The following is a 72,089-nucleotide window of genomic DNA, read 5'->3' on the forward strand; positions in this document are numbered from 1 at the left end:
TTATTTACCAATGACTCCAGTGTTTTCGCCAGACAGGACAGTCAGTGAATGGAAGAGTCACTCAAAGTTGCCTGCAGGTCACACATTGGTGACTCATCAACCATTTGGTTGCAATTCTGATGTCTCAATGTATTCAGCTGGAGACTGTTGACGTGTGGTGTATAGCCTATGTGTGTATTTCATAGCCACCTATTCACTTCGTGTCATGGTGGCATTACAATCGGAAATTGTTGCACACAATACCGATGTCTTTGTCTCTCCATTAAAGGCCTTAATTGGATGCGGTGTACACCACTGCACAAAGAATAGTAGCCTAACCTTGCCATTTCTCCCTGCTGCTCTCTGTCTATCTCTCCTAACACACGCACACATGCACACCACAGACACACAAAAAGACAGGGGTATCCATATCCCGCACCCCAAAACAAAAACAGATTGTTGTGCAATCACTTGAAGCTGCTATTACATAACCCAGGGTAAATTCCGTGACAGGGTGTACTAAAATCCAGATTGCAAAATGGAGGTATAAAGCCAGACGGAACATTCCAGAAAGGCATCGTTACTTTATAGCAGTGATTCTCAAACTTTTTAATTTCAAAGACCCTCATAACACAGAGAATGTACAGTTGGAACCGGGTTCATTTGGTTCCATCTGTACACTGGAGTTACAGAGCTGTATGTGGGTCCATTTGGCACCACCTCAAAGAACCGCTGAGGGTCCCTGGACCCCACTTTGAGAACCACTGCTTTCTAAGCATGATGTATCCCAGATATCTGTTCACTGTTGGATCAATGCACTGTATCACTGTTTATAGCTGTTGTCAGTTCCCGAATAGCCTCTGAGTTCCCGACTATGAAGACTTGGGATGGCCACCACAGATCACAAGGGACACGTGAGGTCTTGTCTGTTAGATTAGCTGTAGTAGATGTTAGAGAAGCACTTATTAGTTTACATCCAATGAAGGATATTCTCATGTACAGCAAGTAACGTTTTTTCAGATGACAGTTCTGAGTGAGATGTTTGATATACATGTCATGCCTGGCTAGTACATCCATGACCCTTGTTCACAATTTAAGATCTCTCTCCTCCAACATGGGATGATCGATGGGAGCACTTGGAAACATGTTTGGCAAACTGTTAAGTGTGAGAGTGAGAGTAGTTGCGAGGCTGTCTCTTTAAATAGGAGATGAATGGAGTCACTATGAGTCACATAATTATAGAGGCAGTTCATTCTAGAATAGAGTTATTTTTTCCTGCATATGTCCTGGATTATGCTTCTTTATTCCCATCTTTGGTGCACTTGGAAGAATGAAGGTTCTTGAAAGTTGCAATTCTCTTCTCCAAGAATTGATTATAAAATACTACTGTTGGTTAATAAAGCATATGGTTTAGGGACAAAATCTATTTCTGATCTTGTGATATCGTCATGAACCATCAACCTCTCAGGTTGTCTCAAGTCTGCTTTGTTTGTTTTATTGCAACTCTCTTGATGCCGTTTTATACTTGTGTACAATGTTTTATGTAAAGCACATTGAATTGCATTGTTGTTTAAATGTGCTATTATACAAATATATATGGCATTAATGACTCGAACCTAAAGGCAGTAACCACAAACAGGAATAGATAACTCCAACACCCAAAACCAAACACAGGAGACAAAAAGGATATTTAACGAATACTTTACTGTTCAGTTCAGTTCAGTTCAGTTCAGTTTATTTTCGGAATAAACTGAAAAGACCTAACGGTACAGAACATAGAACACAGTCAGACAAAGTTCACAAAGTTCACACACTACAATCAACACTGACTAGTCACTAGACTAACAATACAAGAACACTGAACTCTTAACTATAGAACTATAGAGCCAACTCTGATAAACAAAAATAAAATAAAACAAAAATATCTCTGGAGCTCGTAGACCAACTGGCACAGCTAGGCCTCACAGGCGAGTCTACTTTTTAGGGCAATCACGGCAAGGCACTGGGGGAGTGGGGAGAGTGGCAGAGGGGAATCTAGGCAAAACTGGAGAGGAACAAACTGAAGGGGGGAGGAGGCTGTGAGTGTGACCGTGACAACTTGCCTTGTCTTCTCAATTGTGATTTCCATTGGAGAGACATGACTTTTAATCAGAGGTTTACCGGTTTGCCTGCTGGCGAAGTGTCTGTGAGCAAGACACCCCTAACTGTTCCATTTATACAGTGACACTTTCAACCTAGTGTCAATATTTTGGGCATGTTCATTATAGGCAAAATATTTAAAACATTTTAGAGACTTAAAAAATATATAAAACAAAAATAGCAAATTGCAAGCTTACATTGTGTGGCATGTGAGCTTATAGACTGGTTTATAAGTTATAGATAATTTTACAAACAATTATATTGATTGGTTATGCTTTTATTTTTTATTTATTTACTTACTGCATGCAGAAAGAGGCCTGATATACAGCAAATTACTCTATTTGCCCATAGAGAATATGTGAACTTAAGGGCTGATGATTTTGGGGGGAAGGGAAACAGCTGTTTCTGTTAGTCTCGCATCATCGCTGAATCAAACGTCTGTAAGATTTTGCTATAATCAACGTTAAAAGCTTTTCTATTGTATCTCTATTGTTATTGTATTGTATATATTTGTATTTGTATGTTATCACCACAACCAAAACAATATTTCCGGGTACAACGGTGTTACGGTGCAGTATCTTTCATTTCTTGCGCAAGCAGAGAGCGCAAGTACTAGTTTCGCCCAGGATGATAGTCGATGCGTATGCACCGTCGCAGCAAATGATGAGTATGCACCGTCCCAGCAAATGATGTGGCAGTGGTGCCAGATTACTTACAGTATACATAGGAGCATTACCTTTAATCCTCCCGACACTAAAACATATCGTCATTACGTCACCATCGAAAACCAATTACACTCTGACATTGGGTCCTTTAATCCACATCTTTATTATGTCATCATTGAGAGCTAGTTATACCAGTTATACCCTGACGTCATATGCTGGGACGGTGCATACGCATCAAAATATGCTGGGACGGTGCATACGCATCAAAAGTGGCGCAAAGTAACCACATACCGCTAATCAACTTACAAATTACATATACACAGAGGCATTTAGTATTAATATCACTATAGTCCAACATTAAGTAAATTTAAAGCAATTGACAATTTAAAATAAATAATTAAATAATTACACTGTATACGTGATAACATATTTTATTTCAGGTAGGTAGCAAATAGCTAAACCTAATAATTCAACATTCCTTCACAGAGAAGCTGAGATTTGACAGTTGTAGCGGTCGACAGTACTTGCGCGCTCTGCTTGCGCACTATAGTGTGCAACAAGCAAGTAGGCACTCGACAGAGTGCAGTTCTAGTTAACCTTATTTCTGGAAGAAACAGGACAGTTAGAAATATATGTTCTAAATAGGGATGCACCGATGCATCAGCTTATAACGGTATCAGCAAATAACCGATGGCAGTAGCCAATAATCTGTTGTTGATAAGCTTACAATTTCTGCTGGCTAGGGGTTTGTGTGTTGGTTAACTGCAATCTACCAAGCAGTAGATTCTGAACAGTAATTTCTTATAATGAAGATTTATTAGTTTCCCTGCAAAAAAGAGGGAAATAAAAACACCAAAATTAAATCAACTAATATCGGACAGTCTGTATCAGTATCGGCTAATGGTCAACAAACTAAACCTAGCTTGACATGGCTTTATGCAGTACTCCATGTAATTAATAAAGACACAAATGTATAGGGTTTAACTGGTTAACTCTGAGCTCTCATATTTGACCCAATGGACCCATCAGTTTGGGTACATTTTAACACACTCAGAATTTTATTAATTTATTAATTTTATTTATTGTGTAGATCAGGGGTTTTCAACAGGTGGTCCGTGGACCACTCGTGGTCCATGAAGGTATTGCAGGTGGGCCCTGACTATGCATTAGTAATGTAGGAAAGTGAAGATTATTATAATTAATATTATTATCACTGAACAAATGACCTACGATGACATGTCAATGTAGGTCAATGAATTCCACAGAAAAGGGAGTTAGAATCTCAAGAAAATTAAATGTGCCCATATAATCGCTGTGTGCACATTCAGAGATACAAATCAGTATATCAGTTAGTTTAATGAAAGGAATAAGGGTAACCATGGGAATAGATGAGGTTCCAACCTTTTTTAATAAAATCAAGCCCTTGACAGTCATTATTTAATTTCAAGCTTTTTCTTCCACACCATGCCGGTTAATTCAAATATTTTCTTACATTTGATGGACTTATGAAATATTATTTAAACATATTTCAATACATTTAAGCATTTAAAATGGTCCCATGGGCCACGTGCAGGCATAATTACTGTATGCCATGAACTAGGGATGTGCCGATGAGACATCTTGGCCGATATCGATATCCGATATAATTTATTGCTGCCGATAACCAATATTACCGATACCGATATGATCTCATTCTGTATTGAAAAATTATAATATGGAATATGGAAGACAGATGACATACCTTCAGAACATATATGGACGGCCCAAATAATGTCACTATTACCACTGGATAGACTTAAATATGAAACACAAAATAAGGCAGATGTTTTCGTGGACTATATCGAAGAGAGCAGTTGATTCTGTGTAGGCCGGAACCCACCTTCACTTGCACACATGCATTTCACAACCCTGTACCACATGGAAAAAAGTATTATTATTATTTTTCTTTTCTCCTTTGTTTTCATCGTTGTTTTTATATACATTGTTGTTAGTATTTTATATGTACATTGTAATGTATGTAAGTCTGTTGTGTTGATCCTTGTGTCTATGTAAAAAACAAAAGAGAAAACCCTCAAAATAAATGATGATAAAAAATAAAAAATAAATTATAATAATTTTGTCCATTCTGAAAAATACATGTAACAGGGTATCTGCACTGCAGGCTTAGGCAAGTCAGATTTAACTTAAATACCTTTTATATTTAATATTATATTTAATATTGTGAGCTTGTACATCTGCTTGTACATCAGTTTTGGCCCTCGTTGCCACCGAAGCCCATTATAAATAAAATAAAGAATTTGTAATTCTATTGTGCATGTAATGCGCATATCATCACCTGAACACCAGATTAGAGGAATTTTCAAAATCTGGATGAAGTAAAAAAAAAAAAAAAAGAAAGAAAGAATATAATATATTAAAAGAAAAGGCTTCATCAGGCGCCAGTGGCAACGAGGGCGTCACGGGAAAGTCGTCCAAGTGCGTCATGTGGCATTGAAGGAGTTTTTAAAGACAGACCGATTAATCAGACCGATTAATTAATCGGTCTGATTGATTAATCGAACCGATGCTGATTAATCTAAAAACAACTACCGATGTGTTTGCCGATTAATCTCCCATCACTACCATGAACCACTAGTAGTCCATGGACCATTTGTTGAGAAACGATGGGATAGACATGGGATGCATAGCAAATTACCAAGTGTTACCAACAGTGGTCCCCAAGTTGATTATTATAGTCAGGCTGGTGGTCCCTGGTTCACAATCAGTTGAAAACCCCTGAGCTCACATACAGGGTCCACTGTGTTCATGTCTCCTCATGTGAGGTGCACGGCTTCCTGTTTGGACAGTTGGAGCTCTTGAGGAACTGGCTCCACAGCTGTGTCATCCTTCACTTTCCTTCCATTCGCCAAAACAAGCCTCCATGAGTAAACAGACAGATGTGATGTAGGAAGAACAACAACTCATTTTCAGCAGTTGTTCAACAGACAGATGTGATAATATTAATAATTAATAATACATTTTATTTATAACGCACTTTACATTTGAAACAAATCTCAAAGTGCTACAAAGAAATAAGAAAAATAAGAATAAAAACAATTGAAGCATTCGGTGATCACCTAAACATGTGATGTAGGAAGATCAACTCCTTTTCAGCAGTTCTCGTGTCATTCGTTCTACACTGCATATTAACATAATCCACAAGGCTGATTTATTCAATTCAATTCAATTTAATTAATGTGTCAAATCACAAGAAGTTGTCTCAAGACACTACATGTAAAGCAGAGACCCGACAGAGATCCCACCCTGAACAAGCAATTTTGCGACAATGCATCAAGCTGAAGCTAATCACTATTTTTTATCATTATTATCAATAATTATTCATATTAACGAATCTTTCAAATGATCTTCTGAACATCAAACATTATTGAGCATTAGAAGGATGGATAATGGTTTTGTTTGTTGGCACTCTATGTATGCATGTTTAGTCTTGTCTGCTGTTGCATTATTGTAAATTCCTATATTATCTGCTAAATTGGATCATTCGATCTGGAGTGTGTGACAGACACATTGAATTTATACTATTGCAGTTAGGTTTTGGAATAGTGCTGGATTGGAATTATGGGAGGTCTGAATATTGAGAGGTCGGAATAATGACATGGCACCTGTACCGATCTACAAGCTCTCAATGTATTGTGATGCGCCACAGAGAGACACCAAATTTCTCTTTTGTGCCTGAATCTGAAAAGGTTTGGTAACCCCTGATATTGTACGTCTCCACTGGACTTAACATTAATTTAGTTGAAGTGCAAGGTGTTGCCTGAACCCAAGTGCAAGAAGAAGGCTGCAAGCTGTATTGTATTTATGTGGATGTTTATTGACCGATTACAAGGAAGTAGAATAACAAACATTAAAGCCAACAGTTCTTCTAAACTTGCCTTGAAAACTGCATGGCCTCCTTACAAACCACAGGGAAAACAACCACAACCAAACTAAAGAGACTATGGCTGAACTTAAGAATACTGACAGCTGACAGTATCTGACAGCTTGAGTAAACTAAGATGACTGAATGATAACTCAAAGACTTTGACTGGCGTGAACCCTTGGCAAGTGCAACATAAACAGAAAGGATTGGCCAATATGGAAGCACTGTGAGTGCCTTTGAAAACTCCTGGGCGGCTGCCAGCCGGGCCCCATGGTATCAGAAAGTCGGACTGCACCTTGTCATGAAGAAAAGAGACTTTCTCCCATTGACTCCAGCCGCAGTTGTGTGTAACTGTAATGTCATGTAAAAACAATTCCAGCTGACCAGCAGTAGGCTACCTCTGAGAACACCTTCGTGGGCAATCCTGGCAAATCGGGTTAATGCAAAATTGCCTTTTCATGCCTTGTGATGGACAATAAATCTGCTTTGCACACCAACTGTCTGTGCTGAGAGTTTGGTGTCCTATCGGGTCCAAAGATATGCACCCAGATAAGAGAACATGCTCCAGGTCCAGGTAAACAAGGAACCCTTGTATACAGCATTCACACAGGACATTCCATTGACCCCACTGGCGCCCCACCAAGATGTATGGCTTTCGACAGAGGCTCATGCAGCCACATTTTAAAAGTTGTCCAGATGGTTTTGATTGTCTTGGTCCAAGGCCTTTTTACTGTGAGATCCTGTTGAACCTTGTGTATTCACAAGGCAGATCACGTTGTTATGGTAAACGTTAGATGTTAGTTCTGAAACATTGTCCACAAAAGGTGGAGGTAATACGTCAGTCCTCAATGGGGCGACATAGAGCTAATCAGAGCATTTCTATGACCACAGTAGTAAACAAACCATTTCAAGCCATTTCATTTGTTGCATTTTAAATTGTATTCCTGTCAGAATGAAGACGTGATTACTCCTAAATATGAAATACATACAACCATGTTCAGCTATGAGCTTTGTCAAAATGGTCAGCTAGGTTGTTTTGAGCAGAAGTGAACCCAATCATTCTCATTCACACTGTTTCTCACACTGTTGCGGCTCAAATGAGATGCAAATGCGTGTGCATTCGCATCTCATTTGAGAATAAGCGGTTGAAACAAGGCATAACAAAGTACACCGGCAAATTAACGTGGCTTTTAGTCTTGTTCATCAATAGACACCCTAACCTGACACTACCGCACGTGGAAGTCATGCGTGAGTCTTAACCGGCACGTATGTCGGACTATTGGTATCATGGTATGTCGGACTAACTTATGCCCCCTAATGTCAAGTGGGCTTAGAAATTCAAATGCCAGTATGATTTGCTGGATTGCAGGAAAGGAAGTTATAGCTCTATGATCCGATAAGTGCGTCATAGAGTTAACTCTAACTGCTAACCAGTAACCACTTAGCTCCAAGTGGTTAGCAGAAATTCCAGACTTACCAACAATTTTCCCCACCATTTGAGTGTCTGTGTAGCTCTGGTCCATAGCCTAATGCACTTTACTACCGTTGCATTTATTAGGCTATGGGACTGTTCTCTTTCCTGGCTCGCATGAAACGCAGACCAGCCTCTCCTCTGTAGCTTAAGTATTAAGAACGCTTTACCTATACTCACCAATACAAAGGCGGCTTGTGTAATTAGAAAGCCTACTTTCCTTAGTGGATGCCAGAGCCATAGAGTAAGACAGAGTTACGCAAACTTTACGTTCACTTCATGGGGCCAGTCCAATGGTGGCTCTTCTACATAGACTTATATTGGTTTTTCCCTATTTGAAGGCTTCAAATAGGGACAACCGGAAGTTTTCGGAATGCATTGGAGTCTATGGGCTTGCGCGAGTACACAGTTTTCTGCCCCCTCAATATCGCAACTATTCTATTAGATGGCTCTGGTGCCCTCTGAGACCCCCACCACACGAATAAATGTACTTTTTGGCAGAAATGGATTTTTTTTCCCACAGATTAAAAAGAAAATACTTTTAGTTACTCCACTGCGCCCTCTACCGATATTGCCAAGAGAAAACCCTCATAGGGAAGATTTTTCCTCCGGTGAAAACAAATCCATTTCTGGCCAAAAAGTACATTTTATACGTGTGGTGGGGGTCTCAGAGTGGGGTTGTCTGTCGAATATGGCATCAGGGTTAGTCCACTAAGGAAAGTAGGCCTTCTAATTACACAAGCCGCCTTTGTATTGGTGAGTACTGTATAGGTAAACGTTCTTAATATTTTCTTTACAGAGGAGAGGTTGGTCTGCGTTTCATGCGAGTCAGAAAAGAGAACAGTCCCATAGCCTATAAATCCAACGCCAGTAAAGTGCATTAAGCTATGGACCAGAGATAGTGTCTGTGATAACCTTGTATGTGCTGGAGGGATCACAAGAGAAAGAAAACACATGCAGAGACCTGAAGAGTGCATGGTGCATTGTGGTAACATGCACTGACTAGCCCCAGCGTATCTTAATTGGTGATGAAACGCAGAGCAGCCCTTTATACTTTGCGGAATGACAGTGCCATGCACTGAAGATAGCCGATCTACAAGCTCACAACGCGTCACATCGCGAGCACTGAGGTCTCTTATACAGATTTATATATAAAAAATATATCCAAAAACATAATTATTTCTTTGCCTGGCACATTTATGTTTTGTGAGCACTAGGACGTTCACCATAATGCTTAGGATTTTAAAGTGATTCAACTGTTAAATCATAAATCCCTCTGAATTCCCTGTCATAAAAGTGCATAACATGTGTAATTTAAATTTAACAGACAGAATGAACAGTGAGCATTTTTCATAGGTGGTTAAAATCCAGGAAAGTAAACAAGTAACAAACAATTAGCATATGTATGTTCTTTTAACTGGCAAACCTTTTTCAAAATAATATAATCGCTTTTCCGATAAGTCTGCATTTTTGTCATTCTGGGTAAGTGACTAAGTGTATCTGCAAAATGGCTAACTTATAATTGTAATATCATACAGTGCCATATGTCATTGTTTTTCCGACAACCCATTATTCCAACTGGCCCCATTACTAAACCTATCCCTAACCCTAAACCCTAACCACACGCGGAAGCTATTTAGTTTAGTCTGAGGATGTTGGAATTACGGGCATACAGTCCCCATATCATACACATCTTATTGTCTCCACCAGGCCGAAGGCATGGGGAGAGAGTATGTTTTGCACTCCGTCCGTCCGTCCGTGTGTGTGTGTGTGTGTGTGTGTGTGTCCGTGAGCAGCTAATCTCGGCCACCGTTAACCCGGTCGATGCCAAATTTTGCACACACACTCCCTGGATGCCAACGATGAACCTCTGCCCCAAACTTTCCAGAACGGCCTGTTATAGCGCCACCAGGAGGCCGCTTTGTGCAAAACAAGTTTTTGCACAGTACACCTACAGATTTTGTCCAAACATCACGCAAATTGGTACACAGTCTCTCTAGAGCCATTCAACGAAACCGGTCTTTCAGATTTCTCAGACTCCATCCTGATTTACTTTTGTTGCCCTTTTATCCAACCACCAGATGAAGGCAAGCTGCAATGTCCTACATTCCTATCCTGGTGGAGACCTGTGCCCAGAAGGGCACTTTTTCTAGTCTTCAAATGTGACCTGCCTCAAATACCTCAAAATACCATGGACATGTTGTTCATCTCTAACCTTTCAGCTGTAGGCCTATAAATAAACGAGACAGAAAATCACATTCATCCTGTACTTCCGTAATTGGGGCAAGTCTAGACCTAGTTGAGATGGATCTGATGGAATGTGCTGTGGTCTGCGTCTGCAGGCATGGTGATAGCAGCAGCCAAATACCAAGGTCTGTTTTCTGCAGGTTGATTGTTGTCGATAGGCTTAACTGATAGTTTGGTTAATTTTAACTGTTTTGGTCAACTCCAGTGTCCAGACATGTTTGTGACGTTGTTTTTGTTTTGTCTATAAATTGGCAGACTTCACACTCAGGCAAGCCTTTTGTTTAACCCAGTATAAAAACTTTTGTTCAGTCTAATAGGCTTCAAAAGACGGAATTTCCGTCCTGGGCGGGAGGCATACTATCATCCGACAGAGCATTGCTGCGCTGCGGGTCGGGTGGGAGAGGGTTGCGGTTAGGTTTAGGTGTCTGCCCCGAGGGAGGTTAGGGTGAGGGAGGAGGTAGGTTGTCGTTCGGACCAATGCTCCGTCGGATGAAAGTACTGCACTCGTCCTGGGCGAGGGCAGTATAGGCTAAACGAAACCCGTCTTTTTCATCAGTGATAGTTTATACACATTCCACAATTAAATCTTTAAAACGTGGTGGCTGGTGGCAATTATGCTTTTGAAGCAGCTGGAGCAGCCAACATTGACATATTCTCGTTGTCCAGTGACATTGATCTTATGTTGAGACAGAAGGTCTTGCCCCAGCCAATCAGCATACATAGCACTGTCCATCTGTTACTGTGCAGTTTCTGTTGTCAGGGCATAAAACTTTACTATGAGTTGAGTCTAAAAGAGCAGAGTCAGACAGACCTGCGTTTTAGAAGTATTCGCCTGTCAACCTTAGAAAATAGGCTGAAAACAAGGTCAGACATGCCATAAATAAATTATCTATAAACATCTCACATTCCTGCCCAAACTCAAAGTCATGCTCTTCTAGTTTGGCATGGAACTCGATATAAGAATACCTTTTTAGTATAAGTAATAAGATATTTGTATGGTTTCATTACAAAACTAATGTCGACTGAAAATATGTAAAATTCATTATGGAAAGTTATCATGTTATTGACAAAAGACCAATTGCTTCAAAAAGTTTTTGTATTTTTTTCCAGTTTTTCATGTGTTAAAGAGGGGACAGTACTTCATTAGACCCCCTTCTATGGTTATGTGCAATGATGTCTTCCCTTTGTATCGCCACGTGTTTCTTTCTGGAGGCTGAAACCTTGACAGGCAAACGTTCCAATGAGAAAAACAGTGATATGGTGACATCACAATATCATCCCCTCCCCCTTTATCAAAAAACAACAGCTGTGGGTGCGGCTTCAGTTCAGGTGGATCACCACCCGCCAGGCAAACCAGGCATACTTAATGAACTGTGGGCGTGTCCACATAAAAATGACATTTTAACAAATACTGTACACTTTGTTGACAAAATTCTTCATCCTCATATAATAATAATACCTGATTATCATGTTTTAGGGTGGCAAAAAAATCACGGCACTCTTTAAACTAGAGGTTTTGGAAGCTGCCTTCTTCAGTTCAGCACTGTAAAATACGAACAGATGACTTGACAGTGAAGGCAATTGACTCACACAGTCTCATAGTCACCCCAGTCTCATTAAACATACACCTGTGCCTTCTTATGCTTAATGTATTGACACATTTGACCAATTTGAATCCATGACGCTATACAATACCACTGGATGCTTTGATGAAAATAGTCGATCTACTAGCTCACAACATGCCACAACGTGAAGAATTGTGAGCTTGTAGATTTGTCTGGAATGATCGCCCAGAATATTACATCAAATATTTTTCTTTTTTTGTTGTTGTTGTTGTTGTTAATTCTAATAACCTTGTTCAAAACCAACAACCCAGTCTTGTGTAGTCAGTAGAGAAGTACAGGGAGGTATGATGACTTGATAACATATAATCATGACTTTGAGTCTTATCTGGTTTCATTCATTCCATGTTAGCCGTGGCTTCAAATCAGCACATGCAGATCCCTACTGTATGCTCAAACACCACACTATAACCCACCGCATCCTCCAGCAGATGGAAACAATGTTCCCGTATACAGATGCTGTGGTTTGGATGGGTCATCTTACCAGATATACAAGAAAATGGGAGTCATACTGTTTAGTCATAGGCCAGGCAGCTAGTGGTCACACTGCCACGCTGGTGCAAATTCATCAAAGTAAATGTATGGCTAATTTTGCGACCCTCAAATCAACTTTCACCTGAACTGTAATTTTATGGTGTACCAAGAAGCTTCTGGAGGCCACAAACCTCTCGTTTGATGGGGTGGAGGGGTTGTGTTTTAGTGACATCACTGTTTAGACACGAGAGAGCTGATCCAGATGGAGTAACTCTACACACACGTGTCGCACACACAACACACACACGCACACACACAGGTGCTCGCTCACACACACACACACACACACACACACACACACACACACACACACACACACACACACACACACACACACACACACACACACACACACACACACACACAGTCACATACTTCCCTTAACTACACTTACAGTGTTTTGAAACTAAATACTTCTTTGCCAAGCCCTCAATTACTACATGGACTTGTCTAAATATCAGGGTGAAAGGTCAGCGCATGCACTTTCACTGTTGAGCCCAGTCACTGCATCGTTATATTGACACCGGGTCATTGGTTTGACTTTGAGGAAAGAGCGACAGATCTGTTGTTTACCCTATAGGCCTACTAGAGTTAACACAGCTGAGATCTCGGCCAGCAGGTTGACCTTGTCATAGGCTCTCGGCCCTGAAGTCATAGATGCTCGCGTATACCACTACAAGGCTGTTGATTCAGTCCGTGGCACTGAGTGCATTCATTATGCAAGTTTGTTCTGTTGATAGCTGGCATGTTTTAGCCATGCGGAGACCTTCTGTGACTTTGATTTCCTTATATCAAATCGCTAAGAGTACAGGAGGGTGTATTTCACATGTTGACCGTGATCATAATATATATTTCCTACTTTCAGCGCCAACTATTGTGCAAGCCTTGCCCTTGAGAAAAGCCCAGAATCGCAAACCAGCCTGTGGCGCTCCACAGTAGGCTATAGGCATACTGTACCTGTGCCCTGGACAAACTCAAACAATGTCCACACTGGTGTTGTTTATAAAAATGTCCAATCAGCTTTTTCCAATACAGGCTTTTCACTCTGGCTCAGGCTGAATGATAACCTATCTCTTAAATTTCACTGTACATGGTCACAAATCAGCCTTTCCTCTGCCCCCTTTCTTGGGGAGTGGCGAGTATTTCATTTTTCCCATCATCCCACAGAGCAGTACTTGCTGAATCAATGGTGATCCACGCACTTTTAGTCCGTCCATAATTCGTCACTACCCAACCTCAGTCAACATGGCTGCCAAGTCTGTGACGCATTTATGGCTCTGCTGGGCACAGTCATGCTGACATCATCGGAGCAGTGTGTTAATGACAAAAAGATGGAGGAGTCTGCTAAACTGTGAAGTAAAGGCATTTATGCTCACATTCAAGGCAATTACTTGACCAGAATTACTTCTTACAGTGAGTGCAACAAGCCAATGTCTTAGCCGCCCAAATTAACCTTTCTGGAGAGAACATTCCACAGAAATGGCAGATCTACAAGCTCACAATGTGTTGCAAGTTAACACATAGAGAACTCTATAAGATAGGCTAGGGCTGAGGCACTGAGCCCCACTAGCCAGCCACCATGAACCATTACTTTATGTATTTCTTAATATAGTAACAAACACATTTATTTACAGTAGCTCACCAAGTTTACAGTAGCATTGTAAGTACATTTACAATTATATAATTTTGCTTTTAATTTGGGGTGCCCTGATTTACAATTTCAATTCAACATGTTGTCTGTATATCTCCTATTGTGAATTTACTTAATTTAAATATTTTTTTCCTGTTATCTTCAGCAGTCCAGCATAATGTCATTCATGTTGTAGTGTTAACTTATTCCCCCTGTTGGGAAACCCAGCTGGGCTTGACTTTAAACATTGACTTGCATACTAGGGAAACCCAGCTGGGCATGACTTTAAACATTGACTTGCATACTAGCAAAGGAATTTCTAAATTGTTAATCTATTTTGACATCATCCTAATATAAATGCACAACGTCTCTGTGTGTCCGTACGTGTGTGCGTATGTATGTAAACCACATAACTCAAGAACCGTTTGCCCCACCGACTTAAAATTTGACACCACCACAGGGAGTGCAGTGCCCGGTGTCTGTCGGATCGCCGGTTGTCCAGAACCAGCACAAAAGCCTCTGCTCAGGCTCTGGACAGGGCTCAACCTGATCACCCCTAGATCATACAGTATATGGAGCTGGCCTGTTCTGACATTTGTTGAAAAATCTTGAAAGTTTTTTTAATCATTTAGATTTTCTTCTTTCTTCTCTTCTGGGGGGTTCCTTCCCTGGTTGGCACTAAACAGTTTGAGATCTACTGATATCGAAGGCATTTGTAGAATCAGCCTAGGAGGTCTTAATGGGTACTCACTCTATTGTTTATCCTTGCAATGCTTGCAGATGGATTGTGTTGTTTCCATTGAACATGTTTTGAGATGATTTAACATGATATTTGTGTAACCAAAATTTGTCAGATTAGATGACATTGTTTTTGTAATCCACCGGATTATGTTGTCAAAAATTGTCATGTAATTTCAGTAACTGAAATGAGTAATTTAAACCACAGTAATGGAGAAGGAAAGAGTTTGAAACCTCGATTCCAGATGCAAGCAGCTGTTACTTTGAACTACACATGGACAGTGTGAAGAGATATAGCATACACATGGTCAGGCAAATTGCAGAACAGAACATGTACTCCCACTTTGGTGTCACGGGAATTAAATGGTTCACTGGAACCATATCTTTTAGTTGTTTATGTCAGTGATATGAGCTAGAAACTGCTTTCAGGGAATAACAGAATGAGAAGGTGAATACTTCAAGTTTAGAGTAATTAAAAGGTGAATAGGCCTATTTTGTTGTTAATTTATAACATTGACTGCCAGAAAGTTGTCCAACTTCCGCAATAACATTTCTTCAATTTATTCAACCTGATATTTAATTATTTGCTTACTATAAATTGATTTAAGAGAGTCTGCTAAATGCCTAAATTGTAAATGTTGAACATTCTGTTCTTCCACGTCTTGACAATTCCTTATATAGCTTACTTAACTTAACTTAAATCATGTACTAATTGAGTTTAATGTAGATTATCATCTTCTCAAACTTTTGTCTAAGTTTAAAGGGGGATGGAAGTGCTATGTCATATGACGTTTCCACCATGAACAAGAGGTGTGTAAGCACTGGGGGCAGGGGGCAGCAGGCACCAAGCATCCTTAATAACCACAGGTTTCCTGTGCCTTGAAGTGTCCTCTTTCTTTTTCTTTGTACACAGCTCTGCGTTTGCTATGTGCACATATTTGCTTTTGCACTCTGAAGAATTAAATCTGTTGCCCTTTACTCAGTATGTACAGTAGATAACTTTGAAGGTGTCAATGTAGTACTGTACCAAAGTCACGAAGGAAAACAAATTCCTGTACTTTTAGTGTTCTTCACATTAAATTGTTCTTCTTCTTTAGATCTTATAATAATCATAATAATAATAATAATTATAATAATAATAAAACGCACCCATGTGCGTGCGTGCGCGCACACACACACACACACACACACACACACACACACACACACACACACACACACACACACACACACACACACACAATGTATATAGCACAACATTGTTCTACACAAAGTTGCTTTACATAATAAAAGCAAGGTTATTAGGGGGGAAATACTTAAGAGGTTACAAACTATTTTTATTAGGTAGGGAATGTGTAAAGAGCTGAAACGTCAGTGAAGATTCTTCAGAGTATAATGCTGCAAACGGAGACAAATGGGAAAAAAAGTGATCTATTCATTAAAAAGTCACAAAGCCAAAAGTGGCTTAATTACTTTAGATGCAAATAGATCCCAACAAAAACAAATCAATTCCTTTAATGCATATTGAAGAACAGAGCTCATTGATCATATCTTAACAAAGTCAATCAATGTATCAATATTATGTTTATCTAGCTGGCATGTAAATAAACAACTTGAATAAAAGTTGATAAAGAACTTAATTAATCACCTAAAAACACTCCATTAAATTCCTATCAATGAACGTATCCTCCCAACCCCCATGTGTCTGTCAGACACACAGAAACTGTTGTTGAGGAGGGAAACCTGTATGTATGTGATAATTACCATTGCTACGCACTCAACCCCCGATACCCTCACCCCCACCATCTGTTCCAGGGGTAAGGCTGTCTGTTGCCATGGTTACTCTGTGCCCCTCCTCCCTAAAAGCACTGGGGGTTCTTTTGTGTGTCCCACGTGCAGTGTTTGAAACTGTAACCCGAACCATACCACCAAAGGCTGACTGGTGTTTTATTCCCTGGGGGGGGGGGTATGACACAAGGACCTGGACTTGGTTGCCCAATAGCATCTAGACGCGATATAAAGCGCTCCCTACCAGGCGGCCACAATGCTATTCAAGGATGATTGCAAAATGAGATTGCCCTGTATACCCAATTGTGCATCAACAGCACAAAGGCGCATGTGCACAAACCCCACTACTGAGAATCGGTCCCCCTCCCCCATGCTAAATAAGGTGACCTAGCAAATTAAGCCTCCCCACCCCCCTTTAAGCCCGGTCTACCCAGTCAGAGCAGGGGTACTGTTGGCGGGAAGGAAAGTGGCGCATTTGTTAAGCTGCATTTTAGCTTGTCAGCTGTTGTAGCAAGAGGGAAGCCGTTAACATAAGTAAACTATAATACGGAGTCCAGGAAGGAAAGGGGAAAATATGGTGCATGACAGGAGGTGCAAGATTTTGAATGTCATTAGCCTGTATTACAAAAAAAAAACGTTGTTGAAGGAACTTTATCATTATCATTGTCATTATTATTACCCTTATTATTATACCCAGGGTAGGTGTTCGGAGATCTGAGTTCTCTTTTTCAGCAACACCCTGCTTCGCACAAACTAAAACCTGGTAGCTGCCCAGTGCAACCTCGTAGCAGCTCCACTGAGCAGTTGGGGGTTCAATGCCTTGCTCAAGGGCACTACAGCGGTCTTGAATATCTAGTGACAGTTCTCACAGACATAACAAACATTTGGTCTGATGTCTGATGTGCAGAATACCGGCATTTGAGAAAGCAAGCAAACTATGAGTCTGCTTCAGATCCACTAATGAACTCACACAGATCTGGAAACATATGGGCTTTATAGACAAATCCACGGAGGATTCCCTGACAGCCCTGGGCACAGCCATAACTGAGGTGTACCATTAAGCGCAGCTTTACACCTCAGCCTTGATTAGCTACACCTGGCATTGCTTCATGGATTCGTCTATAGGGCCATGTGTTTTTCTTTATTTTACTAAGATGATAGCACGGCTTGCAGGGTGCGGCAAGTCCTTATAGTCAGATTCCTTCATATCTATCAGAATTGGACATTTAAGTGATTCTGAACTCTGCCATGAACTCTGAGGCACTGTTCATGATACACTACGAAAAAATACACAGATGGAAAACATTAGCTTTGCTGGCAGCAAACTCAACTTTCCCGTAGTACTGTGAATGAAAACGGAACAGGGTGGGCTAAATTTACTGCTGAACTTAATTACTCTGAAATGTCCTCGGGTGTGATTGCCAAAAAGTTTACAGGTGCAACTAATATTTGCTACCTGACATAATGAAAGTAGGGGTGCACGGTTATGAAATTATGACAGATATCCGATCTCTGATTGTTTGCAGATTCATATCTGCCGATACCGATTCTGACCAATTCTGATATTGTACAGAGGACCACAATGGAAACAAGCCTATAGGCCCTAGGGGCTTAATTGGCCCAAAGCCCGTTCTATCTATCAATAAATATATTCTATTTCCAAGTGTCATCAATATCAGAGAAAATAATCTAGATTATTTTTAGACCGATCCGATACTGATATGGTATTATTTTTGGCCGATTCTGATACTCTGCCGATTATATCATGCATCTTAAACTAAATGAAAGACCCATTTTTCACCCCTGTGTCAATCATCTAATGTGATCCTGGGCTCTACACACCCTCCACCAACCTAGTCCCCATATATGGTTGACAAGGGGAGAGCAACGGACTTGAACTCATGCTTCCTTCATGCCTGAGTGTCCAAGTTGCTCCTTTACACCTGACAGGGGGGAGTTTCCCTGGTTGGACGTAGCGCGTGGAAGGAACACGTTATTCCAACCAGTTCCTTTTCCCCTCCATCAGGTGCCCCGGCTGGCAGTTTAGTGACCAGGATTATTGCATGTTTTTTGTGAGGGTACCTAGTACCTACCCTAGGGGACACGGGGAGAACATGCAAACTCCACACAGAAAGGCCCTTTCGCCAACCCCGCCTTCGGGTATGGGCACTGATGACACGGAGGAGGAAACACGCCGCCAGCACCCACAGCGTCCCGAGCGGGAATCTAACCCAGGACCTTCTAGCTGTGAGGCGACAGCACTACCAACTGTGCCACCGTGACCCTAAAAAGACATTCTAAGAGAATTTCATGAGTTGCATTCATCTGGATTTATCATGTCCACAGTTAGTTCTGATGAACTATAAAACGATTAAATCTTGAGAATATAAAGAGAACATAAGGAGTGGAGTGATATTCTGGCTGTTTATAGAAGAACAATTGACAACCAATTTGCAAGACAGATTACACCCTGGCCAACTGCTTTGAATTGACTAGTAATTTTTCGAAAGTAATTTTGGTCTGCTGCCAGGTGAAGGTGAACCGTGTACAAAATGCCATCCAATATAATTATTGTAGGCCCTGCACATACCCCGGTGTGTTGGCAAGGAGACTACCCCAGGATAGATTGTAACCAGCAAGAATACGTGCCAAGCATCCACTTTCCTAATTTGTAATGCAAGAGCTAAATATGAGCTCGGTGGGCCACATGAATGTGCAGTGTTAATTCTTTGTTCTGTTATCATACATGTGCAGAGATTGTAGTCTAGATTTGTCTGGCCACCATTGCTCCTTTTATTCATAACATTCTTATTCATTACAAAACTTCCACAAAGAAAAAAGCCATGACCAAAGCTGCCTGAAGAGGAAATGAGATGTTTCTCCTTGCACAAGCATTCAGGAACAAACCAGTTGTAGGATAACTCTCTTTGTGTGACAGTTGGACAAACATCACGAGGGGATGATTCACTGTGGGTCAGGTTCTATGCCACATTATACAGGCAACTCCTGAGCAAAGCCCTTTCACCTTATTGAAAACAAAAGAAAAAATTAAACATGTATGGTATTTATAGAAGTTTAATTAAATGTTTTATATTAGGAGCAAATAAATGAGGTGCATAAGCATTATCAACTTCCTTAGACCAAAAATTATGAACAATATCAGTAGTAATAGATCCAAATTTCATAACAGGCTTATGGTTCATTGTGACTTAGCAGTCCTCAAATCAACTTATAAATATACTTTTTCGAAGGAATTATTCTGTCCGTACAATTGACCTCTTGTTTTTTATTATCGATTATAACTTTCTTATAGTTTTTTTATATTAAAAACTGGTTTGGATTGGATTTGTTGTATCTCTGGAATCTACCAGCTTGGCAGTCAGAATCCTCAGCCACCAGGGAAAGATGTAACAAATGTGAGCGAGAAGTCATTGATTGATTGATTGATTGATTGAAGCATTTCTTAACAGTTTTGGAGAATTACAGTACATTTCAAGCACAACTCAATACAAGACTGTTAACTGTGGACGACACCATAAAGCATTTCACTTGTTTACAATAGGGTCCACCATGTTCAATTCATCATAACATTTAGGGCTGTATTTTGCGTGTCTTAAGTACCAGGTCTTATTCCCTAACTTGAGTAAACTAAAGACCTGGAGGCGTGATCAATGCCATTTGGCTATTCTGAGTGGCCAAAGAGCATTGATCACGCCTCCAGGTCTTTAGTTTACTCAAGTTAGGGAATAAGACCAGGTACTTAAGACACGCAAAATACAGCCCCTCGACAGGTACATGGGTATCTTGGTGGTGTATGGAATCTTGTGGACCAGACCCATTGCAAGATGCTGTAATCTGTCGTCAACCCTAAACCATTCCAGCCTGTCAAAGTGGGCAGGGGTGAGGTGGGTTCGGGGAGTGAGGAGTTAATATTTGATCCAAATTGAATGTATTCAGTTTTTCCCAGGTGTAAAGATAGTTTGTTATCAGCGAACCAGGTGCAGATTCTACCGAATTCAGAGCTAAGGGCCTTTTCAACCTGCAGTTTGTTTCTGTCTGAGACCAGCAGTGCTGAGTCATCTGCGAACAGGAACAAGTTGCAGTCACAAGCTGATGTCATGTTGTTTATATACAGGAACAGTAAGGGCCCTAGTATGCTTCCTTGTGGAACACCACAGCTCACTGGGAGGGGGACAGTGTTCTGTTCACCTCCACCATCTGTTCTCTCCCCTCCAGGTAGGATTGCATCCAGCTCACTGATGTGCTATCAAAACCAATTGCATTTAGCTTGTTAACCAGTATGGAATGGTTCACAGTATCAAAACCCTTTTGGAGGTCCAGCATGACCATGCCGCAGTATTTGCCAGCATCCACCTCGTGTTTGATGTGGTTGCTCAAATAGAGGAGGCATGTGTCAGTGGAGTGGGATGTTCTGAAGCAAGATTGGAATTCATACATCGCTCACATTAGCCCCATAATCCATATGGAACCTCTCCCTCCCTCCGCTATGTAGCTCCAAGGGAGAGGTTCCATATGGGGCTCACATGGTCATTTTTGGCACGGTTCTATTCTCTTTCATGTGAGGAATTTCAGGTCAACAGAGATATCATAAGTTGAGATCATGCAGAATTGACTGAGGCCTAACAGACGTATTTTGAAGTTCAGAACCTCCAGATCTAGTCTGTCTCTGCAGAGAACGTTTGGAGTGTGCTGTTAGCCTGTGGTTAACCAGGGCATCCCATATTAAACCATGAATGAAAGCACACTTGTGGCTCACAATGGAGGTTCCCTCATCTCCAAGAAGAGGGGGAAGGGCATCACATTCCTCCACTGATCTCCTGTTTACAACCAATATTAAACAATTAGTGCAGCTTGTATAGGCTATCAGAAACCTTGGCTAGATAATCAAAGAGGACGAAGCTAAATGTGGTCATCTAACCCTAAGCCATTTCACAAGCCATGTGTTAAATTGTGAGATTTGCTTGCTAGCATTTCAGTGTAGGGTAAAGATAAGAGATATAGACAACATTCATATAATTAAATTACTCATATTGTATACAGTATACAATGACATAATGTACACATACAGTAAATACACACTGCCACCAACCAACAAACTGCACAAATTGTTACGACAAATTATGTAAAAGTGCAAAGTTAGGTCTACTGAAATTCCAACTGTGTGAGAGAAATATCCCGGTGTCAATGCTACGGCTCACATTTACACACTAATAGGTCCAATTTAGCATCTCCACAGAAAGCTGAGTTCAGACTATTAAGCATGATTAATTCTGGGAAGTGTGCCAATTAATTCATGACCCTACTGGTGGGCCTTTGCTTCTTTAAGAAAGGACATGAATCACAGAGCAAACTTCCCAATGACCCATGCAAGTGCACATGTCCTCTGGAGCGTGGCCTGGAAATGTAGTGTGCCCTGCTCGACTGCTGTAATGATAGGCCTACATTGAAAACAATGGATAAGCCATGGAGGACTCAGGACTGGGGAAAAGCACATAAAAAAACCTGCACACCGATGGATGCCAAGGAAAGTGTAGAAGGAGGAAGGGTCTCAAATAGCAACAACTTCCGAATGTCCGCCAGGACAGGAAGCAGGCGCCCACGGTGGCACTTATCAATGAAGGGTGTGTTGTTTCACACACTACAAAGACAAAGCACTAAAGCAGTGACAGAGGTGCTGCTGAACAGTTTAGAGAGTAGAGACAGAAAGCATCCTGATTTGTTGAAAGGGAGGGTAACTTAAGCAGGGTAAAGGACAACATTCCATATAGCCTACCTGGTTTATATAAAAATGAGTATAGTTTGTTGTCCCACACTATTTTTAAGCTGTGGTGTACAAAGTACAAATAGTAATAAATTCCACTACAAGTGGAAGTTGCTCAGTCAAGTTTTTACTTTAGGTAAGGTAAGGTACGGTAATTTTATTTATAAAGCGCCTTTCAAAACAATCGTTACAAGGTGCTGTACAAAGTAAAATAATAAAAATAAAACAAGAAAAACACAGTCAACAGCAAAACAGCAATAACAATAAGAAACAAGCAACAGAAAACAATACATGAAAATATATGCAGGCAGAACAAGACTCAATAGAGATACTTGCTATATTAGACCAAAATATTGACGATATAGGTGTGTTTTTAGCAGCTTTTTAAAAGTGTCGACTGACTCTGCTTTTTTTTAAGTTAAGAGGTAACTCGTTCCAGAGTGTATAGGTGCTATAGCCGAGAAGGCTCGATCACCTTTTGTTCTCATCTTGGTAGCAGGAATGATAAGAAGGCCTTTATCAGAAGATCTAAGTTGTCTTACTTACTTTAAAAACGGCTATTGAAAATTTTTTCAATGCTCTTTTTAATATATATTAGGCTACTGTAGGCTATGCATAAAGACCCTCATAACTCTCTGAAACCACATGGTCCTAATGAATTCAGCCAGTGACCTGCTTGTTTTACAACAAAGCCTATAGAAATTTTAAATGCCTATAAACTTTAGCATACAGTATAATCAATAGACAAAAGGTGTGTGTGTGACTGTGTGTGTGTGTGTGTGTGTGTGTGTGTGTGTGTGTGTGTGTGTGTGTGTGTGTGTGCGTGTGCGTGTGTGTGTTCTTGATTAGCCTAAACACTATCCAATCAGGCGAGAGTGGAAGGAAGTGATTAATAAATAGATACATGTATAATTGTATCTATTCTAAACCATAATACCGCCTTTAATCCATTGTTTATATTACTCAAGTTAAACATCCAATTTCAAATGTCTATTAAGTGTTTTACTAAAGCAACTTAATTTATTACATATCCCCTTAACGCCTCGGCTTCAGACAGTGACTTGCTATAAGCAATTTCAGCATTTGCAAAGTAAGGGTAAAATGATAGAAAAGGAACAGAAAGAGGCATGCAAAGGAGGACTGCACGAGGAAAGAGGAATGTTGAAGTTGCTCCGCGGATTGGATCGGGGGTGGGGTGCCCGCTCGAAACGGGGAGGAGAAAAGGGGGGTGGGTTTGGGAAGGAAGAGTCTTCTTTGTCCTCACCCCCGCATTCACACACACAACCCCGACTTGGAGCAGACGAGAGGAGCCTCTCGTAAAAACTGGATGGCTTGACGAAGAGTGGAGTGTTATTTATTTATTTTTGTTTTCAATGCGAGGAGTGAAGCAAACGAAAACTGTATTAAGACATTAAGGGGGACTTTTTGGAGCAGACAGGAACTACAAATTCCTCTTGAAGGTAATAAGACCAGCTCACAAACAAAGCCTAGTCAGCCAGCAGCATCACACACAGGACCGCATTAACTTAACGGGACATCTGCTTGCGAAACAGACAGCGGTAGCTCCGTTTCTAACTTCCATCTGTGTGATCCAGGGTACAATTCAGAGCCACACACAGTTTGACGTAGCGGTGCCGAGTCCGACGTGGTGGTTGTTGTGTCGAGCCGAAACGCTGGTTTAAATGCTAACTTCGGTGCAAGGCGCGCCGCGGAACCACTATGCATGTGTGTCTGTCCGCGCGTGGTTCAACCAACGATGGCTTATTAAAACAATCATTAGGCCACTTAGATCTTAGAACTTAGATTCATTGATGCGTATTACATATCATTTCTAAACGTCCACTATTCCATGGTATAGAGTATTGTAGATATGTCACCCCATGGCAATGGAGGAGAGACTTAACGCATGCTTGGGGGTTTATCTTTTTCCCCGGGGGAAATTTGACCCAAAGTCTGTTATAAACTTAATATCACGGTGAGTCTTCGAGTCGATACACTGCTAATTTTGAACTGCTTGTTGGTACATTGCGCACACTTAAACAGTTCTTCTGGGCGCATCAGGGTTGTTGTGTTCAGCATGTGGATAGCGCTTTATGGCCAATTAAGCGGAACGGCTGATTTGATTTATTGATGGCGCTTTTCCATCGCATGGTACCGACTCTGGGGGACTCTCCTCAGCCCTTTTATTTGGGTTTCCTTCGGGCAAAAGTATAGTCATACCTGGTAGTATACCTAGTTACCCCCCCCCCCCCCATTATGAGTTGATTATTGGGATGCTTTTGCCCTAGAAACCAGGTTTGTTTTTCTTCTAGTCTACCTTGCAGTCTTAAGCCCATTTTCTTTGTCCACACTCTTTTAAACCGTTTATATCTTAAATGATAATGGAACGTCTGTTTGAGTAGGCCTATTTTCCCCCTTTTTCTTTTACATAACTACATGGCAGAGGAATGTAGAAAGTGTTGCATAAATCGCTCCCAAGTAGAATGATATTGAGGCCTCCCTGATGGCCTAGGATGGAGCAGACGAGCAGTGGTGGTAGACTAACTAGTCTCCCAGATGTGAGGGCCACAAAGCTCCTCTGTTCTGGGGTGTGAGTGTGACTGGCTGCCAGACTTTTCCAAGTTCAGCTTTACTTATTTCTGGGACGTGGGGTTCAGGGTTGTATTTGAAGTGCCTCTGATAAAAGAGAGGCCAAAGCCCATTGAAGATAGGACATCAAAACACTCAAAGCAAACTAGTCATATCAGTTTCTTTGTATGTTTAGGTCTCATTCCAAATTACTGTTTTGTTTTTCTACGCCTATTAATTTTTAAAGAGAACTACGTAAATACAAATTTTACACAATTGTACACACACACACACACACACAAAGTGATAAGAAGCTTGTCTGTGGACTACTTTTATCATGGCACATTGGTGTTAGCCTATCAATGGGTCTTTGCTTGGGGCAATGCCTGACCGCTAGGCTGCATTAATGTCTGAGGGGGCTGTTGGATTATTATTCCTCCCCCACACTTCCTCCACTTCCTGCAGCTGAAAGGAGAGTGATATTTATTTAACGGTACATTTGAGGCATTTGACCCATTTTAAGATTTACTGGGCATTCTGTCAACCATGGTTTTGGCAAAATGTGTAGCATGGTGTAGTACTGTGACTGATTTAATAATTGGTGAACATGCAGCCAGATGTGTGCAACTCACAGGTAGCCTACCCTTTGGCCCCTTTTCCACCTAAATAACGTTGGTTCTAGAACTGGTTCCATTCTAGGTTCTTGGAACTGTGGCGCTTTCGCAGAACCGGTGGCCATTTTTTGGTTCCAGTAACGAACCAACTTTTATAGGGTTGTGAACCAATTCATTTTCAGTGGAAACACTCTGAACTGGTTTCGATATTGGGCTGGAAAAAATAAACAAACTGGTTCAACCTCGGTGGGGCCTTTTGGCGGAAGAACTGAAGCAGATATCTTATCCTAAAACCTCTGAGAACTGTTGCTGCTGGCTTTAAGGTGTTGAGCAGCGAAGCAGCATCACTACAAAGGCACAAGGCAGAAAGCTTCTTTAATTTTTTTGTCCTACAAAATTGACACGCAGGTGGTTCCCGTGTCAGCTTGCCAGATAACATCAAATCACAATCATTGTCTGTTGTTTAGGAGGGAACGTGAATGCAGGCCAGTATAACAGTGGGGTTCAGGGACCCTAAGGAGTCTTTGAGGGGAGGGATCCAGGGTGTCCCCACAGCTAACTGATTGATAGGTAAATGCCAGCTAAATGGACCATTACATGGCTGTAACTTGAGTTGTAATGGACCTCCTGCCTTTGGTTAACACTTATTTTTACAGTGTAATTGGGGTTGTCCCATAGATTAAATTATTTTATTATTGAAATGAGGGGCATATAAAACCGGGGGTCCTTGAAATTCAAATGGCTGAAAACCACTGCAGTATACTATTCCTTACATACTGTCACAGAATATTTAACAGAATCCTGTGTAAACTGCAGATGGCCTTGAGGACAATATATTGTATAGGCCTAGGTTAAATATTTATTGCTTACATTCAGAGTTTTGTTTTGTACTTTGTTTCACTATGATGATGGTGTTGTTGGCATGAAGTCTAACCGGTGGCCATTCAGACTTAAAATCAATAAGCCATTATACAAATCTGAGAGTAGCCACTTAAGAAAGTGATATTTCTCTGCAAGTCTGCCCTAATAAGCAAGCCATTCAGGCACTTAGTGCCTAGAACTTAATTGCTGCAGTACTATGGTTGAAGGGCTTTTCATTGTAACATTTTACTTAAGGACATGTAAAGTGGTGTAATGGTTACACATAATTTACATTAATCAGATTCACAGATGTCGTCAGTGCATTAGTTCAATATATCCCTTTACCTTACTAGACCTGTTAAATAAGGAAGGGACGGTGCACTGCTCTCACCTTTTCCATTACGGTTTTGAACTTGTCTTTAGTTAATTATTCTCTTGTGAGTTTCCATCATGTTGTGTTATTGAGAATGTGGGCTTAGTTCTGACTGTGGAAACCACCTTTTTCTTCCTTCGCTTGAAATGTGAAATCACTGGCATCTTGATTGTTTTCTTATCTTAGACTTCCAATGCGAAAGTTCTTTGCTATACACAGAAAAGTCCCCCCAAGTGGCTAATGTACATTGATGTCGTTGGTAACAATAATTTGTGTTTGTTTTCTATGTGTGGACAAAGTGAGGGCTATGAACAGCAATCTAAAAAACATTTTCTAGCCCAAGTTACAAGCCACCAATTGTTGCTTTATTACTGTAGGGCTGCAACTATTATTCTATCCAGTTTGATCAATCAAATTACTGAGAAGCATTTTTTTCTAAATTATTTTTTATATATCAACACATCGAGGTGTATCATTTTGAATTGCTTTTTTGCCACCTACAATGCCTGTAAAACCTTCCCATTTGTCAAATCCATACACCCTATGACTTGACAATGACTAATTTTATTGCACATCACTTGTGTATTATGTGGTTAACCACAACCAAACTAGAATCCTTACTTCGTAGGTCTGGACAAAAACAGAACATTGAATTAGATAACTAATTTGGAACATTGATTTAGAGAATGTTCAGAAAAAGTGTATGGAAAAAGTCGTCTTGACTATGCCATTCAGCACAGCTGTCATTCAGCACATTGGGTGATTTGTCTGGGTATTTAATGGCTAGGATTTGTGTGTTCTGGTTAGCAATATTCTTATCCCCCGATTTTGCAACCCATTTTTTACACTGACCTCATGCTTCCTTCTATGCATGAGGAGTCCAAGCTGCTTCTTTTCACCTGACGGGGGAGTTTCCCCGGCCGGACATAGTGCGTGGTAGGAACACGTTATTCCAACCAGTTCCTTTCCCCTCCATTAGTTAGTTTAGAGACCAGGATTACTGCATGTTTTTTGTGAGGGTACCTACCTACCCTGGGGGACATGGAGAGAACATGCAAACTCCACACAGAAAGGCCCTTTCGCCAACCCCACCTAGGGTATGGGCACTGATGATGCAGAGGAGAGAACAACAAGCGTCCCCAGCGGGGAATCTAACCCAGGACCTTCTGGTTTGCAATATTAGTAGGCTACTTCTTGCAAATCTTTGCATGGTTCTAGAGGACATTCCCTGATAATTTACAAGTTAGACTCTAGGCGGTAAAATATTTTCTTGGAGGGATAAGCCAAAAACCTCTGGTCATGCTTTTGTGAGAACACGCCATGATTTTACAGCTGTTCGATGACATTCCTCACGTGGTTGTATGCTCTAGCTTTGGCAGCTATTCAAATTCCGCCAGTGGTCCTTCGACTCCCCCCCCCCCCCCCCCCCCCCCCCCATGCCACCTAGCTATCCAATATAGCAGATGTTAAACAGCTGTAGAGAATCCTATGTAGGACCATGTCGCCACCATGTGGATATAATTAGCAATTACAATGAAATTCCATTCCACTAACAATTTTTAAATCAAAGTGGACTTGCATCATGTTCCACTGATTGATATTTTGTTCCTGGTCTTAGAATAGATTTTTTTATTGAATTCTGTGTTTACTAATCTATTTTTTGTTTTGTCAAAGCACCTTTTGGGGTATTCTTTATCCTTTATTGACAGTGATAGTGGATGTATTTTTAGGTATTCTGGTTTGAATTCACATAACTAATCAACTATGCATCTTTACAATACCTTTTGTTACATCTCTGCAGAAAATATTGTTTTCATCAATAATATGACATCTTGGTCATGTGAAAATAAAATATAACCTTTGCACATTTTCTGGAGCTGCAGCTGGCAGAATTCCTTTTATTTATTTTTGTATGTTCATTCCTGCTACACCGACAAGGTTGGATATGTATAACAACTTTTTTAATTATCTTAAAGGTATTATGACATGATTTATAACATAATTTTAACAACATTAAAAGTCTTGGCCATGGTCCTTCAAACGTGTCTAAAAAGTTTGAACACTCAACTCCACTCCAGTATTTCTTGACACGAGTTTTTGTGCATGTGTGAAGTTCATCCTGAGAAGCCATGGAAAAACACATTATTTTAGCCTGTAGATGTCGGTAATTCCCCCTTTCCTGTCAACCCAAGATGCGCTTCTTTGACAACGTGGTAGGAACGTCGTCAAAAATAAAAGAGTCATCTAGGCCAGTTGGTATCCAGTGTAAGTTGGTATCCACAGCCAACAACAGAGCAGATTGATTTTTCTCTAGAAGACATTATTAGTAAGTATTACAAAGAAACAAAGTCGCGGTTGACAATGAGGAAGCGGAGAAGAGAGGGTAGGCACTAGGCAGGGAGCAGAGTGGAGGGGGCGGAGGTTTAGCCGGGATCTACGTATATCCCTGCCGTCCAACCAGATGAGACATTTTTGCATAATTATTCACAAGAGTCCAGACAGCAGAGAATACACTGAATGTTCAAACTTCGTTTTTTTTTTGTGAAATTGATGTCAAGAAAAGCCAAAAAAGCCAAAAAATCTACAAAAATGTGTTTTAAATGTCACAATCCCTTTAACCACAATGTGCAGCCTTATCCTGACTGCTTATCACAACTTCTTTTTCTCCAAGCAGATCTGAGAGGTCTCGCCCTGTCAACCCACAGCCACAATGAGTTGGAGCTTCTTGACACGCCTGCTGGACGAGATTTCCAACCACTCTACCTTTGTGGGCAAAGTCTGGCTCACTCTCCTCATCGTCTTCCGCATCGTGCTGACCGCTGTCGGCGGAGAATCCATCTACTACGATGAACAGAGTAAATTTGTCTGCAATACGAACCAGCCCGGTTGTGAGAACGTCTGCTATGATGCCTTTGCCCCCCTCTCGCACATCCGCTTCTGGGTGTTCCAGGTGATCATGATAACCACGCCCACCATCATGTACCTGGGCTTCGCCATGCACAGGATTGCGCGCATGGACGACGACGAGTACCGACCACGCAAGCGGATGCCCATGGTGAGCCGTGGCACTAACCGTGACTACGAGGAGGCGGAGGACAATGGCGAAGAGGATCCCATGATCCTGGAGGAGATCGAGCCAGAGAAGAAGGAGGCGGCACCGGAGAAGCCGTGCAAGAAGCACGACGGGCGGCGGCGCATTAAGCGCGACGGCCTCATGAAGGTATATGTGTTCCAACTGCTGTCGCGCGCCACGTTTGAGGCCCTCTTCCTGTTTGGCCAGTATATCCTGTACGGGCTAGAGGTGGCGCCGTCGTACGTGTGCACGCGCTCACCATGCCCACACACGGTGGACTGCTTCGTGTCCCGTCCCACCGAGAAAACCATCTTTCTGCTCATCATGTACGGCGTCAGCGCCCTGTGTCTGCTGTTCACCGCGCTAGAGATCCTCCACCTGGGCATCAGCGGCATCCGCGACTGCTTCTGCAAGCCGCGCCCTCGTCCCCCAACCCCGCGGCACGCGGCCCTGACCAGCCAGAGGCCGTCGGTCACGCTCACGCGGCAGCCCTCCGCTCCTCCGGGTTACCACACGGCCCTAAAGAAGGACCCGTCAGGGAAAATTGCCTTCCAGGACAACCTTGCCGATTCCGGCCGCGAGTCGTTTGGGGACGAGCCCTCGTCTCGAGAGCTGGAGAGGCGGAGGCACATGAAGCTGGCCCTGCAGCACCTGGACCTGGCCTACCAGAACGAGGAGAGCAGTCCGTCTCGTAGCAGCAGTCCCGAGTCCAACGGCACCGCAGTGGAGCAGAACCGACTGAACTTCGCCCAGGAGAAGCAGAGCGGGACATGTGAGAAAGGTAAAGAGCTCGATTTCAGACCCGATATGAGTTTCTTTACATTTTAACTTTACGTTTTAAACTTTTTAATGAGATTGATCAATTTATTCAAATAAAGGATTTTGTAAGAATCGCCAGGCACGTTTATAGAATCCTGGCTCCAGCTTTAAAGAGTTTCTCAGTATATTACTTACACATAGGCAGACATTATTTTATTTATAGATAGAATCTTTAAATTGAGTATGATGTTTAATTTATTACTAGACTGCCCTCATATCTAGAGCGGGGCCGCTCAGAGCCATTGGAGCCGCTAGCTCTCACACCTATGCCGCACTGCCATTCCGACCGCTTATGCCCATATATCTGCTTATGCCCATAGATGTAAGCACAAGTGATGAGACTTGCTGGGCATTTCTGCCTGATATCTCTGTATCTGTCAGTCCTTGGGTCCAGGTTCCTTTAAGCCCATATATGGAGTTCCATGATGTCATCAGTATTATATATGGGAATACCCCTTTTGTGCCCATATTCTGACTGATTTGTTGAGGTTAGACAACACCATAGCTGTATTGGGAACTCCTTATATGGTTATAGCTGAGTCATGGTGACGTGAGTGTGACATCAGAGGTCAGCCTGCCGGTGGTCGGTCCTCCCTTAAGACAATTTTAACTTGGGATTACAACATATATTCAAAACCTTAAAGAAACAAAGTCAAATCACATTTGATATGGCCCTGCTAAAGTTTTACTTGTGTAACGCATGTCTCCGTGCTTGTAATTATGATTTTATATTTTGATAAGCATGTTTTATTAGTTGGTTCATATATTCAAATAGAGTCCACAATTAGTATATAACGCTACATTTAATTTTGTTCTTGGCCATGTTGAGCGGAGCCCCACTTGGATTTGCCATGGCTTTGATCCCTGTACATTTTCATTAATTTGTGTCTTCGTGTTTCCCCAGGTCTCAGAGCATAGCTCCTCATCAACAACACAGCCATGGACACTATGGGTGAAACCTTACTTCAGGGTTCAGTGAGCAGACAAAAGGGAATCTCACATGGATGTATGGACGTGTGTCTGTATGCTCACGGGATTCTCTTGAGGACGACAAATCCAGTCAAAGCTTTTCAGTATTAAGGCCAGCAATTCTTGAGGATGAGTCGAACTTTGGCCACTTGAAGATTCAAAGTGCTCACAAACTATTGCTGTACAATAAGACCAATCGCTCCTCTCTCAGGGCAACTATGCTGTTTCCCCCCCACTCCTGATCTTTTTTTTTAAAGCATAGGATTATTAGCGGTTTGATTTATCGGAGTTGCTGTGGTCCTCATTTTGAAGTCCAGAGAGGGTTCATCTCAACTTTGCCTTAGACCTAAACTGTTTACATTTGCAGCCATTCCATTGTGGTAAGGGCAGGCTAAGTGTAGTGCAGGGGCAAAAAAACCCATCAAACTGTAAGTTGTAAGAAGTGAATGAGTTAGTGCTTGTATATGAACTGGTTGGCTAAAGGACAGGGTGCCACTCATAGGAACAAAAGGGTACTGGAGTCATTAAAATATGCACACAGATTTTGGGAGATGTTACATTTCATATAAAACTTTTGCAGGTGTATCCCTTGACATTTTCAAACAGTTTGGATAATGCTATTTAACTTGTGATTACTTACTGTATGCAAGTTGTACATTTGAGGCATAACTCCCCTTTTTTATATATTTTTTTGAGGGGCACTACCTACATCCAGCTTTTGGTTACCGTCCACAAACTTTGTCTTAAACAAACATTAAATTCCCATTGACAATGAATGGAGAATTTTACGTCATAGTGTCTGAGCAAATGGGCATAGTGTCTATTTTATGGCATGATGATGTACGATGATAAGAGCACCCCTCCCTTCACATGGGTGTGATTCTTTTTTTTTTTTTTACATTTCTAGTTAGCACTGCGCCAGTCAATGTTCTCCAAGTATAGCAACTGGAAGTCATGTGGTGCCTTTGTCCAAAGGAACAAGAACCTGGGTAATGCTTGAATAAGTGTATATTGTGACCTTGTATTGTTTAAAACATGCATTTGATACTGTTCTTTTGTCCATCGTTGTATGATTTATTTTGTTATCATTCATACCAGCCAGCATTACTGTTCGTATGAAAAGAATGAAGTTCACTGCTGTCTTAGTTCTCTGATGCTTAATTTCATTGTTGCATAGTGTAGGGTTCATGATCATTTGAAGACGAGATTAGAACACTTTAATCACAGTGCAACCATTAACCACTTAAACCTTATGCATCATTGACTAGGGTCCCCTACGGGTCTATATTTGGTCCCCTTCTGTTTTACCCTACCACACACAATCTCTTGGGCCAAAATAGCCAATCTACACAATCTAAAATGTAATTATTTATTTGATGTTTTTTTCCAGTAAGAATTGAGGCTTGAATACCTGCACGTATAGTGTAGTAAGCCGATAGGCCTATTAGCTATGATTCATTTTATTATATATTAACTTTAATAGACTTATTGCTTACTCCACTATACATGCAGGTATTCAAGCCTCAATTCTTACTGGAAAAAAAAACATCAAATAAATAATTAAGACCAGTGTTGGGCAAGTTAAGCTACATGTAGTAGTCCAAAAGAAAATTGCATTATGCTCAGTGTCTTAAATACATTTTCATCACATTTTAACCAGAGGCTTAAGGTACACATAAAACATTCCTTTATCACTAAGAGTGCTTGCTTCCAATGAGAAGTTTGCAATAATAATACCATGTTCAGGTTTCATGTCTTTTATTTGTGGATGTCCTGCTCAATGAAGGTTGCAATCGTGCTATGCTGATTTGCCTTGAATGCTCTAGTGTCATAATTTGTACTCTAAATCATCACCCACAATGCTATTGGTGCATTGCAGGTACCTACTCAAGTGTCATCTCAAGTTATTTTTGGAAAAAAGAATGCATTTTGTACTTTTTATACTTTTTGTATCTATAGTATTTTTGTGGGTAGTTTTTAAATAAACCATTTTTCACTGACTGCTGGAATTGGTCATTTTGTCTCCATTACTCTATGGTTATGGGGAGCAAGGTTTTTGCCACCTATGGATGGACTCACTGAAGTAAGGTGCAGCCAGTGAAAGAGCAGAGATGAACTCTGGCCTCAACATCGTAGAAGGAGAACAGACCCTCTGCCTAGTCCACAACACTCCCACTTTCTGGACCTCCTTTCTTACAGGGAGGACAGCAGGGCTAGCAGCAACCCAGTAGCCTACTCCTTTCCATTCTCCATATACAAGTGTATATAGTCCAGTAGCCAGGTTTCCTAAAATTTGTAGTCTGGCATAAATACAAATGCATCACTGATCTCACTCTGGCGTCTTTCTCTGTCACGTCTTGGTGTACTGTAGTGTATACGTGTCAGTTTCCACTTTCCACACAAATGTTATACATAATTTTCCATGCCACCTATGATGAGGTATAAAATACAGCAGCCTTGTGTTCATAAAACAGATTGGGTAGGCTATTGGGTAAGACTGACGTTATGTATCTTTCAGGACGTTTCACTGCTTTGTCTCAACCATTACTGTATGGCTCTGGTTCTCAGCCACCGCGGTGGATATTTTGACATAGCCTAACGTTTTTTTGTTTTTGTTTTAATGTTGCCACTACTGTTGGAGCAGCCATAATAAACTACACAGGTTCATCCAGATGTTCTGGGCATCTTTGTAATGTTAGTGTAAAAAGCAGGTAAAGGAGTAATGTTTGAGCAGACTAACATCAGTCACTCTACCATTCAATGTAGTAGAAGACGTGCGGGTTTACCCCGCAGCTACGTCAGCTCCGCCTACAGGAAATACGTAAACTGCGACCATGAGACCCGTTTCTGATTCGTCTATAGAAATTATGGTTTCTGAGTCAGTGTTTTCTCCAGGTGCCGAGCCACAGTTAATTGTCCTCACTGTCAGAGCAGTGAAGGCATGCATACTACTACTACTACTACTACTACTACTACTACTATGCTACTAGCTTTTCTAAACACCCAAAGTCCCCCCCCCCCCCCCGGCGCGGTACTTGGCCTTGCAGACCCTCATGAGGTTGGCTTCACTGGACCTGAGGGGACACAGGGCTCAAGAAGATCGGAGAGGTAGGGGGAGCCCTGGTCCAGAGCTCGCTAATGCACTGGACCAGGGGGCTAGGGGGGAGTCAGGTTGTTGAGTGCTTTGTCTAGCTGCTAACCCTCTGTCTGAATCTTTCTTTCTTGCTGAGCTCTATGGAGCGTTCCATCGACCTACTGAATCTTCAGTTTTACCATAGCAACTACAACATATAGAGTATTATAGACCCTAGCAACCATGCACAGATTGTACCCTAGACTCGAGGCTAGCAAGTAGCAACCACCTAGGTGGCTAGGCCCATTAAGTTATTAGATATTGTCTGAATCAGTTTGGTTAGCGTTTGTTTACGTGCTAGAAGAGTGACTTTGATACACTATACAATGTAAGTCAATAATATATTAATTAAAGTCTAAGTTAATTAGGTGATGTAATGGTGATGTAAAACAAACGGTGCAAACACAAACATTAAACGCCATTAACAATAAAGAGACAATAAATGACACATTATGACGTACATTTTTTCATTGTCAATGGCGTTTTGAAAACAAACATTGAACTAAAGACAAACATTAAACCTGTGTATAGGAGGGGCGGCCTTAGAGTAGCCTATATATATTTATAGAGAAGGCACCCAGAGGAAATCTTGAGGCGAAATGGACATAGTGGCCGAAAGAAGGTATTGCAGTTTGGTAAGGTCTGGCCCCAAACACATGAACGCGCACTAGGCTCCGCCCACTCCAGAAAGTTTCAGGCAGCTCTGCTTCAGAGCAGAGAGCGCTGAGGGGCCGACCGCATTAAAACCAGGAAATGTTGCATCAGGACTTTTGCTCATTACTTATTATTCTGTGTATATAAAATATAGCTAATTTGTCTAATCTCTAGTTACATCAATATTGTTCTTGTAAAATAGTTGGTTTGGGGCCAATCCATCCCAGAATGCACTGTTCCTACCAGGAAGGAGGAGTGAATCCGCCTCATGCGCTTTTGAGCAACTCAATGCAAGTGGATGGGAGGAGAACTCGGGTGTCTTCTCTATAGATATATATACTCTATGGGGGCGGCTAGCGCCCTTTCAAAAATGAGGACAAAAGAACGCAAATTGTGATTGGCCGGAATGAGATGATGTATGATAAGAGCGAGCGCCCCTCACTTCACAAGGGATTTTTAATCAGATGAGTCACTTTAATCAAATCAAGGATTTTCTACCAAGTACCATGTCTCCACCTAGTGGAAATTGTTTGCAATTACAATGTCAACAAGTGACCCAGCTTTTAAACCCTGTAGCGTAGACCTATTAACTATATATTGTTTACCAACGTTTCGGCAGATGCAACTTTTACCATATTCATGTTGCACCAAATCCTAAGGGACACATACTTAGTAAAGGCACACTCAATTATCATATTGTATTTTAATAATTTATTCATGGAATATCTTTCCTCTCCCAAAATGTGTCACTACCGAAACTTTTACCTTCGAATAAAGATACTTATTTTCCTTTTTTTTTTTTCAATTCCCCCTGTATAGACCATTTTTAAGAATGTATGTAGGTGGTTCCACAATTAATTGGTTAACAATTTTTTTATGTTGAATTATTGAGAGTAATCAAAACCTAAACACAATATTCTTTGTAAAATGTATAAAGTTGATTATATTGATTTCAGTATTATTTGTAGTTGACATTACACATACACCTAACCAATCATGATCTTAAAATATTGGTTGATAACTCACTATCTTTGATTTTAGACAAAACCGTTTCGGTAGTGACTGCACTGTTTCGGTAGTGACCACAGCATTGTCTTTACAATGCGGTGCCATAGTCACTTAAAGCAGGGGTTTTCAACTGAGTATGAACCAGGGACCACCACCCTGACTGAGAATCAACCTGGGGACCACCACCCTGACTGAGAATCAACCTGGGGACCACCACCCTGACTGAGAATCAACCTGGGGACCACCACCCTGACTGAGAATCAACCTGGGGACCACCATCCTGACTAAGAATCAACCTGGGGACCACCACCCTGACTGAGAATCAACCTGGGGACCACCACCCTGACTGAGAATCAACCTGGGGACCACCATCCTGACTAAGAATCAACCTGGGGACCACCACCCTGACTGAGAATCAACCTGGGGACCACCACACTGACTGAGAATCAACCTGGGGACCACCACCCTGACTGAGAATCAACCTGGGGACCACCACCCTGACTGAGAATCAACCTGGGGACCACCACCCTGACTGAGAATCAACCTGGGGACCACCACCCTGACTGAGAATCAACCTGGGGACCACTGTTGTGTTGGAGGGGGGGATATGGTCGTGGTGTGGGGGAAATAAATTAACCTTCCATATTAAACTCATGTTGCTGTTCATTGTAACTTATTCTATGACTCAGTAAGCAGGCACTTGCGATTCATTATGGGCACATTTCCTTATAATGGTGACTCAACCAGGCAATCCGGTACAGTTTCCCTTGAGATTCTAACTCACTTCTCTGTGGAAGTTCTTGACATCCGTCTTCCTAGTAACTGACAACATCGATGCGTCATCATTTGTCACCAGATTATTTACTGCATTGTTTCTCAACTTGTGGTCAATACAATGAATTAAAATACAAATCTTCACTTTCCTACATTACTAAATGCATGGTCAGGGACCACATGCAACACCTTCACGGACCACCAGTGGTCCACGGACCACCTGTTGAAAACCCATGACTTAAAGGACAACTTTAGTTTTTTTCAACCAAGGTTCATGTTTTAGGTTGTTATTAGATAAAGTAAAAGGTGAGTGTTATTTGTTTTTCATTTGCTGCTGTCTTTCGTTTTAGGGATTTTAGCTGTTTTTGACAGGGGGTGGAGGCATTCGAGCATGGGGCTAAATATGTATTTCTTTACAAAATGTTATAGCGATTTCTTTTTTTCCCCTATACTATAGTCCTACTAGACCCCAAGAAATTACATCTGGCCACAAAAGATCACGGGATCTACTGAATGTGTCAAACTGACATATTGAGCCTATGCCACACAGTGTGGCTTCCCCCCAGTAGGCTACCTTCACATTCAGTAGATCCTGTGATCTTTTGTGGCCAGATGTAATAGTATTTATTTACTAATAGTAATAGTTTATTTACTAATAGTACTAATAATTGATAGTAATAATTTATTTACTAATAGTAATAGTATTTATTTAGTATTTATTTACTACTTCCAATAAAGTAGTATCGGCACTTTGGCTATGAGTGTGTGTGGCCACCTTTGTCTTTTCAAGACTTCACATTGAGATTGTTCTACCGTGGACCGGCACCACTACTAAGACTGTTGTGCGTTTAGCATCCTCCTGCACAATATAAGAATGCTTGTCATGCCAATAATTCTTTAAAAAAAGAGAAAATAATATAATATTAATAATAATAGACAATAAAGACAGGGCCAAGTAATAAGATAAATCAAATTTGATTGGCCCATAAAACCTTAATTTTTTAAAGGTCCAAAGTTCACGTGTAGAAATGTTCGTGCATTTTCATCAAAGATCCTGGGAGGAGATAGATTTGAACTGTTTTTCATATAATTCAAAATGGTGGGTGATCTAAAGATCAGAGGTCAAAAGCCAGAACACGAAAGTTGTTCAGCATGAGAAGACGCATATGTGTATATATATATTTTTTTTTAAATAATATTTATCCCACGATTTTGTACCCCATTTTTCACCCCTGTGTCAATTATCTAATGTGATCCTGGGCTCTACACACCCTCCGCCAACCTGGGGAGAGCAACGGACTTGAACTCATGCTTCCTTCATGCCTGAGTGTCCAAGTTGCTCCTTTACACCTGACAGGGGGGAGTTTCCCTGGTTGGACATAGCGCGTGGAAGGAACACGTTATTCCAACCAGTTCCTTTCCCCATCAGGCGCATATGTGTATTGAAGTTTTATTGCTGACTGATGGTCAAACGAGTGAAATTGAGTGATATAGCGTCACCCTTTGGTCAATGGCCACGGGCTTGGTGTTTGGCATACTCCTTTACCATATCGCCAAGTTTTTCTATGTGTAGATTTGTAGAAAATAACCATTGGCATAGCATAAACCACAAACAAATGGTAACAGCATTGGAGCCAAAATACAATTTCTGCTCATTTTGTTTGTTTATTTTAATTCACAGTACAGAGGTGTGGCCATAGCACACCAGGTAAGCCGTGATGGTCATCTTTATATGGGTTTGGATGCTTGAAAGAAACACAGTTTCAACTGCTTGCTTTGCCGATGTTTAATAAATTGATTGACTTACAACTGCATGCTCTGGAATTGATTATGCACACGTCTGACTAAAATCAACCCAGTTGCCCCTTGCAGTAGGAGCTACAGATTAAGTCACTACACACAGCTTTGACATTTGAATCTTGGCTAAGAACTCAGTAATTCACACACCAAAAAGGCATTGAATGTTATTCCTAGGGGAGAATACAATGAAAACTTCATGGCTTCGTTGAAGCTCCGGCTCTATTACCCAGGGTGCCGTCTGAGTTCCGTTGAAACTAAATTAGTGTTTACAATTTATTTTCCATGTGCAATGCCTCTACAAAGGAGGGATTCTTGGATTTATTTTTCAACTTCAGGAAACAATAGGTCGCAGATATAGTTGTTATAGTGGCTGTAACGAGCAAAGCAAACACTGCGTAAAGTCCAGTCTCAGCATCATTAGGAGAGATTTCCATACCCAGGAAGTGAATTATGTTGTCCCCGTCCATGGCAGGTGGTGTAGTTGGTGCACTTGTTACAGGGTGTGTAGTTGGTGCACTTGTTACAGGGTGTGTAGTTGGTGCACTTGTTACAGGGTGTGTAGTTGGTGCACTTGTTACAGGGTGTGTAGTTGGTGCACTTGTTACAGGGGGTGTGGTTGGTGCACTTGTTACAGGGTGTGTAGTTGGTGCACTTGTTACAGGGGGTGTGGTTGGTGCACTTGTTCCTAGTATAAGGGAACAAAATATATCATTTTCCAAATAAACATATTTTTCAAATCTTCTTAATACTTCCAAAAACATGTAGAACACTGTAATAACTGACAAGCTATTGTTTTGACCCATGAATATTTATATACAGGTATGTATATGATGTTCTAAATGATGTGATGATATAAAATAATCATTTGGAGAAAATGTCCTTTCCATCCTCTATTAGTTTACCTTCAGGTTCAGGGTTCAGACATTCATGGGGTCCTAAAGCTGGATCTGGGAATCCATTGCAGGAGATGATGGTTGCATACCGGGCAACAGAGTTCTTGGCTACACGCGGAAGGTTAGGGTCTGAGTGGTTGACATAGAAAAGGCCAAATCGCTCCGAAAATCCGGTGGCCCACTCTAGATTGTCCATAAGGGACCAAGCCGTGTATCCACAAACATTGACCCCATCTATTAAGTAAGCTGCAACGAGAAAACAAGCATCATCATTTACCTGCAGAAGAAAGTGATATAACAGTTGAAATCTGTACTGTGTTTCAAGCTCAATTTCAATTTGTGAAGATATGGTTTTATTTATTTTAAATCTTTTTCTAATAAGAAAAGATAGAATTGACATGCACAACCCAATGTCCAATGCACTGGGTACTGGACCTTATAGATTAGAGCTGAAAGATTCACACACCAAATAGCTACAGTCTATCTGTTTTAAGTTTCTTTTGAGCTATGGTTGCAGCTGATGTGTAAAGTTGTAAAGTGTAAAGTTGTATACTGTACCTTTAAGGGCCTGGTTGATGTATTGTTCATAGAAGTGGCTCCTGTGGACATCGTTTAGATCTATGGGCCCACGCTCTGAGACGCCATTCTCTGTGATAATAATGGGTGGGTTGCCATACTCCTTCTTGATGAAGTTGAGAATCCTCCGGAATCCAAACGGTGACACCTTCAGCCACGAAGAGCCTGAGTCCAGCCAGGTCCGATCAGCAACTGTTCCTGCACCCCTGGTTTATAATACAGTCATCAAGTAAATTATCTAGTTTAATGTGTTTAAGGTGTTGTAAAACCTCAGTACACATTAAATAATAAAATGGCATTTATGGCACCAATTAGTTTAGCTCTAGCCATTTATTAGGTGAGGTTCTCTATACTATACCACCAGCGTGTTTAGAGCTGGCCCAGTCTAACTGCGAAGAGAGGGTGAAAAATGGGGCCGGGGATGCGCTAACCCCCCCCCCCCCCCCCCCCCCCCCCCCCTGCGATGCTAATTTGCCCAGTCAACCATTTGATCCACGCTACGCGCCTGTACTATACTATATTATTCTATGTTATGCATGATAGGTACTGTTTATTTTCTGATAAGTAGTTTGTTACCTATCTGCGTCATAGTGCTGCAGGTTTCCATAGTCAACAGGGAACGCCAGGACTGTGGTGTAGTGATTGAAGCCAAAGTAATCATGGGTCCCTTTAATCCTAAGGATCTCTTCACGGGTGAACTCAGGAAGCCTGCAGGAGTCATTGATCAAAGTACTTTGATTAGATTGATTCAAAAGCTGAAAGTCAAACCTTTTTTTCTTTCCCTTCCCTATCCCAAACTCCAGTAATAGGTTCCTTCTAGTTTCAGAGGACACTTACCTAGACTTTGGGAGGCCGGCAGCTAAACTTCTCTCACTGATGATTGTCTTCATCATATTGCTGTAGTCTCCATTGAATATGGGATGAGCAAACCAGCCAATGTAGAACTGCACCAAAAGATAGAGAGACATCAACCATGCAGCTACAGTTGACTTGCCTGTGACGCCTGTCCATTTCATGTTTAATGTTTAGCTGGTTCCAACAACATGACAGTAACACATTAGAGGTACTTATTTCATTGGTAGAATAGTAAAACTGAGTTTGCACACTGGATTATGCTCCAGAGTTAATCTAATAGATGTATGTTTTTTCCATTTTAGTTTTGATTGGTGTACATACTTCATCTTTCAATCATGCACATATTTCAGTGTGTAATTTGTAAACTTCTTTGCAGGTATTTATTTGTAGCCAAAGCACATTTACTTAAGTACCGTACTTATAGTAAGTACAATTTCCAATACTTTTACTTCTACTCCACAACTCAAAGGCAAATAGTACTTTTACTTCACAACATTTATTTGAACATTTTAGTTACAATTTGTCACATACGTGGTGTGCCTGTATGCATCTTTTATTTATATATATATATATATATATATATATATATATATATATATTATTTCTTTCTTTGGCCTTTCTTTGATAGTATAGACTACAGTAAACTGAAAGGAAATGCAAGGGGGAGAGAGATGGGGAGTGGCACACAGCAAAGTTCGTCGGGATCGGGAGTCGAACCCGCGATACGCTGTCAGGCTGGATTAGCAGCCTAGGTGCCAATTGTATGCAGAATTTGTTCTCCCCATTTGACTCATCTCTTGGAGCAGTGAGCCGCAGCTGTGCCGCGTTCAAGAATCATTTTTTAGCTGATCTAACCCCCCAATCCAACCCTTGCTGAGTGCCAAGGCATTGGGTCCCATATTTACAGTCTTTGGTATGATCCGGCCAGGGATCGAACCCCGACCTCCCAGTTTTCAGGCCACTGAGCTGAGTTACTATAGTTACTTTGATTATTATTATTAGGCTACAGAACATGCATTAAACACTTCAGTCGTGATGCAACACATTGTAAGCTTGCAGATTGGCTATTTATACATTTGAAATTGTTTAATGGGACATTCTGCATGATGAATAGTGAGTACTTTTACTTTTGGTACTTTAATTGCATTTTGATACCAATACGTTTGTACTTTTGCTTAATTCCGGACTTTTATACTTTATTTAAAATTATGTGAGTATTTTTTCCACCACTGGTGATTTGTAAACTTCTTTGCAGGTATTTATTTGTGGTCAAATACTGTACCTGCACTACACGTCTGGCGGCATCAATGTCCTCCTGCTTGTATGGATTTCTGGGCTCAGACCAGTCCGAGTTGATGGTAATGGAGATGAGTCCACCCTGCTTTGGACGGTACTTCTCATTGTAGAGGTGCCAGGCCTCCGCATGGGCTTTGATCAGATTGTGACCCACGATGTAGGGCAGAGTGCCTGGTCTGAAACTGATCCCTGGACATTGATACATTAGGGGTCATGCATCAAAATATATGTCCATGTTAATTATATTTATTGGCATAATGTATACCAGGGGTATTCAACTAGATTAAGGCCAGGGGCCACAACTGTAGAATGATTGTGTGGGGGCACAGCGGACATTTTGTGGGTTTTGTGGGTTCTCAAAATGCCTATGTATATACTAGAATTTTATATTCCAGAGTTACGTTGGGAAGAAGGAAATTGCGGGAGTTGACTCCACATGTAGTAACGGATGGGTTATTAGTTATTATATGTGTCCTTATTAGTGTAGTGTAGTGTAGTCAACACGTTATGGCTCATACACACTGCCCGGTATTTGCTCCGATTATGCTGTCGGGGAGCATTTTTGGCGCTGGCCGACAAAACCCCTGATCTGACGTTAAGTGGTGCCCAAAAGTTATAGATCACAAAGGCTTTGCAGGTAGAGCACATGACATGGCCTAAAAATATATATAATTTTAATATAAAAAACTATTTTTGCATCTGCCGCTTGAGATGACCTGAGATGACTTGATTGATTGACATAAAAAAGGGCCTGTGAGCTCAAACACACAATGCAATAGTTGTTGTTGCGTACAATCATCAGTAGCAAAGTCAAATACCAAAAATAAAAACCCTACCATTTCCATTTTCCCCCCTCTATTTCCCATTTCATGTGCGTTTGTCTTATAGTTTCTCTGGCCTCTGTACTACTGCCACCTACCGTCCATTCATTGTATTACACAGTGGGTGAAAAAAACACACCCGACACTAAACCCGACTGTGCAGAATATGACCGATATAATGAGTAACTCTTGACAACGTACTTCAACTGTAGAGGTAGTATTTATTTGGTCTAGTTCGTTCGCTCACACTGTATCTCTGTTGTTATCATCACATGTACTAGTTCTCCTACTTCCGGTGCATGCGCCTCTCAATACAGTCCGGGCTTAAACACACATTGTTCCGTCAGTACATTCATTCACACACCGACCAATCAGAGGTGTGGCTTCCAGAGGTACCTTTGACATGACATTTTGTGTGTGTGTGTGTGTGTGTGTGTGTGTGTTTCGATGTGCAGGGCGTTGCTGAAAATGAGCACCTGTGCTCAGCTACTTCCCTGGGTAAATAAAAGAAAAAAGAAAGGTACCTTTCAAAACCTATAGAAGTCAGCCTGGTACAGACGAAGGGGACACCACTGTATGTAGCCTCAATTACATTTTGTAACTATTCTCCAGGTGGAGCGAAATCCATTCACGACGACGACGTACGTCGCGACGTATATTTTTCCGTCGCGACGTATATTCGAGTACGTCCTGGCGTAAATATCAATTCGTCCCGGCAGAACGGACTCGTCGCGGCTATATCTACCCGTTTGCGACGTAATAGGTTGACTATTATTTTCCATCGCGCCAGAACGGGACTCGTCGCAGCTATATCTACCCGTTGTGGCGTGAGCTGGACTCGTCGCGGCAGAACGTGACTCGTCGCTCAGACGCTCACACACACACACACACACACACACACACAGACGGACCCCCGTGGACTACCGTGATCCCCAGGGGTCCACAGACGCGGGGGAGCTGGTAGATCTTCTATTTTCGGTTGGGCAAAAGAGGTGACAGCTCTGGAACGCAGGGTCGCCTGAGGACGGCGAAGGGCTCCACGGAACCGGACCGGCAAGGTGCACGCGGTGATGCCAGGCCCGGGCGCGTGGGCCGTTCCCCGGGCACGATGCGCGCGGAAAAAGGCCTGCTGGAACCCCAGAGAACCACTCAGGCTCGCCTGGAGACCGGACCGGCGAGGCGCACGTCGCAAACGGGTAGATATAGTCGCGACGAGTCACGTTCTGCCGCGACGAGTCCAGCTCACGCCACAACGGGTAGATATAGCTGCGACGAGTCCCGTTCTGGCGCGATGGAAAATAATAGTCAACCTATTACGTCGCAAACGGGTAGATATAGCCGCGACGAGTCCGTTCTGCCGGGACGAATTGATATTTACGCCAGGACGTACTCGAATATACGTCGCGACGGAAAAATATACGTCGCGACGTACGTCGTCCGTCGTGAATGGATTTCGCTGTCTCTCCTATTTTCTGCAATGGGATGATAGTTTTATTTGGTGGGTATATGAGCTGGTTGTTTATTGGTAGCCTATATTAGCCCAATATTGACGTTATGCATTTCACTTGAATAATGTTGTGTGCGCACGTGCGCGTGTGGAGAAAGACAGTTATTTAATGAAAGTGAAGATTATAACGTCCTGTATTGGTAGCCTATATTAGCCCAATATTGCCGTTACGCATTTCACTTGAATAATGTTGTGTGCGCACGTGCGCGTGCGGAGAAAGACAGTTATTTAATGAAACTCAAGATTATAACGTCCTGTCTCGCTGCCGCGGCGCCGCCGTGCGTGTATAGCCTGTGTGTGTGTGTGGGGCGTGGCGAGAGAGAGAGAGAGGCGTGGCGAGAGAGAGATCGTGGCTTCCAGGCGTGCGTGTGTGTGTGTGTGGCGTGCAAGCCAGGCGTGCGTGCAGGCGTGTGTGCAGGCGTGTGTACTCGGCAGTTGGCTGGCAGGCGAAAATAGCCAAAGCGTTCCGTGTAATCGTAATATGTAGGCACAAACAAACTACAGACAAAGTACAATGTTGATGGAACTAAGAGATTCGCTGAGAGAGCGATATTTTAAATACAGAGATTTAGAAGGAATAAGCAAAATCGTGAGGCTACAATTCCTCTACCCTTCCTCGTTTCTCTTCTCCTGCAGGAGATCAGAATGAGATTCTGAGAGCTAGTGTGGGCCTATTAGAAGACAGGGCAGTGTTGCCAGGTTTGTGAATTGTAAGCGAGTCGTAGTGTGTGTTGAATGGCATTTGTGGGCTTGTGAATGAATTTTCTCACATGTAATTTGTGCTCACTTGCATAGACCTGGCGAATTTAGCGTGGTGAAAGGGCAACAGTGTTCCGGGGGTGTGGGTGCTTCGGGCGATAATGTTTGTAGTAAACAAATGCATTGCCGCTGTGAGTGTGGAAGGGAGGCATCTTTGGTGCAGGCACTGCAATGAACATTTTTTGCGGGTGGTGTCGAGTGTTGGCGTTGGGCGCGATAGGAGGAGATAGGTCCCGGACACTGCGACGGTAAGTGTGTGACGTCACTGCCGTGTGAGTGTGTGTGGGTGTAGTGTGTAAGATGGTGTTGTGGGTGTTGCAATAGCGATGTAGCTGTTGTGGCTTTGGGTTTCTTACATGTGTTGGGTACAAGTTCTCTAATATATAATAGATAATACATGTCTGCACAGTAATGAGCAGGATAATATGTCTATATGCAGCCGCAGGTATGTGCTACCTTAGAATAGATGTAGACCTATTTGACAGTGCATAAACATAATTGCCTTGACATTAACGATTGTCTAATTTCTCCCAAAAACCCTTGAATATGATTGAATATGATTAAGGATTAGGCCTACTGTCATTATGGTATTCTAACACACATATCGCACACACCATACCTGTAACTTATAGCCCTAAAAAAAGAAAGAAAGAAAAAAAGTGAAATGTCTTCCAAGGGCCACAAGGGGGCGCTCCATTTGGGCCACCAGTTGAATACATTTAATTCAGCTGGTTTTGGAGGCGACATTCTATGTGACTCCTCGACAGTGTGGATACAGATAAAATACAAATATCCAGAATGAAGTTAAAGTAAAAAAAAAAAATGAAATTGCAATATTAAAATAGCAATAGACAATTAGTTATATATTTTATTTAGTAGACTGTCCTGCCATTATAGTGTGGTACGAGGTGTATTTTCGTAGGATGTTTTTGCTAAAAGTGTTTTTTTTTTGCTTTTTTGGCTTTCATAGGGACCAAACTGTCAGAAAATGATGGGGTTCAAATTTTCCCGACCCCCACCCCTTATTTGGGGGGTCATATATTTTGGGACCCCCCATAATAGTACGCCAGACAATGAATGTCCGATTTTCATAATATTAGGGTTGTTTTATAGGTTTTTAAATATTCTGAGTTGATTTCTTACACTTTGAAAGTAGCCAGAATAATCTTTTCTGACTTTTGGTTGGGGTCTTTCTTCACCCCCGGCCCCCCGGACTCGTCTCAGTACTCATTACATTCCTCGCTCTGCTCCTGTTCCAGAACAATGTCAAATTAGATAATAATTTAAGCATTAAAAGTTTACAAAAATGAGTAGTAGTTAATACCAGGGGTCTTCCACAGGGGGCCGGGACTAGTTTTGCCCCTATTCTTGCACCCATATGTGATTTGCAAGTATTTTGAATATTATTAGAATATCTTGCGTTTATGTACCTTTGAAAGTACTTTGATAGTATTCTACCATTATTGTTGACATATGTTACTGCAGGGAATAAAGGTATTGCAACTTCTCACTTTGGGCATGCAGAACGTGTCCATTTATTTCACACACTGCACTCACACTAACAACACAACACACACACACACACACACACACACACACACACACACACACACACACACACACACACACACACACACACACACACACACACACGCACACGCACACACACACCTATCCTCTTAAAGAGCCCATGGTCAATTATGCCTACAATACATTATTTGCAGGATCTATTCATCTTCGTCATCATCATCTTGAATGTCCTCCCTGATAGTGTTGACACAGTCTCCACCATAGCATTTGCAGAGAGGAGTGCAAGGCAGGTTATTGTTTGAGCAGCTGCACCGTCCCTTGCAACCTGCTTTGCAACCACATGTGATGAGCTCAAGTACTGCCTTTGGAGCAGGGAGGGCAAGACACCTGACTGGAACATACCCTCCACTAGCTGAATTCCATCCATTTTGTTCGATTGGTGGAAGCTCAGGGCAATTTGTCAGGTATGAATGACTTATCCCGCATTGTGATGTAGTTGGCACAGAGGATATGTGGTAGCAGTGCAGCACGAGTTGGAGATAGCATCTCACCCTCCAAGTTCTTTGACCAAAATAGTTCCCATCTAGTAATGGCAAGGTTGTTGGACCTTTTGGACTGTAAACACGGCATGCAAAATGCTCCAATGACTCCAATGGTGAGGGAAGCTTTCCGTTAACAAGCTCAGGAGGAATGGAACCCATTCCAAGGTCCTTGAAGCAGTTAATGGCAGGATCATCATCATCAAGCCTCAAGTAGGCATTGGCCCATGTCTTCTTGGAGATTCCAACAAACTTTCCTACCCAGTCAGCACCAGATAAATTGTGTAGTCCCAGGAAAATTGTGTAGGCCCAGGAAGAATGACATTTTTTGCCCCATCTGACACAAGGGCTGATGAAACCAGACTCTTCAATGGTGTGTTCTCTTTGAACAGATTGCCTCCACAGTGCAACTCAATCAATTTACATTGCTTGAGAGCATTTTCTCTTGACCTCAATGCAATCTCTCCTGAGAGCTGATAATGTTCTTTCCTTGAAGACCTGGAAGCTTTTGGGAAGCTGTTGAGGTCTGATTCACTAGACCAGAAAGATGAGGTGTGGTAGTGACTAGTCGTAGTAGTCGGTCCAGAGCTGCTTCATCTCTACTGAGTCCAACCATCTCACCATGTCCCTTTAGCTTCTTGATTTCCTGCTCAAGGGCTTGATCTGTGAAGAGATGAGTGAACGGTATCTCTGACTTTGCCACCACAAATTCACCTGACTTCAGTGCGTTCCATGTTTCTGGGTCATCCTGTTCAAGAGCGTTCATTTGGGCAAGATAGACTGGCATCAGTTGAGCATATTTAAGGAGATCACGAGCAAAGAAATACTTGATGAGTTCCTCTAAGGATGACAAGTAGCCCTCCCAGTCACCTGACCGACGGCGACAACAGAAAGACAAAGAGAAAAGAGAAAGACAGCAGCAGCCTGGCTGATCTTGGCTGATCTTTATTTAGCAGCAATATTTGCTACACTTGGGTCTGAGGCACCTTACTTTGAAAATAGCTGATCTACAAGCTCAAACTACAACCTTGTAGATCAGCTATTGTTGGCTAAAGTTCTCCTTGGAAAAGGGATAGCGGTTCAAGTGGTTTAATGTAAAAAAAGAAAAAAGTTCCTATCCCACAATGATTTGGTGGGCCCCTGTATAGTAACTCTGAGGACCCCCTAGGGGTCATGGGCCCCCTGTGGAAGACCCCTGGTATTGGCTACTACTATTTTATTATATCAGAGCCCAGCTACAAATACTTTTATGCTTCATTTATGATCTAATTTGACAATATTCTGGAGCAGGAGCAGAGCAAGGAATGTAATGAGAACTGGGATAGGCCCAGGGGTCAGTCAAAAAAGATTCTTTTGACCACTTTAAAAGTTTAAGAAATCAACTCAGAATGTTTTAAAACATACTAAACAATTCTAATATTATGAAAATCGGACATTAACTGGCTGGCATACTGTTCTGGGAGGTCCCAAATAGATGAACCCCCCCCCCCCCAGAAACGGGGTGGGGGTCGGGAAAATTTGAACCCCATTATTTTCTCATAGTTTGGACCCTATAGAACCAAGATCTGCAAAAAAATCAATTTTAGCACATAAATCCTACGGGAGCTGTTTTTTTGACGCCTCGTACCACACTATTAACTTAATCAATCAGCCTGCGAAAGGAAAGCTGGTACTCTGCACCAAACGGTAACAGTAGTACTGTTATCATTATATTACATACTTTACCTGGGGCAGCTGCACCATAGCCATGGCCCACATTAGCAACATTGTAGGGCTCGTTGATGGTGATCCACAATTTCACTTTGTCGCCAAGGCGGCTAAATATCAGATCGGCATAGTCCCTGAATCGGTCAATGGTGGTGATATTTTCCCAACCACCAACATCCTGTAGAGCTTGTGGAAGGTCCCAGTGGTAGAGGGTAATCTGAGGGGGCAGTGGGGTATAAAGAAAATGGAGAAAAGTAATTAAAGACATATGATGTACACCACGTGATCAATCTGTATTTTCTTTTATATGTCAGCAGTTAAACCTACTTGAGGTTTGATATTGGCAGCAAGCAGTGCGTCCACCAGTCTGTGGTAGTAGTTGAGTCCAGCCTCATTGATGTGTTTGGTGGTTCCATCGGGAAGCACCCTGGGCCAGGATATGGAGAAACGATAGTAGGTCACCTTCAGCTTCTCCAGCATTGCAACGTCTTCGTCAACCTTGTTGTAACTGTCACAGGCAATGTCTCCAGTGTCGTCATTGAACACTCGAAGGGGAGTATGGGCAAACTTGTCCCAGATACTGAGACCTTTCCCATGTGCTCTCCACCCCCCCTCAATCTGAAAGTTATGAAATTATAATTACAATAATATAATAATATGTTAATCATTTTGGATCTTTGGATTTTGTTTTTGTTTTATTAAACTAGGAGATGAACACTTAAATCATAAGGTCATCCCAAAAAGGAGGGAATACACCTGACAAGTAATGCCAATATGTAGTCACCTGGTAAGATGCTGTTGCTGTACTCCAGATGAAATCCTTGCGGAAGTATCCATACAGTGGCTTTTCATCAGCGGGTCTTGGGAAGCCATTGTCCTTCATGACTTGGTAGTAGTAGTGAGCTGAGTATTTTGGTGTCCTTGGACGGTTTGGGTTTGTGAAGTCCACGTGATGAAGTCCAAAGCCTACTGAGTATCCATTTAGCCACTCAAATGAATCCATGAGAGATACAGCTGTGTATCCTCTCAACTTCACGCCATCCAGGTTATGCGCTATGCAACACAAGCAATTATAAGCAATATTCAAATTATTTTAATAACATTAAATCATTTTATCATTAAAAGTGTGTGACTGGTTAATGACCTTTTAGAGCCTCATCAATGTATGTCTTGTAGTAGAATACTCTTCCGGAGTCATCCCATGTGGTCGTTCTTTCTGTAGCAACCCCATTCTCGGTGATGTAAATCTCTGTATCTCCATACTCTTCCTTGATCCAGTTGAGGAGCCTTCTCAAACCCCATGCTACAGCTCGCTGGTTACTGATGGCAGTGGTCGGTGAGTTACTTTCCTCTGTTTCTGATATGTCCCGGTCATAGTCAAAAGACTGAGGAGAAAGCCTGGTGGTTGCATGCCCCACTATCTTTGTAGTGTAATGGTTTATACAAAATATGTCTGAAGTCCCCCTGATGTAGGCCTTCTCCGCTTCAGTGAAGGATGGTAGTCTGGATTGTGAAAGACCTTGGAGTTCACTCTTGTTTCCAACTTGCCACTTCATTGCATCCGGATAGTCACCATTTTTAAAAATAGGATGCGCAAACCAGCCAAGCTGGAACTGCAAAGCACGATCAGCCGCGACTATTTCTCGATGGATGTTGACATCTTTGGGTTCAATCCAGTCAGCGTTGAGAGCAATAGACACCAAACCAAGCTGTGTTGTGCGATACTTCTCATCATATGTGTGGTAGGCCTTAGCATGTGCCTTTAGCAGGTTGTGAGCTACTCTGTACGGTGCGTCGCCTGGCTTCTTCACGTTTGGTGGGATCTGTCCAAGTCCATACCCTGACCATGCGATTGTATGAGGTTGGTTGAAGGTTATCCAAAACTTTACTCTGTCTCCAAAGGTGGCAAAACAGAAGTTACAGTAGTCATTGAAGATGTCAATCATATCAACATTGTCCCAGCCATTAAGGTTTTGCAAAGCCTGAGGAAGGTCCCAGTGGTAGAGCGTCACCATAGGTGTGATGTTATAAGATAGGAGACCATCAATAAGTCTGTTATAATAGTCAACACCTTTTTGGTTCAGGGAAGTAAGTTGACCATTAGGAAAGATCCTGGACCATGAAAGAGAAAATCCGTAGGATTTCACCTTCAAAGACCGAAGCATGTACAGGTCTTCTTCCAGTCTGTGATAACTGTCACAGGCTACATCTCCATTAACAATACTGCCAGGTTTGTGGGTTAATGTGTCCCATACGCTGGGTCCCTTCCCATCAGCATCCCAGCCACCTTCAATCTGATAAGCTGAGGATGATACTCCCCAAAGGAAACTTGGAGAAAAGGTACCATAATGGTAGAGTTTCCTCTCAAAGTTCGACTGGTGCGAGAACTTCTCCCAGACAACCATGGATTTCGATGGAACTTCAGATGGTGGTAGACTTAGCTTGTGCCTATTTAATTTAAACTCGGATCCTTTGATGCCATCATTGTTTTTTGAACTGAACCCATTATGCCTGATAACTTGAGAGTAGAAATAGGCAGACTGCTTTGGTGTTCTAGGCCTGTCGGGATCTTCAAAGTTGACATGATGTAGACCAAACCTTTCACGGTAACCTTGTTGCCCCTCAAACCCATCCATGAGTGACTGCACTGTAAAACGTTGAACATCCACTCTGTCCCAGTGTATTGCTAAATATTAAAACAGAAATAGAAACATTAAAATCAAATATTACATTTCTCAATTTCTTCACTGAATATGAGTGTGATTTGTTTGTAGCAACAGTGTAAGTCACCTTTCAGCGCCTCATTCATATAGCTTTTGATGTACTGAGTTCGACTGGCATCATTCAGCGTGTCTCCACTATACTCAGTGGGCATTCCATTCCCAGTTATGTAAACAGGCACCTTAGTAACATTCAGGTACTCAGTTGAAATGTAGTTGAGAAGTCTTCTAAGACCCCAAGGTGCTGAATAGATCCAGTCTGACGCTGAGGAAGACCAGGAAGGGTCCACATGTGCCTGGTAGTCACCAACCCCCTGAGGTCCAGGAGTGCAGCCTCCATCACTGGAGTTGACCAAACGGGATGTATAGTGGTTTAATCCAAAGAAGTCAGCCGTTCCTTTTATCCTCTGGCTCTCTTCTGCAGTGAAGACTGGAAGTCTGGCAGGCTCAGAGACAGGACAATCCATTATTTTCTGTTCAATCTGATCCTTGAGTACTGGTGGATAGTCTCCATCTACAAAAATGGGATGGGCAAACCAGCCCAACATAAATTGTAGATAGCGATCTGCCGCATTTACATCTTCAGTGGTAGCATTTGCAGGTTCAGCCCAGTCTGAATTTAGAGCAATGCCAACTTTCCCTCCTTGCTTCTTCCTGTACATGTCATTGTAGGCATGCCAGGCTTCTGCATGAGACTTGAGCATGTTGTGAGTGACCTATAGCCAAACATAATGGTTACAACAAACGATACAATAAACAAGGCTTCCAGTTTTAGCACATCTTAAATATTAGCACTCTTACCTGATAGGAGGCAACCACGTAGTCCTGTGTTCCAGGAGGATGCTCACCTGTGCCATAACCAGCATGGCTCACTACCCAGGGACTACTGAAAGTGTTCCAGGTCTTGACCCTATCCCCAAACCTAGAGAAGCAGAAGTCTGCATAGTCCTTGAAGGCTTCAATAATGGACGCATTGGTCCATCCACCATAGTCCTGCAGTGCCTGAGGGAGATCCCAGTGGTGCAGGGTGACAACTGGTTCTATACCAGACTCAATGAGAGCATTGATCAATTTGTCATAGTAAATAACTCCTTTCTCAGAATGGCTACCCCGGTGACCAGAGGGGAAAATACGAGCCCAGGAAATGGAAAATTGGTAGGTGTTCACAAGGAGCCCTCGAAGGAGGTAGACATCATAATCTACCTTATGGTAACTGTCACAAGCCAGATCCGCTGTCTGATTGTCAAAAACATTGTTTTCATGGCCAAAACGGTCCCAAATGGTCTCTCCCTTCCCATCTTCTGACCAGCCACCTTCAACTTTGAAGGACTCACTGGAGGTGGCCCATTGGAAGTCAGTGGGAAAGGATTCATTCAGAAAAACGTCTCTTTTTGATGTGAGTTGGGCTCCAAACCTATCCCACACACTCTGGTAACTGTTATTAATGTCTGCCACTGTACTGCCACTGTAGTCTGGTACCCTGCAGGTGGATGCAACATTATGTGAAACATTAATGCTCTTATTATTTTAGAAGTTCTGGATCGTGCATGTTATCTCAGTGAATTTACCTGGTTGGAATGTCATCATTTTCCACCTTACCAAACATGTCCAACATGTCACACCCCAAAATGTTTAGGTCATCCTTAATTAGAGCTGTAATACATTCACAACAGAGTTGAGATATTAATAACATAGTTAAGCTCTGAGCTGAATTCATAAATGTTGAGCAGGCCATCAGTTTAATTCATAACAGAAATGACCTATCAAATTATAGAGTTGAGTTATGAGCTTTTTGTCATTGAATTCATCATAATTGAGCCGATCTTTCAGGTGAATTTAGAACAGAATAAAGCTAAGAGATTATGCCACTGATAATGCAAACAGGTTTCCATCTGACCCTTCATAGAAACATTTAAACAAGGAATTTGACATATATTTCCAACAATAACAGCAATGTATTATTGTGTGTAAAAGTTAATAATATCAATTAACTAGCTTAAATGGTGGATCATTTTTAAGCAGATGACGGTTGGTTTAACATTTAAGATACCTTGCAAAACCATGCCAAGTGGCTGGAATTCATTGGAGGAGCAACCTTGAATGTTTATCTTGTATAGCAGGATAGAGGTCTCTCCGCTGGATCTCTAGAACATACAGTGTCAAGTCATTGGATGATTCTTTGGATGATTGGATGATTCTTTTCTCAATTTGTAAGTATAAAAGTGTGTAAAGTGCATTTTACAGAAAATAGTTTTGATATGTATGCATTTATACAGTATATAATTATTATATATCAGAATATTTGCCAGTTCATTAGTTCAGCAGAATAGCAGCAATTCTTTTTAATGATTACTGCACCTGCAGGTTTCTCAGTTCCTCTTCAAACCTCGAGGGCGAAGTACAATCGCAATCAATTTGCACAGACAAGAAATCTACCTACGGTATTAAGAAGGAAAAAAAAGTCTTTATGCATAATGAATGAAACACAATAAATTCAGTGCAGAAATCTAAACAAAAAAAACATTTAATTGTGTATTAATTTCTGAATAAATATTAGCAGTTTGTTTTTATTTACATGGTTGAGAATATTATTGAAAAGAGAGAACAGACCGGGAGAAACCCCCCGCTATTCATTTCAATGGAAGTTGCTCAGTGGTGTTTTGAAGCACCCGCAAGACTGCCAGAAGTACCATTATACAACAGGTCGTTTCGAGGAAGCAATCTAATTGGTTGAAACAGCCTTCTAGCCGTGGTTCAAACAAGCACCACTCCACACCTAATCAAAACAAAGAATTCAGCTGCTCTGTTTTCCCAGAGCGCAGCAAACTTGGTAGGCTATATAGGCTAGCTAGTTTCTTGGGACATTTGTGGTTGTAGTGACTACATCTGTCATTGAAATTTTCTTAGTTTTAAGGGTAACTTCAGTGATGCTTGCGGAACTCGACTACGTCTCGTTCCTGACCGAATCACTGTCTTGGTAATAATCACGTTAAACCACACCCTCTCGTGTAATATTGCTTAATTATAACTCAATGTCTCAAGCGAGCGGAAGTTGAGAGTGGTCTCAAATTTGAGGTCAGGGTTGACTGACGCACGTTATGCACATGACGTCACTCAATGTCCATCCACCTCATGAACATGCTGCAGTTCCAGTATGCAGTAGGTAGTGGCAGCTTCAACGTTGGACAGCCGTTCTGGGGGTTTGAGATTAACCCATGCATATTCTCAATCTCTCAGTATTAAATGAACAGTCCAGATTAGCTATGTAGAAATGTTTGTAAAAACCACTCAAGCCTGAATCTGTATACTTTTACGTACGTTGTCATGCGGGAAAATAGACGCTCACGACGTATAAGGATGCAGAGCGTCCTGTGAAGCGTTTTGTGAGAATGTTTGCCTATAATGACATATTGTAATATAGGGAGGCCATGTTTAAAGTATTTAATGGACTTCAATGTAAAATACATCATGGTTCTGTAAGTGATATTTAAGGAAGCAGGCCGACAGTAAGCCAAGTCCCTTCTGTAATATTCAAACTGAGAAATGAGCACTCATTCCCTGCACTGATCCCCACTGAACACTCTTTTCATTTGTACCCCAGTATACAGCATGCATCTTACCATGGAGAGACGTTTGATATGGGAAAGAATAGTAACATCTCTAGCTCTTAAACCGATTGACAGACGTCTGCCTGTGAAGAGATAAAAGCCATGAAGAGCACGCTTGTGTGTGTGTGTGTGTGTGTGTGTGTGTGTGTGTGTGTGTGTGTGTGTGTGTGTGTGTGTGTGTGTGTGTGTGTGTGTGTGTGTGTGTGTGTGTGTGTGTGTGTGTGTGTGTGTGTGTGTGTGTGTGTGTGCGTGCGTGTGTGTGCGCGCTGCCATTCCATATGTTGATCTGACCTTATCAAACCCTGCAGTACACTCAAGACACGCTCCATATATGGCCAGTACGGAATTCATTCCATATGTTGATCTAACCCCCCATGCCAAATTGCAAAGCAAGGTTCAGAGACGTCACTGAGCATTTTGTTGTCCTACGCATATGTTTGTACTTCCCATGCCCCCACCCGTCCCCCGTCCCCCCCGACGAGAGCGAGACGAGAGCTACTGCTGTGCGTTTCCTCATGCAGATTGGCTACTTTTGCCGTTTGCAAGGATCCACACATGGGCGCTCGTTATTAAGCGGTGGAGCCGCGGAGAACATTATTATTATGAGGATTGGATTGGCATGGCACTTTTGCCCTATGCACAGTGCATAGGGTCATGTGCGTATGCCTAGCGATGGCGCTGGCAAGGTTGCTGTATCAACAAACAACATACATGGTTGAGGGATTATAGTGTTGCCAAAACTATGTGCTACAAAGTTACTGGCATAGCCACACCAACATCTAAACAGCTTAACATATCAACAACACAAAGGCCAAACATGTTTTGGACAATTTGCCTTTAGTTTTTTTTGTGAAATATGGCTCTATCACTGATCCTCACCACAGTGCTAATGCAAACAATAGAAATAATTTACAGTTTCAACAATGTTTAATTGCTAACAATTAAACCAAGAGCTAATTCAATAACTCAAGAGCTCATTCAATGAGCAAATGTCCTCAATGAATATTAAGTAATATTAATAATGTTAAATAATGCAGGAAAATAGGCATCTGCGGCGTACTACATTATGAATCCAGAGTGGAACTTATAATAAGCCCCCACCAAATCATATATTTCTCATTCACTCTTCAGCACTTACTGTACCTTTGTCAGGAAACAAGCGATGGTAGAGCTGGTAGATGTTTCTATTGACCTGGAGGATATGCTGCAGTGAAAGGGCAATATCTGTAGGCAGCTCATCACTCCAAAGTTCATCCAGGTGGCTTAGTGTCACCCACGACTGGGCCAGTTCTCCAAACTCTTGAAAGGCAAACTCTGCATACTGCTCAAACACCCTGATGAGCTCAGGGCTTTCCCAGTCCCCATACCTTGACCTGAGGGTTTCCGGTACTGTAGAATCATGAAGGACAACCAATGGCTGGAGGCCCACCTCCAGCAGCTGTTTCATCAGGGTCCGGCAGTGGGTCACTGCAGCATGCTGAGGCTGGCTGGGCAGGCCTGTGGGCAGGAGCTGAGACCAGGGCAGGAGCACCTTGAAGTGGGTTACTCCCCTGCTCTTGAGATGCTCAAAGTAGGCTCTGGATCTCGCTGGTACGGACTCGGTACAGTCAAAGGCAAAGTTTGTCCCATTGTCTGAGTTTCTCCCCGACTGTGTCATTAATGGTCCTCCAAGGAGAATAAAATCCTCTTGTCCCTTCACATCATGACTCTGACAACCATAGAGAGACAAAAGGCAGAGAGAGAGAATCCACAATGGGCCCTTCATCCTGCCTTCTCTAGATGAACTGATATTGCCCACCCACAGACAATCTCTTTAAAGCAATAATGTTTTACTATTTGAACTATTGCAACATTATAGGTTTTATACCTATATCATTATATGATTATCATGATAGATATCAGATTGAGTTGCTGTAAATTGCAGTGTTTATTGCCACTTTGATGATCAGTATAGTCAGAAGGACTCTGGACTCACATGTCAGCTGATAATGGCATCCTATTAAATTGAAACATTGTGCTTATCTTCGCATTTTACTCTTGTACTGGAAACCTATGCACCCATGCACACTATCTCTGGCACTAATATTTGCTTATGGACGTATCATAAGCAAATATAATTTTCTATTTAACCAAGTATCCTATATATCGGCTACTTGTCTGACATTTGATAACAATAAAACCGCATTTCTAACAAAAACATGATGCGAAGCCTGCGTAGCTAGTTCAGGCAGACAACTTGTGAGTGCGCCTACCTGATCAGGTGACTAGTCTCATGCACTCTTTACCTGATCAGTGATCAGAGCGGCTATTTAAACTTCTCTGCCTACCTGCTCTTTCCTGGCTTCTCTCCCGCTGTGCGGTCGTGCGCCGCTGCTGCTGCTGTCTCCCTGCCTCGCTCGCTGCTAACCTGCTGCTCATGAAGTTTTTGCAAATCCCACCGCCTCCCCAGCATCCACATGTAGGCTCTGTTTCTAGATCCCCCTGCATGGGGTCTTATTTAGTCCCTGTAATTCTATTTGGCTTATAACTAATGAATAGGGATCAACCTTCAGTGTGACCCTTCTCATTTTTATCAGAACCTTTCAAGGCTGCAGCCACTATCGCCACAAAGCACCATAAACTATCACAACAGTGGTGACCCTGCTAGTATGCAGTACTCATGCTTATGAAAGTCAGGGTCTGAGTGTGAGAGTTCAAGATGACGGATTTAGGGCCAATGCTATGGAATTTAAGGCCAATGCTATGGAATTAGGGCCAATGCTATGGAATTAGGGCCAATGCTATGGAATGTAAGACCAATGCTATGGAATTTTAAGGCCAATGCTATGGAATTAGGGCCAATGCTATGGAATTATGGCCAATGATATGGAATTCAACGCCAATGCTATGGAATTATGGCCAATGCTATGGAATTATGGCCAATGCTATGGAATTTAAGGCCAATGCTATGGAATTAAACGCCAATGCTATGGAATTAGGGCCAGTGCTATGGAATTAGGGCCAATGCTATATGGAATTAGGGCCAATGCTATGGAATTATGGCCAATGCTATGGAATTTAAGTCCAATGCTATGGAGTTAGGGCCAATGCTATGGAATTTAAGGCCAATGCTATGGAATTTAAGGCCAATGCTATGGAATTTAAGGCCAATGCTATGGAATTATGGCCAATGCTACGGAATTTAAGGCCAATGCTATGGAATTAGGGCCAATGCTATGGAATTAGGGCCAATGCTATGGAATTAGGGCCAATGCTATGGAATTAGGGCCACTGCTATGGAATTTAAGGCCAATGCTATGGAATTAGGGCCAATGCTATGGAATTTTAGGCCAATGCTATGGAATTAGGGCCAATGCTATGGAATTATGGCCAATGCTATGGAATTATGGCCAATGCTATGGGATTATGGCCAATGCTATGAAATTATGGCCAATGCTATGGAATTATGGCCATTGGGTTAGGGTTAGGGTTTGAGCTCCACTCAGATAACCCAGACTAGGACCTATCCAGGAGCTCCACTGGTGAGAGGATACACAGCTGTATCTCTCATGGATTCATTCGAGTGGCTCAGTGGATACTCAGTAGGCTTTGGACTTCATCACGTGAACTTCACAAACCCCAATAGGCCAAGGACACCGAAACGCTCCGCTCACTACTACTACCAAGTGATGAAGGACAATGGCTTCCCTATAACTGATGACGAGAAGCTGTTTTATGGGCATTTCCCCGGAAGTTTCAACTGGACCACCGCTAGTGCTGCATACCAGGTAGGCTACTGTAGTGTGTACATGTAAACCCCCAGCATTCATAGAAAATGGCAGATGTACTTTACTTTAGTATCATTTTGAGGTATGTACTTTACTTGGGTATTTCCAATTTCCATTTGTTTTACTTCTACTCCACTACATCTCAGAGGCAATATTGTACTTTACTCCACTACACTCCACTTACTTTGTAGATTTTGATTATTATTATTAAAAGTCAGGTCAAGTCAATTTCATTTATAAAGCCCATTAAAGGGTCTGTAGCGCTGTCACCTCACAGCTAGAAGGTCCTTGGTTCGATTCCCGCTGGGGATGCTGTGGGCGGCGGGCGCTTTCTCTCCTCTGTGTCATCAGTGCCCATACCCTAGTTGGGGTTGGCGAAAGGGCCTTTCTGTGTGGAGTTTGCATGTTCCCCCCGTGTCCCCTACGATAGCCTACGATAGCCGGTACGGTACCCTCACAAAAAACATGCAGTAATCCTGCTCTCTAAACTGCCTCCGCCTGTCCAGCTTCTGATGGAGGGGAAAGGAACTGGTTGGAATAGCGTGTTCCTTCCTCACACTACGTCCCACCAGGGAAACTCCCCCCCTGTCAGGTGAAAAGAAGCGGCTTGGATGCTTTTGCATATAAGGAAGCATGAGGTCAGTCCGTTGCTCTTCCCAGGTTGGCGAAGGGAGTGTAGAGCCAATTAAGATAAATTTTAAAAAGCACCTAAAAAAAAAGCCAATGACCGACCAAAGTTCTGTACAGCATGAAAAGAATCATGCATTACTCACTTCAGCCATTTGAAAATAGACAATCTACAAGCTCACAATGCGCTGCAATGCGACAGCCTCCGTGTTCCCTGTATGTAATCATAAGATATTGAACCTGGCAGTTAACTGGGGGCAAAATATATTGATTAAATGGAATAATACAGTGGTTCTCAACCAGTTGTCCGGGGACTGTGATCCTTGAGGCTGTGCAGCTGGTCCCCAGCTAAATGATGGAGAGTTGGTAACCTAATGAACCCTTATTAGATCTTTAACTCTCGAGAGTGTAAAGTGAAACAAAATTCATTTGACGCTCTCAAGAATTACATTATTGTTAAACATCTGCATTACTTAATTCACAAGACGTCTCAAAATTAGAGAATGTAGAAGAATTGTTATTTTCATCAACATTTGCCTGTTATCTCTCCTATAGTACCAGCATCAATACAGCATGGAATTGTGGACAAAATGTTATCCAATGACAACAAAATATTAAGTTTTGGGTCTGAGAGGCTGAATCTCACCAAATGGTGGTCCGTCCTCAAATGCTGAATAAATAATGGACCTTGATATGAAATTTAATTAAAAAAAAAAATACAAATATAATGTACTATACGAATGCAGTCAAGGCTTCTGGTGAAATTGTGATCCGAAATTCATGAATAAAGAGTAAGGTCTTACTACCAGCGTAACTTAACCTTCTTTTTATTCCAGATTGAAGGGAGCTGGAGGGCTAATGGCAAGGGAAAAGTTTACACATACTCCTCTGAGAGTTAGCAACAATGACAATGCCGATATCGCTTGTGAGTCGTGACAGCTACAATAAGATTGACAAAGATGTGGAGGTCCTGAAGAATCTGAATGTGACCCACTATCGTTTCTCCATATCCTGGACCAGAGTGCTTCCCGATGGAACCATCAAACACGTCAATGAAGCTGGACTCAACTACTACCACAAACTGCTGGATGCATTGGAAGCTGCCAATGTTGAACCTCAGGTAACCAGTGTTGCAATGATTTCATTACATCATATTTGGACTGTGGGTCATAAATTAATCTTAGTACTGTTAAAGTGTTTCATAAAAATGCAAAAAGAAAATGGGTGTACGGTAGAATCATTCAAATTGTCTCTCTTGTATGCTTGGTCACAATACACAGCCGTCCCAAACAGAAATTACATCATGCTCAACACATAGATACAAACATGCATTTTTCCTTTTTCTCTCAACATTCCAGAATACCTCAGAGGAACATTGTTCCGTTAGTGCTGGGCCAACTAAAATGGTTCCAGTCCTCCGGTTTGATTCCAGCTGGAGCGATGTCTTGCCCACTCTCTAGCTCAGCTTTCCTTTCTCTAAAGAATGCAGCAAATCCATTGCTCCAGAATAGGGACACTTACAGTATGTGGTCATTTCAGCTATACAGCATAAAATTCTCAACAGTGTCTCACACAACCAAACAAGATCTGCAAGGTTGTGAGCTACTAAATCACAAATTCAGACATTTGGTGAAGACTGAGGGATCTAATATCGGACCCTGCCAACACTAGCAGGGTTGGTTAATATAATTTAATCGTTGAAAGGAAAATAAATGATTGAAATGTTTCCCATTGTGTAGGTGACCCTCTATCACTGGGACCTTCCTCTGACTCTTCAGAACGTAGGCTGGCGTTCTGTACACAGTGTACAGCCGACTTGGAGACAGAGTGAAGTTCTTGATCACGCTTAATGAACCCTACATCGTGGCTAATGTTGTTTACGGATATGGTTCCTTTGCTCCAGGTACAAAGAAACAAGATCTGGGAGTGCTTCAACTAAGAACAGATTCTTAGTTGAAGCACTTCCAGCTCTTAACCAGAAGTTTTCAAGTTTATCCTGGCCCGGATATCTGGGCAGCTGGGTTGGTGGTCCAGTCTGGCAGCATGTTGCGGGTTCGAGTCCCGATCCTGGCAACCTTTGCTGCGTGTCTTCCCCCCTCTCTCCCAATTTCCTGTCAAACTACTGTAATCTATCAATAAAGGCAAAAAGCTAAAAATGTCATAAATAAATCCTATTATCACTTGGAACTAGTATGACTGCAACCAACAATTTTGTCATCAATTTACCTGGATTATTTGTTCTTTTGTCATGTCAGAAAACTTGATGATGTCCTCAAATGTCTTGTTTGGTTCAGAACCAAAATGTATTCTGATTACTGTCATAGAATATTCACATTTAAGAAGCTGAAATCAGATATTCCATATGATTGATTTTTTAAATAGAAATGATTTAATAGTTGACAACTGATCGACTAATTGATTAATCGTTGCAGCTCTAATAGTTAAGATTTGTGAACATGGACCACTTTCTAAAGCTTAATTTATACTTGACAGAGTCTCTTGCCAAAACAGTGACACCGCCATATAATTGAATGATTACTTAGATTGAATGATTACTTAGTCGTTATGAAAACAAAAAAAACTGAAAGACGCATCCTTAAAGTCGCTTAACCACTTTCATCCAGCTGTTCCAATTTTGGGCATGACATTAAAGGAGAAATATTCCCCAATTATGGCTATGTTTGCACGTTGTGACAAATTATAAAATGGGGTCTTAAGTTATTAAAGTCATGTTTGATAACATTTTACACCCAAGACACCTTATAATAACCATAAACATCTCCCATGTTGTAGGCATTGTGGGTAAGCAGTACATTGCGGGTCACAACCTGATCAAGGCGCATGCTGAGGCTGGCACCTCTACAACGATAAGTACCGTGCAAAGCAAGGCGGCCTCATCTCCATTACTATTTACCTCTGACTGGGCAGAGCCATGGAATCCACATAAACAAGAGGATGTGGACGCAGCCAGGCGTGTTTTACAGGTACATATTGTATTATCTGCGCACAGGCCCAGCAAAGGCTATGTTCAGACTGGCAGCAAAAAAGCTTTTGTGAATAACATTTGAAACTGACAGTGGCCTTGTGGTTAGAGTGTCCGCCCTGAAACTGCAAGGTCGGGGTTGATCCCCGGCCGAGTCATTCCAAAGACTGTAAAAAGGGGACCCAATGCCTCCCTGCTTGGCACTCAGCATCAAAGGGTTGGATTGGGGGGTCAAATCTACTAATCAAATGATTCCTGAGCTCCGGCCTGCAGTAACGTGTGTGACAAATCGTATGACTTTGAACCTCATTCTCATTCTCTGATTCCCAAAGATGTGTCTTACTCAGGTCACTCGGACACTGAAGCCTGAATGATTCTTTGTCAATGACATTCAAGTACTTTTCGGTAACTTTCTAGAAATCAGTGTTGTGTTTATGTGCAAAAAAGAAAGATACCAAAAACAGGAATTTGTCCCAGATCTGGTCATTTTAATTTCATCAGTGTTCTATATCTCCGCAGCGGTGATGAAATATACATTTATTGTGTAGTTTTACATTGGCTGGTTTGCCCATCCAATCTTCAATGGAGATTATAATGATGTAATGAAGACCATCATTCGAGAGAGGAGTCTTGCCGTTGGTCTTCCTACTTCGAGGTAAGATTTTGAGGTTTTACGGCATCTTATGCATAAAAAAAAAGTATCAAATAAAAGGCATATGTTTAAATTACCCAGGCTTCCTGAGTTTACCCCTGAGGAAATCAAGAGGATTAAAGGAACTCATGATTATTTTGGCTTCAACCATTACACCACTGTCCTGGCTTACCCTTATGACTTTGGAGATCGACAGGATTATGACGGTGACAGGTAAGCAGAGTTGGAAAGAGAACTAAAATAAGCTACCGTATTCTACCTAGAGTCCGACATTTTACCAGAATTTTGCCTAGAGACCACTGATTACTGTCATCAACATTTTCTAATCAATTAACACTTTAGCCCTATTCAAAAAGTTTATAAAAAGAGTTTATACAAGCTCACAGCTTGCGCAGTGATTCTAAAAGTGGATTCTGGGGCCTCCGAGAGATCATTGAGAGGGTTGCAGTTAAATGATTGATAGAATGTAGGAACCAGATGGAGTTTTTCAACTGACTGTCACCATTTCACGATTCCATCCAATTCAGTGAGGCCCTCCAAAGTGGTGACCAACTTTAGGTTCAAAGCTAGCTGAAAATAGTAAATTGTATCCTGTTTGGCCGAATCCATCTGGAGCCATCTCCACCTAACCACTTACACCCTACATACTTTGTTGACTAGAGTCCTCCAAATGTCTATTAGGCCCCTCCTGTTGTCGCTCTACACAAAATATATATGGAGAAAATAGCCAATCTACAAGCTGACAACAACCTACAATGTGTCACAATGTCAATGGGAGCTTGTAGATCTGCTATCTTCACTGAATATTCACCCCAGACCCTAGGGTTCATGTGGTTAAATCGAGAAACAGGATGAAAGTGAGACTAATGTTGTTTGCAACTAAAATTACACAAACTTTGAATACATAGCAATGTGAGTGACGGCACATACTGTAGGACTACGGTAGATGCCAGAATGAAGTTAACATCTTTACCATACAGTAGATGCATCTGGAAATGATGATGGATGAGAGGTCTAGCTGTCCAGCATTATAGGCACTAAATACAGTGTGGGCTGATCTCCCATCTAATCTAATCCACATGGCAAGAGTTCTTAAAAGTTCTATACCTTTTGAGTTCATAAAAGATCACACAGTGGAAGGAAATAAAATGGTGGCAAACTTTAAATACCGGTATCCAAGGCAGCTCTGTTCAGTTGAAGTAGAAATTATTATTAATCCGCAGGGGTGCTGGAAACATCCAGGACCGTAGCTGGATCGAATCAGGCTCCTTTTGGCTGAAGATCACTCCATTTGGATTCAGGAGCATCCTCAATTTCATCAGGGAGGAGTATGGAAACCCGCCTATTTATGTCACAGAGAATGGGATCTCGGAGTGCGGAGCCGTGGACCTCAATGACCTCCACAGAGCACACTACTACGAAAACTACATCAACCAGGCACTGAAAGGTACAGTACATACAGGTGTTCTAGTTCATAGTTAGTTGTAATTAAAGGTATATTCAGTGATTTCACTTAATTCAAATATCACTTATGTTTTTGTTTTGTTGTGATAATCCTCCCTACTATAGAGTGTGCTGGCCATATAAGGAGTTCCTCCCTGTCCCCAGTTAACCCCTGGGGGTCAAAAAACCTTAGGTTTCGTTTTTGACTCTCTATCCTGATTGGACGAAAGGCTAGGTCCCACAGCCAAAAACGAAACCTAAGGTTTTTTGAGTGAAATCACTGAATATACCTTTAAGACTTATTGTACAAGTGAGAATTAAATTGATGACACATCTTCCTTTGCACCATTTTTTAACCCTCAGTCTTCCAACAGTGAACATTTGTCTTAATTACTTGATTCTTAACTACTTGATGTCTTAATTAATAACTAAGGATTTTATATTTCAGCCCTTGTACTTGATGGGGTTGATTTGAGAGGATATACGGCCTGGTCGTTGATGGACAACTTTGAGTGGGCCGCCGGCTTTGCAGAGAGATTTGGTCTTTTCTATGTGAACCGCTCTGACCCAGCCCTGCCTCGCATTGCCAAGGGCTCGGCTTCTCGCTATATGGCTATCATCAACTGTAACGGCTTTCCAGACCCCGCCCTTGGTCCCCATGAGTGCTTGAACCCTGAACCTGAAGGTAGAACTTGTACGCTCGCTGAAGTCTCTCACAAGGTTTTTGGCAGCAGTGATATGTGAATGTTCACACACATTTATTAAGACAGAACCTACTGGATACACTCACCGCACACTACCCTAGTCTTTAAACCTATGAATTAATGAAAAGATAGGAATTGTAGGTTTCTGCCCAACAGCAACAACATACACTATATAGGCATATATTTTGGAATAGGACCTATGCACACAGCATCTTACAAAGGCATATGATTATTGTTGGTTTTATCCTATTTTTCTATTTCTATTTCTTTCTTTCTTTCTTCTTTCTTTTTGTCTTGTTGCCACAACATCGAGGAACCAAAAAAAAACGAACAGACACGTAACAAAATTGTGATCTTGAAAAGAAACAGGAGAGGCAGGTGAAGGGGGTGAAGTGCAGTATAAATGGGTCAGATATGAACCGAGGTACTGGAAACAGCATTCAGACCATAACAAAATTCTTTAAAAGTAACATTTGAAAGCATCTTTGGTTTGCAATAGAGGTTATGCACGTGACATCATCATAATGCCCAGGTGTTATGCGGGAACACCTACTACTATACTTACCTGAGTGGCAAAAAACTACTTTCTGGCCTTGACAGCCCATCCATTCAAACAGAAAAATCTGATTGCATTAAATGACGTTAAACTCATTTTGCCATGCACTCTCTTTGCCACTCCATTTTCCACTCCCTTTTCTGCATGTGCATTAATAAGAATAATTAATGATTATTTTACCATTTCACTACAGCTACAAGTGCCCCCCTGGAGACCGCTGTGCCTACTACTCTACCCCAGGAAGAGGGTGAGCTTTTTGGGCTTGGAACTTTTAGCAGCTGATGCTGAGGTAGCTCTTTATGTCTTCTTTGTATTACTACTTTTAAGTACCACTGGGATCATGTTTGTTATGTATCGACTCTTCAAAGCTAAAAGTAAAATTAAGAAAACCGCTGTAGAATCTCTTAGAATGGAGAAAATGTGAGCTTAATCTGCAAACAACCTTTGATTGCAAGCCACACTACTATTTTAAGTGTGGAAATGGTATATCATAACACTTTCATGGTGTGCCAATGACTACACAGATAGTATATAGTGCACATTATAATGTACTGTAGCTTGCACAAACATGCTGCCATCTTGGAAAGAGCAAATGGTGCAGGCTATTTCTTTATCTTTTTGTTACTAAATGTAACAGCTACGAACAGACTGCCTATCCTATCCTAGCTATTACAATACTTGTAGTCATGGTGATTTTAAAAACAGCCACTGTCTGATCTGATATTTACTGCCAATATCAGACAACGTTTTGTCAATTAAAGTTCTGCTGCACTACTGTGCATTTTTTAAATATCTCTACTCGTGTATTCTTATCTCTTTATGAACAAAATCTCTATATTGTAAGTCACTAGTAACTGCAGCTCAAGTGATGGTGCCAGTGCTGAACTTGTCATATTGTGACCAGTTGGTGGCGCCATGACATAGGTTTTTCCCCTCCCAGACCTGTATTGTTGTCTTTTCAAAAGAAAGCTTTTCCCACAAAAATAATTTCAAATATGATTGGAAATAAGAGCAAGACCAGGATTGTTTCTGAACAATTAATATTGAACAATGAATAAGAGATTTGATTGTATTCTATGTAAATTGTGTTCTTAAATGTATTCTCTATTTTATTATTTATGTCATTGTCTTTCGATTTTGTGTAAGGGGAAAACAGCCTATATAGTCTGTATACTGTCCCCCCCTCCCCCCCTTTAATCCTCCAATTAATTTGAAACCTTCTATGTATGATGGTTGCAAGCAATTAAATAAATCAAATCAAGTTATATATGTCACACTGAATTGTGGACCTATATATCATATTATTTTCGCCTGTATCTTTACCTTTATACATTTTTTAAATAACTACTGTGTAATATTTCTCTTCTAAATCTGTGTAGTTCACCAACCTGACAGATCTTCCGAGTAGCCGATGTGTAAACATAACAGGTGTAATTTACTTAAGTACTGTATTTCCAAATTTCAGTAGGCTACATTTACTTCTACTCTACTCCACTACATTTCAGAGGCAAATATTGTACTTTTGCTCCACTACATTTATTTTACATGGCTTTAGTTACTATAGTTACTTTGTAGATTTTGATATATTATTACAAAACATACATTAACAACTTCAGGAGTTCAGCAATCCAGTCAAACCCTAGTCAAACACAGACAAATTTCAAATTGTGCTACTGTTATCTATATTATAGATTCTATACTATTGACTGCAGCTTCTTCCAGCGGTTAAATGTCCCTTTAAGTAAATTAACTTAGTTACTTGCTACCACTGCTTGATCTGCCAGGAGGTTCTTTCCAGCAACTCCAACTCTGGAGGAGATGTATTGTGTGCTTAGAAAGCAACAGTTATAACTCTGGAGGATATGTATTGTGTGCTTTGACAGCAACAGGTACAACTCTGGAGGAGATGTATTGTGTGCTTTGACAGCAACAGATAGGCTACAACTCTGGAGGAGATGTATTGTGTGCTTTGACAGCAACAGATAGGCTACAACTCTGGAGGAGATGTATTGTGTGCTTTGACAGCAACGGGTACATTAGTTTTGCTTCGTTCCTCGTTTTGTCATCTCCATCCTTGATGAAGAGGGTTATTAGACTTTCACAAAAGTAGTCTCCTTGTTGACTTCTGACAAATGCTGAGATTCATTTTTCTTTGTGTTTGTGTGCTAAAAAAGTAACTTTGAGACCTGTTTCACTGTGCAATTAGATTATTTTGGAATATCAATTTCTAATCTCCATGCCAATATTTAAAGGTTCACCACATTTCAACCTACATATAATTGGTCCTCACTAATGTTCATGATAAAATAGCACAATTTCTTTCTACTCGGTCTGTCTCATACGAGGGCTGTGGGCAGTTCAGAAACCCGTCCACCAGTGACATCATCGTTAGGCAGATTTATTTTAATCATGATTTGTTTATATATATTATATATTTAGATTTTTATTGTCGTGAGAATGATGGCTTCCATTATCGCTTTGCAACTTTTCAGGAATAGAAAGCCTGCAGTTTCTATTAGCTTGGATTTCCCATCGATGATGTCACTGGTGGATGGGTTTCTGAACTGCCCACAGCCCTCCCATGAGACACAGACCAAGGCATTATATCAAGAACATTAGTGAGGACCAATTATATGAAGTGTCTTATTGCTTTTCTAAAACGGTTACAAACATAGCAATATTAACCTCAAAACTATTCCTAATTCAGTAGCTACACTTTGGGCTGCTTTGCACCCACCAGAGCGAGCCACACTTCCTTGTTTTTACTCAGACGGGGGAATAGGAGGCGACTTGATGTTTTTATGAGGCCGCTTAGACGGCCGTACTTAGACGCCCGCACGGCCAGGGTTTGTAAGGCACTGGCCTTACACACACACACACACACACACACACACACACACACACACACACACACACACACACACACACACACACACACACACACACACACACAATCAAAAGTGAAAGCTCTATATTCTGATAGTAATACTTTGCTATAAGTGTTTGTGCAATAACTGACCTCCTAATCTTTGTATAGCTCTTTAATAAACAGAATACATTTTCAGATCACTAATTTCATCCAAACAATTCAATTTTATTAAAGTGTCATATCACAACAAGTTGTCTCAAGCCACTTTACATGTAGAGCAGAAAACCGACAAGAGTTCCCATCCAGATGATCCAGAGCAAGAAATATTGCGACAGTGGTAACAAAAAACTCCCCCTTAGGAAGAAACGTCAAGCAGAACCCGAATCTAGGTTTGACGGCCATCTTCCTCGACCGTGTTGAATAACAATGCTGATTAGCGACCAAACTCTATGTATCAGAGCAAAGGGAGCCAGTCAACCAGCGTCAGCATATCTTGGCTGTCGGGCAGAAACTGCCTACAGTATATCTCCATATTCTGACTTTTTTGTTATTCGTAAATGAATGGCCTACTCATCATATACGCGTCACACAAATTTTGAGTTTGCAGATCTGGTACTTTTAAATCATTTTAATCCTGAAAAATATCAGTTTTGGTTTTGGACATACGAGTTTTCCACCCGACAGAGACAATATATCTCTACGGCGCTGAACAGTGTTGGAAAGTATAACTGCTCACTTATGCACACTTTTGAGGGAGGTTGTTTTACTTTACTTGAGTATTTCCAGTAGAAATATTTCTCTACTCCCCACACATGGACTTAACCCACTCCTCATTAATGGTAAAACAGTAGAACAGGTTGACAGTTTCCCATATCCTGGACTCACACTGGACAATAGACTTAGGTTTGATCAACACATTATGCAGTCACGTTTTCAGCAAAGACGCCATGTAATCCGTAAGTTAAGATCATTATCTGTTGCTCCTCATCTTCTGCTATTATTGTACAAATGCACTATTCAAACTGTTCTGTTGTACTGTTCTGCATTCTACACCATACTGTCCATGCCTAACAGAAACAATGTTCTGCATTCTACACCATACTGTCCATGCCTAACAGAAACAAACTGTTCTGTTGTACTGTTCTGCATTCTACACCATACTGTCCATGCCTAACAGAAACAATGTTCTGCATTCTACACCATACTGTCCATGCCTAACAGAAACAAACTGTTCTGTTGTACTGTTCTGCATTCTACACCATACTGTCCATGCCTAACAGAAACAAGCTTTTCACTAGGCCTACTACCCGTATTGCGTCTAAGATCATCGGACTTCCTACACCCACACCTTCTGAAATGAACAATAAGGCCATCACACAGCTAACACTTTTAATATCAAATGACACTGATCGCCCTGTATCGCTTCTTTAACCTCATGCCATCTGGACAAAGATACAGAACCTTGCCATGGTAAAAGTGAGCTTGTTGATCGGCTATTTTTGAAAAGGTTTTGACACATTTTGAAAGAATTTGAAAAAGAATAGGCCATTCATAATGAGTAGGCTACTTTTCAATGCCTATACTTTTACTACTCTTACTACAAAAAATTAATCTGAGTACTTCTTCCACCACTGGCGTTGAAGGGGCTACATGGTGGATCTTTTCTGGACCCCTGCTGAGAGTTCTGCCCCTGGTCTCCAGGACAACCCACCTTCTCAACAGGATGTACGCACTAGCACACTCCAGGTGGCTCTCCTGCAGTGGTGGAAAGTAACTAAGCACATGTAAGTACTGTACTTAAGTACAATTTTGAGGTATTTGTACTTTACTTGAGTATGTCAAATCAACAGGACTTTTGTCACTATTATTACCCAGACTCTTCTCTTCTTCAACAAATTAAACTCAGTAAAATGGTGTCAAAACCTAACCCTATTCCTATGCCTAACCCTGAACTTATTTCTAATCTTATTCTCAGTAAAAAAATAAAAAAAATACAAGAACACATGAACTGCCCCCGCAAGCGGTCGGCGTGAGGTTGGCGAAAGAAAATGAGGGCAAGTGTGTTTTAATGTACATGACTGGTGATTAACCTTAACCCCATAACCATTAGCCTAACTAATCCTTTATCTGACCCCGATGTCTTTCTAGAAAGTAAGAAGCTGATGAATTCCTCAAGTTTTCTGTCCTAGTAGCGAGTGTGTGGCACTACTTCACTACAGCAGAAACTAGGGCTATGAATCCTCTGCTGTGCCTCTGGCCGCATCTTTGCTCTGGCTTGGCCGGAGAGCCGTATAGGAGCACAATTCTCATGTTTATATAGGAAGGAATACGGATGGTGGCAATCTTTGTCGCAGCACCAGTGACTCCTACAGTATACAAATGGGCAGAAAATGGTACATGGACTGCATTTACTGTAGGGCCTTTCTAGTTTTTCCAACCCTTCAAAACGCTTTACAACGTACTTCACATTCACATACAGAAACACACATTCATACACCGATGCGATGGCGGAGC

The 72,089-nt window shown here is 41.6% G+C and overlaps 3 protein-coding genes across 4 annotated transcripts; 2 read left to right on the forward strand and 1 right to left on the reverse strand.

Moving 5' to 3' along the window:
* Positions 1-23,809: 23,809 nt before the first annotated feature.
* On the forward strand, positions 23,810-33,794 carry gjc4b (gap junction protein gamma 4b). Of its 2 annotated transcripts, none has more exons than XM_083776514.1 (3): positions 23,810-23,977; positions 29,605-30,787; positions 31,730-33,794. In XM_083776514.1, the coding sequence occupies exons 2-3, from the start codon at positions 29,644-29,646 to the stop codon at positions 31,741-31,743; spliced, it is 1,158 nt and encodes a 385-aa protein (XP_083632640.1). In that variant the 5' UTR covers positions 23,810-23,977; positions 29,605-29,643; the 3' UTR covers positions 31,744-33,794. The 2 variants fall into 2 exon arrangements, with proteins under 2 accessions (XP_083632640.1, XP_083632639.1); XM_083776513.1 differs by having other exon boundaries at positions 29,608-30,787.
* A 1,065-nt stretch (positions 33,795-34,859) lies between these two features.
* On the reverse strand, positions 34,860-57,739 carry LOC310866940 (lactase/phlorizin hydrolase-like; the record flags this gene model as incomplete). Its single annotated transcript, XM_083776735.1, has 16 exons — positions 34,860-34,868; positions 39,541-39,647; positions 40,066-40,302; positions 40,615-40,838; positions 41,209-41,340; positions 41,470-41,576; positions 42,770-42,972; positions 49,665-49,863; positions 49,974-50,264; positions 50,431-50,699; positions 50,791-52,332; positions 52,437-53,082; positions 53,168-53,846; positions 53,935-53,960; positions 55,987-56,057; positions 57,118-57,739. The coding sequence occupies 16 exons, from the start codon at positions 57,737-57,739 to the stop codon at positions 34,860-34,862; spliced, it is 5,364 nt and encodes a 1,787-aa protein (XP_083632861.1).
* A 3,539-nt stretch (positions 57,740-61,278) lies between these two features.
* Positions 61,279-68,114, forward strand: LOC310866941 (lactase/phlorizin hydrolase-like; the record flags this gene model as incomplete). Its single annotated transcript, XM_083776736.1, is given in 10 exon segments — positions 61,279-61,488; positions 62,154-62,271; positions 63,162-63,215; positions 63,218-63,279; positions 63,281-63,352; positions 63,900-64,006; positions 64,085-64,216; positions 65,227-65,450; positions 65,895-66,131; positions 68,086-68,114. Coding segments are annotated over 10 exon segments (1,245 nt in total).
* Between the last annotated feature and the right edge of the window lie 3,975 nt (positions 68,115-72,089).

Source organism: Protomyctophum parallelum (assembly GCF_964188405.1).
Source record: "Protomyctophum parallelum genome assembly, chromosome: 11".
In the NCBI taxonomy this organism is placed as follows: Eukaryota; Metazoa; Chordata; class Actinopteri; order Myctophiformes; family Myctophidae; genus Protomyctophum; species Protomyctophum parallelum.

Excerpts from the sequence above, each read along its gene's own strand:
- gjc4b (XM_083776514.1), top strand. The coding sequence starts at position 29,644 with ATGAGTTGGAGCTTCTTGACACGCCTGCTGGACGAGATTTCCAACCAC.